Source organism: Malus domestica, chromosome 05 (genome assembly GCF_042453785.1).
Source record: "Malus domestica chromosome 05, GDT2T_hap1".
Classification (NCBI taxonomy): Eukaryota; Viridiplantae; Streptophyta; class Magnoliopsida; order Rosales; family Rosaceae; genus Malus; species Malus domestica.
Genome location: NC_091665.1, coordinates 18,042,066 through 18,102,527, shown reverse-complemented (window position 1 = coordinate 18,102,527; position 60,462 = coordinate 18,042,066). Strand labels below are relative to the sequence as shown.

At 37.6% G+C, this 60,462-nt stretch overlaps 1 protein-coding gene, 1 non-coding gene and 1 pseudogene across 5 annotated transcripts; 1 reads left to right on the top strand and 2 right to left on the bottom strand.

The window, feature by feature from the left end:
- Positions 1–1,377: 1,377 nt before the first annotated feature.
- LOC114823051 (UDP-glucose flavonoid 3-O-glucosyltransferase 7-like) lies at positions 1,378–24,178 on the bottom strand (annotated as a pseudogene).
- On the bottom strand, positions 2,929–5,476 carry LOC139195906 (splicing factor U2af large subunit A-like). 4 transcript variants are annotated; one of them, XR_011580983.1, is made up of 6 exons: positions 5,208–5,476; positions 4,281–4,322; positions 4,092–4,147; positions 3,516–3,588; positions 3,371–3,421; positions 2,929–3,141 (listed from the first exon to the last, which is right to left on the bottom strand). XR_011580983.1 is itself a non-coding variant. In XM_070821628.1 (6 exons), exons 1-6 carry the CDS (start codon positions 4,460–4,462, stop codon positions 3,135–3,137), a joined length of 249 nt encoding a protein of 82 aa, XP_070677729.1. In that variant the 5' UTR covers positions 4,463–4,488; the 3' UTR covers positions 2,929–3,134. The 4 variants fall into 4 exon arrangements, 1 of the variants encoding a protein (XP_070677729.1); XR_011580984.1 differs by having other exon boundaries at positions 4,117–4,147; XR_011580982.1 differs by lacking the exon at positions 5,208–5,476 and adding an exon at positions 4,418–4,494.
- Positions 24,179–29,797: 5,619 nt separating the features above from the next.
- On the top strand, positions 29,798–29,903 carry LOC114823052 (small nucleolar RNA R71). The gene has a single exon (XR_003771206.2). It is a non-coding gene; the product is annotated as a small nucleolar RNA R71 (small nucleolar RNA).
- Positions 29,904–60,462: the final 30,559 nt, after the last annotated feature.

Below are 60,462 nucleotides of genomic sequence, written 5' to 3'. Positions count from 1 at the left end.
TACTACTTGAAATGGACAATAAAACCAATCAACCTCACATATTTTTTCTTCCCTTAGATGGCACATGGCCATATGATAGCATCCATAGACATGGCCAAACTATTTGCTCGAAGAGCCGTCTCTTAACTTTATTCCAATTGGAGTAATGACACATCAACTAAAAATTCATAACCATTGGTCCCTTAACTCATCAAAACGTGCAACTATGATCTTTTTCATCAACTCCATTGAAATTTTGTCAAACTGAGTCATGTCGGAATGACCATTGCTACAATTTGGTTAAAGTTGAGGGACCATTGCTCCAATTGCATTAAAGTTGAGGGGTCATTTCACTAATTGGGTTAAAGTTGAGGGACTATTTCTCCAATTTTTCTCATCTGGTTTTCTATATTTGCCTCTTGATTTAGCCTCACGTGTGTGGCACGTGACTCATTTTAACGGAAGTTCTAACGGAGTTGAAGAAAATGACCATATTGCATGTTTTGATAAGTTAAGAGACCAATGGTCATTAATTTTTAGTTAAGGGACCATTAACCTAGTTGGGTTAAAGTTGAAGGACCATTTTTACAATTTCCTCGCAACTAAACAACCATAATTTCCGCTTCTCATAACTTATCCCTCTTCTCCAAAACCATTGAAAGAAGCAAACTTTCAGGTTTTGAAATCAGAGTTCTTGCTCTCAGATTCCCATCTCCTGAGGTGGGACTGCCTGGAGGGTGTGAGAGTGCTCACATGGTTCAAACTTAGGAAGGCCTCCAAAAATTCTTGAAGGCCACACAACCTTGCTTGAGCAACAAGTTGAGCAGCCCCTCGAAGAACAAATTTGAAATTCCGAGGCTGGTTTTCCATGGAACAAATTTTCATCTCTTTATGTATTTCACACCATCTTATGCAAATGGATCTTTCAATAGAGTCAGGTTCTGAACCGCTTGTGATTTCCAATCTACCACATGAGTTCAAGCTTCCCGGAAACCAGACACCAGATTTTCTGAAACTATCTGAAATGAAAACTGTGGTCCCCTTATAAAATCGGAGTGGAGGAGAAGCCAAGGGGTTGTTGTTAATAGCTTCTATGAGCTTAAATCCGATAATGCTGACCATTGAAGGAACATTTTGGGGGTAAAAGCTCGGCATATCGGACGGCCATTTCTATGCAACAAGGAGATTTAAGAAAAGGTACAAAGAGGACTTGAATCCTCCGTAGATCAACATGAATGTTTGAAGTGGCTAAATTCAAAGAAATCAGATTCAGTAATTTATGTGAGCTTTGGTCAAACGGATATCAACATGAACGATTATCAAACGGATATCAAATATATATTTTCATCTCATAGCATGCCCTTTGGTCAAACTCAATATATATAAGTGGTTCACATGTTTGAAGCAAGCATTTCTTTCTATTAAGGAACATGTTAAGAGTATAAAATCTCACACTACGAATTCTACTAATTGTGTCAGTCATTGAGAAACAACCATGAAACAAGCGTGACTGTTTCTGAAATAGCTATCACTAAAAACGTGACAAACATTCTAAAAGATGATCAAGAAATTTGTAGTGGTTTCTAAATTTACACGACTTCTTGATCTTCCCACTATCCTCAAATCTCTAAACCGTTTTTCAACACCGACACTATGTTTATAAACATCAATTGACAAATGGAAACTTTTGTGCAATTTACACTTTTTAGCACACTGAATTTTAGCTCTTTGGGTCACCTGATTATTGAATTTTCTGCACACTGGTCATGTGATCATTGGCATCCGAGAAGCAAAATTTCGGTAACATGTCTAAAGCTTCAAGCTCCAACGGGCCTCCTCAACTCTTCAACTAGAGCTGTTAAATCTGAGAAAGATGAACCACCTTCTTCAACAGCCCTCCTTGCCATCTCTTCAAGTGCCTTGGCTCTGCTTCTCAGTTCATCTGCTTCATCACCCACCATGACTTGAGTTATAGCCTTCTCTATGGCTTCCCTCTTCACACTGGCTTCCTTCTTTTTATCTGCAAATGAAGTCCACTGTTGACTACCAACAACAAGCCCAGTTCTAAGTACCTGAGTAATCAACTTCTCGTTGTAAAATTGCTCGGCGCCGACGGGCCATGTGATCATTGGTACCCCAGCAGAAACTCCTTCAAGGATAGAGTTCCACCCACAATGAGTCACAAAGCCTCCAATTGCTTCGTCCTCAAGAATCGGCAACTGTGGAGCCCAACCTCTTAATCAACCCCTTATCTTCCATTCTCTTCTCAAACCCTTCAGGCAAATGGTGTAAACTTCCAAGTGCACAAGAATGTCGGAATATAATGGCTTACAAGTCCAAGTGTTATTCCCACGAAGATTCTTACTTAATCAATATTTGACAACCTAAAGAAAATCTAATTGAACAAACGCCAATTAGACTCAATCTAAACTAAAGATTTCAATGAAATTGTAGAAAATTGTTTTGAATATTTGATTTTAAGCAAACGAAAACAACATTAAAAAGAAAAGTAAACAGAAAGTACTATGAGATAATAACGTTGAAAATTGAGATTTGACAAACAATGGTGAAAATCTAGGGATTTAGAATCAACCACAAACAATCTAGTTTAGGTTTCAATCCATTCAACAGATCTTTTGATTCTTTAGATGATAACTCCAATATCTAAGTCCTTGTCGGGCACATTCACTAGTAGAAAAAGCCCATCTACCATGATTCATGCCCATGGTAAATTGCAATCCACCACGGACATTGCCCGTTAGTATTCTAGATGTGATAAAAAGTCTCAGCTTTTACAACGGACTATGCCTGTTGTCAAATACAATATAACCACGGATTGTACCGATGGTAAATTGAAATCTAACACCACATGCTATGACCGTTGTCGATTACTAATTGACCATAGCTAATGCCCGTTATAAATTATTTTCCAAAATGAAAAAAAAAAACTATTTAACAAATATATTTATATATCTGTATTTATACATTTTAATACAGAATAACCAACAAAATTCCATATTTACTACAACATAATAACTACACAAAAATCACAAATTCAAATATTACAAGTAGTACATTGTTGGCCCTCTTCCCTTTCTCTTTTTGCTTCATTCACATCATCACTTGAGTGCATCTTGTCACCGTCTAGCAAACCATCAACATCTAGACACATAAAAATTGAAACCAAATTCGTAGAGAGATTAAAAAAGAATTGTTTTGTATCCTAGAAAAAAAATGATTTTAGAGAGAAAGATTTCGCGGAGTAACCAAATTTAACTAGAAGGCCACTCAATTTATAGAGAAGCAAATAACCCAATTTACAAACGCGTTCCAAAATATCATAACTCTTTGAGACATTTGGTCAAACACTTAGTGGTCATACTATACTTACCCCAAATTACTTGCAGCAAATTTGATAACCACTTTAGGTTCTCTCTCCTTCCTGCAAGAAGAATGATGATCATATGGGTAAGAAGGCTCACTAAAAATGAAGTGTCATTAGCGTGCAAATAAAAGCATCTTCCCTTTTGTCATACAATGTATGTAGCTCCTGCATCACTCCTTCATAAAGCCTTTTCATCACTCCTTCATCACCTGCAAGTTCAGATACTGGAAAACACATTGCTCTCAGATAAAACGCATGAGATCCAGAATCATGTAATACATTAAGTTGCATGTTGAACCTAGTTAAAGTGAGACTATGATTACACATACTTCAACCAACAGAATTTCCTCCAATGGCAGCCATGACTTGGCTAAAGAATGTGGCAATTGTTTGACAAAAAGATAACATTCCATCAAAGTTTTTTAAAGAATACAAGAAAAATACTTTGAAGAAGAAAGAGGCAAACAAGAATTTCAAAAAGTGAAAGACATTTAATCAAAATTTTGGCTTATTTGTAACCCATTGTAGTTGGCCCTGTAACAACCTACAGAAAGCTACCTAATAAGCTTCCTCATATACAAACTAAATCCCTAGATTCTAGAGTGATGACACAAATGGCATCGAACTTTCGCCTAGATTCCCTGTTCATCTCCACTCCAGTATAGAGTCAAAACACTTGCTATTACTTGGGAAAGAATCCAAAACAAAATCCAAAACTATAACCTACTCATTAGCCAAGGGAGGAAGCCCACCAACGTATACCCGACGTGCATGCCTTGTAGCCTGCAAGAGAGAAATATATATACACTGCTCATCGTCCAATGAAAAAGATGTCGTTCATGTATTTATGAGAAAAATAAATTGTGCAAATATATATATATATATATATATATGAACATAAATACAATAAATTTACCTGCTGAATCATGGCTTGAGCTGGCATCAATGGAAGAGCCATCTGTAACAAGAAAAAGCATATGAAGTTATTCACAAAGAACTCAAAAGAAAAATCGAACTCATGATCCCATAGAAGCTTATACTGGTGAAATGTACATGCAATGCCCCAAAAGGTAATGAATTTTGTACTACTCCAAGCATCGTTTGAAGAATCACTGTATTGGAATTTGAAGGTGTACTTTTTATTATGAAGAAATAAAGTACAAAGATAGCTCATATAAATGAGTGTGGGGAGAAGAGAAAAACAAGGAACACAAAACAATCATTCTTCCTTGATTTACGCCTAATCACCTAACAACTAAAGCAAGATCAGCAATCCCTTGAATTAGTGAGAATGACAGCCTACTTTAGTGAGAATGACAACCATACTCAAGGTGTTAGACAGCACCCCCATGCATACACCCATGCTACCTACCAGCTAGGGTAAGTGACAAATAACTAGACTAGATCTTCTTCCAATAACCTGACAGTTGTCCTGCATTATTATTATTGAAGCGATAACAAAAGGATAAGTAGTATAGCTTTACGGAAAAATTATGTCACAACTACACTAGTAATGAAATATATCTGAAAGCCCAGAAGTATCTTTTACATTGAAAAACCAACCAAATTCTTTTACCTTAAATCATCAAGAAAAACCTAAGAACTCAGGAAAAAACCAACCTGCAACTTCACTTGCAGGCTGCAAGTTCATATCAGACAAAACATATTTTGGAAAAAAAAAAGAACAAATAATTAAGAAAAAACTGCACATGTATAACTTAATTAGGTAAACAATTTCAACATTTTGTGAAGAAAAAAAAATAATTTCAACATTACACATAATAAAAAATTAAAAAAAAAAACTATTTTACCCAAACAGAGGCTTTGGAGGGTGGATTCGTACATTTAGAAGTGAAGGGCTACTGGAAGCTCAAGATTGGAGGCAGGTACCTGTGAATCCAACTAAAAAATCATGATTATAACAAAAGGAGAAGTATTGGACGACAAATCGAGGTAGTATAGGTGTGAATTTAGCTTGTTGGTTGAAAGGGTCTCTAGGGTTTTTAGTTGTGGAGAGTGACTGTTAGGACCACACCGATGCCGGAGAATTAACCACACCGGTAGCTAGGGTACAGGAATGGCGACAGAGAATAGAGAGGAAGCAAAAGGAATATTCTATTAATCTCAAATCAGCCTTACAATCAACTCGAAAGCATGTATATCAACAATGCCATCTGGACCACAATACTAACAATTTCTGAAACCTTCTAATAACTATTGACCCCTTACAATTGAAACCCCATACTTATAACTCTTTACAATGTTACCCTTAACTACCTTACAATTTAGTCCTTATTGTTATTAACTAAAACCTCCCTATGATTAAGGCAATCTCAACCAGTTCATAACAATACCTTTCCCTTATAGAACCTTGTCCTCAAGGTTTGTTCAAAGAGGAAATGTAAGGTATTTATGTTGGAAATATGCCCTGAAAGTCAATCTTTGGAACAAACCTTTCAGGACAATAAATGGATGTATAGATGACTCTTATACATCAAATGGCAAAGATACTATTTAGGACTATCTCTATAAACGATATATGTCCTAAATGGTGAATCCATGGACAATGGATCGATTGAAGAAGTAATCTAATGAAGTTAGACTATAGAGACCTTCTTCACATAACCATTATGTCCAAAAGGTTCCTGGTCATAGGATTGTCGGAGGGATACTGACAATGCATAGACCGGTACATACTATGTCCGCTTCAATTAGAAGGATGGAAAGTCTCATCCCATTCGTGTAGTGACACTAAGACAAGTATGTAGGTGCTCATTAAGGGAATGAGTTCACTGAACACATTCGAACGAGAGTACTTGCATGGAGGTCTACTCACATGTCAAGCAAGTAACTCTAATAGTTGGAATAATGTAAGTAGTCCTATGACTTGAGGCATCATCGTTGTCTTGTGGTTAAGTACTTGATCTTTGATTATGTCAAAGTCACTCTATCCGCGGGTGTCCACGGCATAGTCGGGGTTAAGCCACTTAGTCATGAAGGCAAGTGAATGCGCAACAAGGAATCTCTAATCCTCGTTAAGAGAGGATGAATACTCTAAGATATGATTCTAGAATCTTCGGCCGAAGTATCGAGCGTAATAAAGGAAAGCGTTCCTATACAACTCAATTGAATCATATAAGAAGGAATAATCATATTAGGGGTTTGACATAATATATCCATACCCTAGTGATGTGATTGAGAGTATTGTTTTAGAGAAGGATCGAATTGCATTGTAATTCCAACTGAATAGGTTCTCCGAACAACTTCTACATTAGCTTGGGTAGCCATGATATATGGTTAGATGTCACTCATGGCTTGTGAGTTCTTCTAGATGATTAAATGTAGTCATCAAAGAAGAAGGTGAATTAAAAGTAAGTTTTAATTCACTAAGTGATTGGATTAAATATAATCAATTGGATTGGTGCCAATCACCTCACTGCCTTACTAATTAGAACCTAAAACGATTGTTCACCAATACACTCTTGTAGTGAGTAACTAATGGATGATGAAAATAATTAATTGGATTAATTAAGTGTTGTGATTAATTAGAAAGTCTAAAGAAATCATAAAAGCGATATAAGATTGTTTTGGGCTTAAAGAAAAGTTCGGGTTTAATTGGGCCCATTGGGCTTAAACCCATTGGGCTTTTATTCAAGCATTGGATGACTTGAAATAAATAAAAGCCCAAAGCCCAAACAACACAAAAAGGGCCCGCCAAAGGAGGGAGAGAAAGGTCAAATGTTGACTTGTTTCTTTTTGGCTATAAAAGGAACTTTATAGCAAATGTTTCATTAGGGTTTTCGAAGTGTTAAAAGAACAAAAGAGAAAAAGAAAAATATCTCTCTAACACTCAAAGGGCCGGCCACCATAGGGGGTTTTTAGCTAATCATCTTTTCACCCCTTTGGTTATTCCTTCATCCTTCTCACTACACTAGTGGGTGAGGATCTTTAGAGATTTTCAATTTTGGAAACTTGAAGAGAACCTAGGAGCACTCATACTAAACAAAGTGGAGGAGGCAAGGAAAGAGGCTAGGCTCAAGGACTTCAAGGAGCAAAGGGCTTGGAGGTGGTCCATCCTTGGTCTAAGATCTAGATCAAGAGGTATAAAACTACTCCTAAACTTTGTTCTTATATAAATTTGTTTTTGATGCATCTTACATAAACCTATGCATCTTGAAGGGGATTTTCATGACTAGAGCTTTGATATTATTTGATAACATGCTTCCGTTGCTTTCGTATATAAATCTTGAATTGTATATGCATGCTAGTCACTAGAAATCCCACATGAATCTCATAGAATTCCCTTCAAGTGGTATCAGAGCCAAAGGTTTATGTATGATGTGTCCTTTTGGATTTTATGCATATGGGTTTTAATATGATGTATGACATATTATTTCTTCATTCAAAGTATGTTTATCTTTTGTTTTTCAAATGTTGAAAAATGTGAATCAAGAGTTGAAAAAGATATGCATGCAAAAAAGTGTTTTGGATGCATGAATGAAGATTGAGTTTTGAACAAAATTTGGGGTTTTGTTCCATAGGGGAGGGCACGGTTTTGGGGGTGGTTTTGGCTTGTGTTTGTGTTTTATTGTAAACCACTTACACATCCTTTTTAAAGCTAGAAAGAAGAGATCTTGTCACTTTTGGTTTTGGATTTGAAAAATCACCAAGATGTACAAATCTTGAAATAGTGTTCATGGTTTTGTTCTTGGTGTTCATGGTTTTGGTTTTGGTGAAAATGGTTTTGTTTTGTGTTCTTACTTCATTATTTGGTTTTAGATGGTATACTTACCATCCATAGCCTTCCCAAAAATTTAATAAATCCTAGACTTGACTAGGTGAATTTCCATCACTTTTTCTTAAAGTCCTTAAAGCCTAAGTCAAGTGACAAGTAAAATTTGGATTTTTTCTACATTTGGATTTTTTCTACATTATGTTGATTTAATGCTTTGTGTAAGAAACCTCCCATCCCCATTATGTGGCCGGCCTCCCTAGTGGATTTACTTGTGGGGCTATTTTGTATTTTTGAAAAGTTGATATTTACTTTCAAGTATTTACGGTTTGACCCCTAACTTTTTGTATTTGCATTTAGGCCCCTACTAACTAGAAAGTTAAAATATTTGATTTTAATTTTGTTAGTTGTTTAAACTCATATTAATATTATGCCCATATGCACTAAATCTAAATGTTTATGTTGCATTCCATATGATTATTTAATGTGATTAAGTAGTTAGAAAAATGGGTGACTATGGACTTATGCCTTAAACGATAATTGAGCTATGAGATAAGGCGCTAAACTCAAATTGTTTGAACCTTGGGAATGTGTTTCAATTACTGTTTCATTTGGACCTTGTCACGTTGGACATTAATCTATCTCTCCCTCTTAGTATATGTAATTTGTAGGAATTTGAACAAATCGGTTTGTAATTCTTATTACTTCTTAATCTCTTTTAGTTAGTTGATTCCCTCTAGTGCTAGACTAGAGTTTCTTTAACTATTGGTAAGGAGACATAACTAAAAGAGGGTTTTTGACATGAGATTAAAGATTAATTAGCAATGAATGATCGTCTTTCATTTTTAATGGCTCAATGAAAATGTTTTAATTGGATTGAAAAGCACGTAATTAAATTGACACAACCTCCCCGAGTTCTTATTCAACAATGTTGGCTCATTGTTGCAATAACCTAATAAGTCCATGGTCATCCAAGAGCCTAAGATAACTATAAAGTCCAAATTCAAAGGAATGCAAAAACCGTAGTAGTAGTAGTTACTTCCAATATTTGAAAAGTTCGTTTTTGATATTGATTTGTTTTTCTTAAAACAAATAGTGGGAGTATCATACGCTACTAAACTATAATGAATACAATTAGTGGTTATATATATCTCCAATATTTTGAAAAATGTTTTGATATTGATTTGTTTTATGAAAACGAATAGTGGGGATATCATATGCTACTAATTTCATTAACTTTGGACTAGTAGTTATAATAGGACACAATTTATTTGAATGTGATTAAATAAATAAAATTGATGAGACCTTAAAATCCCTCAACCAACATACAATATTAAGTTGAAAGCGTAAGAGTGCTTTAAACACTTTTTCGTGGCCTTCCACCGTGGTAGGCTCCAATCGTTTATGACTTGTACACCGCCTTCACCCTGTCATGGGGGAGTGCAAAGTGCATGCTTATACTTAGGAGGAGTTTATTTAAAACATTTGATGAGGTTAAGGTAGGCAACGAGTGTGGCCAACATCGTATCATCGTGAGGTCATACTTGAACCCCTATCTAAACCGGCATGGTGGGACAAAACTTAACTAAGAGAAATGGTGCCAACATCATATCATTGTGAGGCATTGTTCTCTAGAGGCCAAAAAGATAGGTAATCACAAGAGGTTGTTGTGAATGGGTAGTAATACCCTCTCATTATTATTTTTGCTAGCCGACATCGTATCATCGTGAGGTGGGCTTGGTAATAGTGAGCCTCCCATAACCCGTTAGGAGCTTTCATTGAAATCTCCCGGATTCCATCTTGAGGGATGTGGAATTTGCCAAAAATGGTGGGTGGTGTCATTCGGTTTAAAGACCCGAATCGTTTGACTTAATCAACAATCAAACTAATTATTTTATTGTTTATGTATTTAGATATGGTTGGAAGCACACTTGCGAAAATACTCGACAAACATTGCCTAGAGGGGCACAATTTCCCATCATGGTATCGTAATGTCAAGATTCTCCTAACATTGGAGAAGATTGTTTATGTGCTAGACAAGGCCCCACCTCACATACCTCTCGGCCCCGAGGCCACTGAGGATGAACGTGCTAAGTATGACAAGCACGTTGAGGATGATACACAAGCCAAGTGCTATCTATTGGCTTCCATGAATGAGGAGCTACAGAGACAGCATGAGGGTATGGACAATGCATCTTCCATCATACTCCATCTTACGAAGTTATATGGTGAAGGGACGCGCAACCGTCGCTTTAGCACTGTCAGTGAACTTATGAAGACCAAGATGGTCAAGGGGGCTCCAGTGCATCAACATGTACTGAAGATGATAGGACTCATTGAACAATTGGAGAACCTAGGTACTTCACTTGACGGGGAATTGGCCCAGGACTTCATATTGGCTTCTCTTTCTGATTCATTCTCGCAGTTCGTAATAAACTACAATATGAATAAGATGGATAATACTCTCTCTGAGTTACTAAACATGTTAGTAACTGTCGAGAAGACTATGAAGAAAGAGAACGTTGTAGGGATTGCTGCAGTAGCCTACAACAAGCCATCCTCTTCCAAGGCCAAGCCGCAAGGCAAAGGCAAAGGGAAGGAGAAGAAGTCTCCCACTCCTAAGCCGCAAGGAGGAGTGAGGAAACAGAAGGCAAAGGAGCCCAAGGGGACTTGCCACCACTGTGGAAAGGAGGGGCATTGGAAGAGGAATTGCAGGTTATACCTTGCAACTCATAAGGACAAGCCATAAGGTATGGTTTATGTTCTTATTGTCAATTCTAATTGTTAGATCTTCTAAAATTTATATTTGATATAAAGGGCTAATTACTTGTATAATTGTATATAGGTGGAGGAGCCAAGTAGAAGAGGAACAAGCAAAGAAAAGTGTGGAGAAGGGTTCGGCCACCATGTTTTTGCTTACTACTTAGGAAGTTTGTTAGGCATTTAAAGATAGTCTTTAAACTTTCTTATTTTGTTAAGAACTTATTAAGTGGCTTCATATGATGGAAGACCACTATTAGTGCCTAAATGTATGAAGGTATTTAATTAGTCTCTAAATGTAAAGAGCTAATTCTTTTTGTATTAAACATTATGAATGTTTGAATTATCATATTAATGTAATGTGATGAATGCCTTCTAATATATTATTTCCTTAAAGTAGTGTTATGAATTGAATATTGTCTTGTTGTATCCTAGTTGAGATACAAGATTTATATCACTTATTGTAATGTGATAACCAAACTTTAGACTTATCAATTATGGATAGATCTCACATGTAGGACATAGAAGGATACAATGAATCTTTAGATTTGGTTCCAATTGTCTACCTATGAGTTCTATAAGAATTGACAAAGATCTAGAGATTCCTTTCTTGAAGAAAAGGAAGATCAGATTATAATGATATAAGAAATAAGAAAAACGTTTCTTATATGGTTATCACTTAAACCACAATAATCAAGATCACTCTTGATTCAATTGGTAGTTTTGAACAACTAATTGGGCATTCTTTAAATTGCTTTAAAATGTCAATTGTGTTAGTGATTAAACCAAGAAAGAAGTGTCTAAATCTATAAAATGTTTAAAGACTTTAGTCACTTAATAACGAGACATTAACTTAGTGAAGATTGAAACAAACGAGCTTGAAAGGTTTTAAAGCTATTACACAATGTCCTCTACCCGTATACTCCACGTTTATACATTTTGAATGTATGAAGTGATTTCTCATTAAAGTCATGAGAAATAGTGGGAGGTGTGAAAATGGATATAAACTCAAATATGATTGGTTTATAGTTGTCTAAAGAATAATAGTACTTGACTATTATTAAGAGTTTGTAATTTTAATTGTTAAAGGACTCAAGCTCTTCAAAAGTTAAAATTCTATGTTGTGTAACATTCTAAAGAATAGTCTTTAAATGTTGGTTTCGTCAACCTAACATAAAATGGTTATATGTTGGGAGTTGTCCATCATTCTCTTTTATGAGAACAAGCTAATAACAAAGCCCATGGACAAATTTGATGAAACAAAAGGGAATAGTTTCAAAATGAGTCACAACATATAATTTAACAACAAGACAATCCAAATTCAACATCTTATGTAACTATAACGCTCTATGTAGTTTTGATAAAGAATTATATCAACCACTTGGAAGGAATGGTTGAGTTTCTATATCCTTAGTAGGAGCCATGCTTCCACTAAAGACTTGGATAATTCTTATATGACTACATTAAAGGTCTTAGTATGACTAAAACTTGTAGTATGGTGTATGACACCATATAATTTAAATGAATAGACTTGACAAAGCAAGTCACACATTTCAAAAGGAATTACTTGAGAAGGAATTCTTTTGTGTATGATTCGTTTAAATAACTTGTGTTAGCTAGAGTTGTTGATAGTGTCAAAATAGTTGAGACATCATCAATAAGCTAATGGATCTTAATGATTGTCAATAGATCCAAGACAAGTTAGTGGGAGCAATATGCATCAAATCAAGAAAATATAATTGTTAAGTTTTTGAATGAATGATAAGTTACAACAAGGCCAGTGGGAGTGATGTTATAATTTGAGCAACAAGATATGAATAAAGTCTATTTGATAGATTTGATAGAACATAAATGTTACTCGAAAATTGACAAAACATGACACGGTCAATTTTAAAGTATAGACTTGAAATTGGACTTATTGATATAGCAAGGCTATCTCAAGGATGTTATTTGGGGAGATTAAATCTCAAATGTTGAAGATTTAAGAAAGCATTTTCCTATATGATAGAAAAATCACTTTCGTAACCCTTATAATGAATGTGTCACAAAATCACAAAAGGGACACATGTATGGACTTGTGAGTAGATATCCAAAAGTGAAGAACCACAGGGGTTGTCACTTTAAGATATTACTATATCCCAGGATCAGAACCAAAGCAACTGATAAAGTATTATTGCCTTTAAGAAAGAAACATCAGAGTGGGACTCTGGAAGCGTGCATTCACTTAGGTTATAAACCAAAGTGAAAATAAGCCATTTTAACAAATGGAACTTCATAATGGATGAAGTACTAATCATATGAATGTATTGTAAGTATTGTACTACAATGGTCTCAAGGTTGGAGCAAAGTTTGTATAAAGTATACAAACAAAATATATGACGATATATTGTTTTAGAAACTGCTTCAAAAGGTGTTTTGAATGGAAAGGGTTCTTTTAGAACCAATGATTGAATCCAAACGATAAGGTCGTTAGTAGGACACTACGACGTAATGGGGCGATAGCTCAAGCCATGGAATCAAGGTCTCATCAAAGTATTCGAACACAAGAAAGAGACATCATCAAATGTTTTGGAAACATTTGATAAGTGAATCCCTTTTAAATAAAAAGGATTAATACATAACCAAGTTAACCTACGAGCATAAGCTCTCTCAACTAGCATGTATAAGATACACTAGTGATTGACTTTAGTGCAAGTGGGAGATTGTTGGAAATATGCCCTAAAGTCAATCTTTGGAAGAAACCTTTCAGGACAATAAATGGATGTATAGATGACTCTTATACATAAAATGGCAAAGATACTATTTAGGACTATCTCTATAAACGATATATGTCCTAAATGGTGAATCCATGGACAATGGATCGATTGAAGAAGTAATCTAATGAAGTTAGACTACAGAGACCTTCTTCACATAGCCATTATGTCCAAAAGGTTCCTGGTCTGGTCATAGACCGGTACATACTATGTCCGCTTCAATTAGAAGGATGGAAAGTCTCGTCCCATTCGTGTAGTGACACTAAGACAAATATGTAGGTGCTCATTAAGGGAATGAGTACACTAAACACAATCGAACGAGAGTACTTGCATGGAGGTCTACTCACATATCAAGTAAGTAACTCTAATAGTTGGAATAATGTAAGTAGTCCTATGACCTGAGGCATCATCGTTGTCTTGTGGTTAAGTACTTGATCTTTGATTATGTCAAAGTCACTCCATCCGCGGGTGTCCACGGCATAGTCGGGGTTAAGCCACTTAGTCATGAAGGCAAGTGAATGCGCAACAAGGAATCTCTAATCCTCGTTAAGAGAGGATGAATACTCTAAGATATGATTCTAGAATCTTCGGCCGAAGTATCGAGCGTAATAAAGGAAAACGTTCCTATACAACTCAATTGAATCATATAAGAAGGAATAATCATATTAGGGGTTTGACATAATATATCCATACCCTAGTGATGTGATTGAGAGTATTGTTTTAGAGAAGGATCGAATTGCATTGTAATTCCAACTGAATAGGTTCTCCGAACAACTTCTACATTAGCTTGGGTAGCCATGATATATGGTTAGATGTCACTCATGGCTTGTGAGTTCTTCTAGATGATTAAATGTAGTCATCAAAGAAGAAGGTGAATTAAAAGTAAGTTTTAATTCACTAAGTGATTGGATTAAATATAATCAATTGGATTGGTGCCAATCACCTCACTGCCTTACTAATTAGAACCTAAAACGATTGTTCACCAATACACTCTTGTAGTGAGTAACTAATGGATGATGGAAATAATTAATTGGATTAATTAAGTGTTGTGATTAATTAGAAAGTCTAAAGAAATCATAAAAGCGATATAAGATTGTTTTGGGCTTAAAGAAACGTTCGGGTTTAATTAGGCCCATTGGGCCTAAACCCATTGGGCTTTTATTCAAGCATTGGATGACTTGAAATAAATAAAAGCCCAAAGCCCAAACAACACAAAAAGGGCCCGCCAAAGGAGGGAGAGAAAGGTCACATGTTGACTTGTTTCTTTTTGGCTATAAAAGGAACTTTATAGCAAATGTTTCATTAGGGTTTTTGAAGTGTTAAAAGAACAAAAGAGAAAAAGAAAAATATCTCTCTAACACTCAAAGGGCCGGCCACCATAGGGGGTTTTTAGCTAATCATCTTTTCACCCCTTTGGTTATTCCTTCATCCTTCTCACTACACTAGTGGGTGAGGATCTTTAGAGGTTTTCAATTTTGGAAACTTGAAGAGAACCTAGGAGCACTCATACTAAACAAAGTGGAGGAGGCAAGGAAGGAGGCTAGGCTCAAGGACTTCAAGGAGCAAAGGGCTTGGAGGTGGTCCATCCTTGGTCTAAGATCTAGATCAAGAGGTATAAAACTACTCCTAAACTTTGTTCTTATATAAATTTGTTTTTGATGCATCTTACATAAACCTATGCATCTTGAAGGGGATTTTCATGACTAGAGCTTTGATATTATTTGATAACATGCTTCCGTTGCTTTCGTATATAAATCTTGAATTGTATATGCATGCTAGTCACTAGAAATCCCACATGAATCTCATAGAATTCCCTTCAATTTAGCGTTGAACTCATCAAAATCTTCCCAAGTAGCCTCCGATTCCTCATGATCTTGCCATTGCACTAGGAACTGGACCCCTGCAACATTGCCTTTTTGTAAACCCTCATTTCCAACACTGCAACTGGTATGTTCCTTACTAACCCATCTTTGACCACCTGAGGTAGGACATTCTGAGGTTTCACATTACTTCCAAAATGTTTCTGCAAATGGCTCACATGAAACACAGGATGAATCTTGGTGCTAGGTGGCATTTTTAGTTTATATGCTACCTTACCAATCTTTTCGCAAATCTCATAAGGACCAAAGTACCTTGGTTGAAGCTTATGGTAGCTGTGAGGGGATAAGGCCTGCAACTGGTAAGGAACCAACTTAAGGTACACATAATCTCCCACTTCAAATTGTCTTCATACAATTCTGAGCCATCTACAGGTTGTGCTTTAAGATAGATAAGACCTTGTCCCTTTCCAAAAGGCTTTGTTCCACTGTTGCCACCCTTGCGGTACCAAATTCACAGGGTATAATTTGAGGAGGTGGGAAGCTATAGACTAACTCAAAAGGTGTGAATTTGGCAGATGAATGGTAGGAAGTGTTGAAGCACCATTCAGCCCATGGAAGCCATTGAAATTATCTCCTTGGTTGACCTCCAACAAAACTCCTTGAATAGGTTTCAAGGCACCTATTCATCACTTCAGTTTACCTATCACTTTAAGGGTGATATCCTGAGCTCATACACAGTTTCGACCCTTGCAGTTTGAACAATTCCTTCTAGAAGGCATTGACAAAGATAGGATCTCTATCATTGACCACTGAACTTAGCATGCCATGTAGTTTAGGACATCATCAACAAAGGCCTGAGCTATTGTGTTTGCAGTGTAAGGGTGAGCCATAGCTATGAAATGAGCACTTTTAGATAATCTGTCAACCACCACTAATATCACATATTTGCCCTTGCATAGGGGCAAACCCACTATGAAATCCATGCTAATGTCAGTCTAAATTCTTTGGGGAATTGGTAAAGGTTGTAGCAACCCTGGTGGGGCAATGGTCTCCACTTTGTTTTGTTGGCACACTTGACAATCTGCCACATAGTTTTGGATATCCTTCTTCATTCCTTGGCAATAGAAGCTCCTCTTAATTCTATGGTATGTCTTGAAAGCCCCTTAGTGACTAGCCGAGGGTGTATAATGGTTCTCTTTTAAAATTTTACTTCTCCACTCCGAGTGAGGGCTTAACACCACCTTTTTCTTGTAGAGCAAGAAACAGTGTACTTTCCTAAGGTACATTCCCTTGTGCCATTCATTGCAGAGTCACCCACTTCTTTTTTCTTTGTAGCAATCCATTCATCTTGTTCAATACTTCTCCTCAAGTCATCTATCCAGCCATTGTAAGGGTAAGAAATAACATTACATTCCCTAATGGACAGAGGAACAGGTTCCTGTAATTGAGGCACCCCATGTAATCGAGACAAAGCATCTGCAGCTGCATTTTGTGATCCATTTTTGAACTGTATCTCATAATCATACCTAACTTGGAAACCCATTTCTGTTGCAATGCAGTGTTAGCTCGTTAATGTAGGAAGTATTAAAGACTACTATGATCAGTCTTGATTATGAAATGCCTTCCCTGCAAATAATTCTGCCATTTCCTTACTGCATAAACCACTGCAATTAATTCTCTCTCATAAGTAGAGATTGCTTGATTCCGTGGACCAAGTGACTGGCTAGAAAAAGCACTAGGCCTTCCACCTTGTTGCAACACAGATCCAATGCCACAATCAGAAACATCACATTCCAATTCAAATGGTTTAGAGAAATCTAGTAGTGCTAATACTTATGAAGAGGTCATTGTTGTCTTAAGCTTGTCAAATGCTTGCTAAGCTTCTGCATTCCAATTACCCCTCATTCTTTGTCAAATGGTATAGAGGCTGGTAAATTTTGCCAAAGCCTGGCACAAACTTTCTGTAGTAGCTTGTTAAACCCAAGAATCCTCTCAACTTCTTAACAGTTTTTGGTGCAGGCCAATTTTGTATGGCCTGGATCTTCCTAGGGTCCGGTGCTACTCCTTCTCGAGAGATAATATGTCCCAAATACTCCACCTTCATTTGCCCAAAGGAACATTTAGACTTTTTGAGAAAAAGTTGATTGGTCTGCAATATCGCAAAAACCGCCTTCAAGTGAGCTAAATGAGCTGCCCAGGTCTTACTGTAAATAAGGATGTCATCAAAGAAAACTAACACAAATTTCCGCAGGTAGGGCTTAAACAAATTGTTCATTAAACTTTGGAATGTGGCAGGGGCATTTGTAAGCCTAAATGGCATTACTAAGAACTCATAATGGCCCTCATAAGTCCTAAATGCAGTTTTTTCAATGTCTCTAGGTTGCATTAATATCTGGTGATATCCAGATCGCAAGTCCAACTTAAAGAAATAGAGTGATCCATGCAACTCATCCAACATATCATAAATAAGGGGTATGGGGTACTTATCCTTAATAGTGAGTGCATTGAGCTCTCTGTAGTCAATGCACATTCTCCAAGTGCCTTCCTTCTTCTTCACTAACAAAACAGGAAAGGAGAATGGACTATGGCTTTGCCTTATGAAACCTACCTCAAGTAATTCTTGAACTGCCTTCTCGATTTCTGTTTTCTGTAACAGACCATAGCGGTATGGTCGAATGCTTGGTGGTTTGGCCCCTTGCACAAGTGGAATGTGATGGTCGTGGTTTCGCTATGGATGTAGCTTAGTAGGCAAGGCAAAGATAGACTCGAATGCATTCAACAATTGTTGTAGTTCTTAAAATTGGACTAAATTCAATTCACAGGATTCTAACTTTTCTTTTTCCATGGAATACAAGAACAACCCCAAATTAGAGTTAGCTAACTCTTTATCCAGTTGATGCAGTGATACTTCTTGAATTCCTGAGGCATTGGAAATTTGATGAGATAGTTTATAAGTGTGGTGGTCCTTTGTGAACTCCATTATGAAAAGTTGGAAGTCCCATAGCACAGGACTCACGGTGGAAAGCCACTGCACCCCCAATACTACATACAACCACCCAACGACAATGAGTACAAATCTGTGTGATAGTGATACCCTGCAAGAGACAATTCCACAGCCTTGCAATAACCATAACTTGTCACCTTGCCTCCATCAGTTATCATGACCTCAAAGGACTTGGTATTTGTTACTTGCTACCTCCACTGTTTAAGCAGTTTGGAATCAACAAAGTTGTGTGAGCTACCCGACTCCAGGAGTATTTTCACAGGTTGACCATTAATCTGACTAAGCACCTTCATGGTTTGTGCTGGAGGGCATCCATGAGTGCTATAGAAAGCACACTCACTAAGCTCCATGTGTTGCAATGTAGGTTGATCCTCCTCAATGTCACTTTCAACAACTTCTGAATCCATCACATCCATCATCAGTAGTTGCTTAAGGCCACACTTATGGCCGCTCACCCACTTATCAGTACCGAACCAACATTCCCCTCGTTCTCTCTTCCTCTGGATCTCATCCACGGTATGGGTGGAAGGTGTGACAGTGGTGGCAGAGAGTTTAGAAGGTGCATACGTGTGAGATGGTGTGGGTTTAAGCTCGGTAAGTTTAGAATCAAGCTGCACCGCGATGGCAATAGCCTCATGGACATTAGCGGGCTTCAATAGTTTGACATCATAGCGAAGTTCCTTTTTCAAACCCCCTAGAAAGAACTTCGTAACAGAAGAGGACCAATCTCCGGCGATCGAGTAGCCAAACGACGAAATTCAGCGATGTAATCGCGAAGAGTACCTGTGGACGAAGTTTGAAGAGAGTCTCCGCACTGTCCTCAAATTCAGAAGGCCCAAATTCACGATAGAAGGCTTGGGTAAACTCTGGCCAAGTTAGTGTGGTGTTGATACAGTCCATCCAACGGAACCAGTGAAAGAGCTCCCCTTCAAAATGAAAAGAGGCTTTCAGGACACACTGAGCATCGGGGATCCATAGAAGGAGAAAAAAGTGCTCGGCCTTGTAAATCCAAGCAATTATATCCTCGCCCTCTGTGAAACGAGGAAATTCAAGCCGCTGGTGCCAAGGCGGTCAGAGATTCAAAATGTTAGGGTTGGGCGGTTGCAAAATTGGGGTAAGCTCCGGGGCACCATAGGGAGCGGCAGGAGGTGGATGAGAGGGATCGTCACCCTCTCGACAAAGGAAGAGTTCATGGGTGAGCTCACAACGAAACTGCTCAAATTACGCCGGAAGACGTGAATCTAGCTGGGAAGGAAGTTTAGCATCTAAAGCGGAGTTCACCACTTCACAGATAATTACAGAAAAGTCAGCTTCAAACGCAGCAAACTGATCTTCCATGGCGTTCGAATGGGTGTTGGGTTTAGGACGGGGCATACACGGAAGGGAAAATCCAGGATCGGTGGGCTCTGATACCAATGTTAAGACCACACCGGTGCCGGAGAATCAACCACACCGGTAGCTAAGGTACAGGAATAGCGAGAGAGAATAAAGAATAAGCAAAAGGAATATTCTATTAATCTCAAATCTTCCTTACAATTAACTCGAAAAGCATGTATATCAACAATGCCATCTAGACCACAATTCTAACAATTTCTGAAACCTTCTAATAACTATTGTCCCCTTTACAATTGAAACCCTATACTTATAACTCCTTACAATTTTACCCTTAACTACCTTACAATTTAGTCCTTATTGTTATTAACTAAAACCTCCCTGTGATTAAGGCAATCTCAACCAGTTCATAACAATGACATAGAGGGATATGATGAGAGAGGGTTTGAGCGATTGGCTCAGAAGACCCTGTACTATTGTAGTAGAGAGAGAAGAAGATTGAGAGATGAGATGGCAGTGGTTGCCATGATGTTGGGTCACGGTGATGGAAAGAGGGAGAGGGAGATGTCTGAGAGGTAGAGAAAAGGAAAGTGAATGAGATTTTGGTGCCTCATATTTGATAATAGGGTGTTTTTTTTTTAACAAAATGGAAATATAGGGAGTTGAGATTTTGGGTGCCATGCCAAAATTTTGGCAGCCCTCTAACTTTTTAATCTCCCGCCTCCTCCAAATGTTTCCAATTATGTAGGATAAAAACATCCACCACGGACCAAAGATGTAGTGAATTCACAAAAGATGATGTAGTAGTTTGAAGTAACCATTACGAGCATATCTCGTGGTAATTATGATATTCCATCACGTATTTAAATGTCTGTTGTAAATTATTCGCTTTTAACAACGGGTCAAAATCTGACCATGGTGGATTAATGTTATCTACCACGAGTTAAACTTGTCTGTGGTAATTGAATAATTCTTACCATGAGCTATATATACTCGTGATAGAATTAACGTGGTAGATGAACTATTTTGTTCTAGTAATTTGACCATAGTTTTCATTAAGTGAATGATTCTCTCCTAGTTCAAGTAGAGGTCATATATCCTAACATGCAGTTTATCCTGGTTACAGCATAAATTTAACAAGTAGGACTCTTTAAGCTCTAGAAAACAAGGGAACCAAGCAAACCATTATTCTTTGTCAAGCAATAATGTAATTTACCACACTTAACCACAAGAAGCCAATTGACTTATATTGCTTGTTCAGCCTCAAATTCATCTTCCAATCTTACTAGATGCAAAGTCCTAAGGTGATTAATCAGAGAACTCAAACAAAAAGTAACAATTCAAACAGTGATTAAGCATTCATCTGAAAGAAACTAGAAATCCAATGAATAACATGAAAAACCATAAACATCCATGCTAGGGCATCATCCTAACCCTAGGAAAAGAGTTTAGTTACTCATAACATACGAAAACATAATTAAAAATCTTAAAAACATGAAAAATTTCCGAACGATGAAGATGGATAGGAAAGATGGTTGGCAGCTACGGCCTCTCATTTTCTCCTTGAACTCCAAAATCACGTTCCCCCAAATCTGGTCCCCAAAAGTCCCTCTTTTCGTCTTCCTTATTTTTCTCTTGAATAAATGCTGAAATCCTTACTTGAATAGGATTCTTTAACTTTCTTCTTACTTGGATTGGTATATTGATGATGTGGCACACCAAACTAGTAAATATATTAACTGTGAACCTTTTAGGATAGTCTTGAACTCTTCTAATAGCTCTCCTTTTGCTCTGCACGTTTCCTTTTATTAAAATTTGTAAATCTCAAATCTCTTTGCAAATCTCACGTAAGCATTGTTGGCAGACGCCTGGTACAAGAATCACTATAACGTCTTCTAGGAAACTTGGAATCATGAACCGTAATATTCCTTTGAAAGCTAACTTCCATATCTTTCCAACGGTACAAGGGTCAACAGCTGATTCATTCTAAGGAGGTACAGTTTAATCCGCAAAGTTGTCTGATTTGCACAAACAGCTTCTGCTTCCAGCATGGTAAACTCATTTATCGCAAAAGTGCTCCTTTTTTCTCCTTTCTTCATCTTCACTCTTCAAATCTAAGAAAAACATAAAACTAAGTGAAACAAACTAAATTTACTTAAAAACATAACAAGAATCTAAACTAAAGGGCATGAAAATGTATGGAATTATGGTTATATCAACAACCACTCATCTATGTCATTCTTTTCCATCTTTACAACCCAAATGAATTCTTTCTTAGAAGCGTCAAGCCCCGCTGCAATTTCTAGGAGCTCAAAATCTTCAAAATTGGCCATACTTCCAAAACACACGTAAACAACTGAATTGGGTTTCTTAGTGTTAAGCCAACTCAATCACTCATGTTCATTATGCGAGGCTTTCATTCCCCTCCCTTCTGCTTTATCCTCTACTGCGTTGTTGTATAACAAAATTGGGCCTATATGCCATGCCTTCTTCCCAAACACCTTTCGGTAATGGTCTGTGAAATCTGGTTTAAGCTCATAGAAGCTATTAATAATGATCCCATAGCTCCTGTCTTCACTTTCTTTAGATTATATGAACAATTTAGTGAGTCACTATGTTACGCAGAAAAAAGCCGGTATTTTAGTTCATTTTCTAAATTAGATGAGACCTTCTTGTCAGGCTGATAGAAAGCCACAGTCATTAAAGAACACAAAGGAAAAATACTTGTCCCATGAAATATAAGCCTGGGAATTCCAAACTTGGCAGCAACATATGTAGCCCAATGTAATAATGCATCAGTAACAAGGTAATGAGGACGATGTTAGTCTAAAATCTGCTCGTTAGAATTTTGATGTTTAGGGAGTAAATTAGGAGCAAGATTAAGAAAGAACAAAAGAATTTCAAGGTTTTTCACAGTCTGCAAAACATGGCAGCAGCACTATGATTTCATTCAACATTGTTTTCAAAAACATTCTTCATTCTTATATACAGGTATTACAGATAGTACAAGTCCTTCAAATGGTTAGCTGGATATGTAAATCTCAACCTTACACTAGTTCTAATCCTAGTCCTACATCTATTCTTTGGAAACTAGGATCTTATGCTCCACTACTTCATAAAACTAATTGTTACATTTAAAAACTAAAACGAGTTGTTGCAACTTTAAGTCCCTTTGGTCTTGTTTTCGAACCTTCAAGTTTGCGATATTGCTTACATTTCAAAACTACCTTTTAAGCTATTTCTAGACTTGACTCCTATCAACCCTCTAAGATAAGTAAACTTTTCTTTAGGCAGTAGCTTTGTGAAGACATCAGCCACATGATCTTCAGTTTTGCAATATAGCAACTGAATCACATTTTGCTGCGAAGTATCTTTGATGAAGTGATACTTTCTTTTGATATGTCTTGTCCTATGATGAAATATAGGGTTTTTTGTCATTGCAATTGCTGATGTGTTATCACACATTAGTGGAGTAGCTTCCAATTGGACCTCACCAAAGTCTTTCAACACAAACTTAAGCCTAATGGCTTGAGAGGTTGCTTCTGCAGCAGCTACATACTCAACTTCTGCAATAGACAATGCAATAGTTTGTTGCTTAACAGAAGCCCATGAGAAAACACCAGATCCAAAGGAAAATGCATAATCAATTATGCCTTGCACATATCTCAAAACCCTATTTGCAGTTCTTTGGTGAGTTTTTGTGGGACAATGCATGAACCTAGAGAGAAGACTTGCAACATACATAATGTCAGGTCATGTTGCGGATAAGTAGAGTAAACTACCCACAATGCTTCTGTACAGACTTTGATCCACAAATTTAGTTCTATTATATTGGCTTAACTTTACATTTGCAACCAAAGGTGTGCAAACAATTTTGCAGTCCTTTAGGCCAAATTTCTCCAACAAAGTCTTTGCTTACTTCATTTGATGAATGAAAATCCCACTGTCATTTTGTAGAACACCAATGCCAAAAAAATGATGCAGTAAACCCAAATCAAACATCTCATAATGATCCATCATATCATGCTTGAACTTGTTAAGCATTTCTTCATTGTTACCTATGAATACCACATCATCAACATACATAGATACAGTGAGGATATCAGAATTTTCTTGTTTCTTGGTATACAAGGTAGCTTCGCTGGAGCTTCTGTGGAACCTATTTTTGATGAAGTAAGTGTCCATCTCACTATACCATGCTCTAGGTGCTTTCTTTAGCCCATATAGAGCCTTTTTCAACCTATACACCTTATCTTTTGCATTTTGGACTTGGAAACCCTCTGGTTGTTCAACATAGACTTCTTCTTCTAGCACACCATTGAGAAAAGCTGATTTTACATCTAATTGGAACAATTTCCACTTCTTCCCTGTTGCCAAAGCTATTAGAGTCCTAATGGTGTCTAACCTTGCCATTGCGACAAAGGTTTCATTGAAATCAATTCTAGGTTATTGTGAGTATCCTTTTTGGCAACAAGCCTTGCCTTCTTCCTTTGCACATATCCATCTAGGTTGAGCTTGGTCTTATATACCCACTTAACACCAATGATAAGTTTGTCACTTGGCCTATTAACCCACTCCCAAGTTGATTTCTTTTCAATAACTGACATTTATTCCTCCATTGCTTTTTGACATGCCAAATCACTTTTAGCTTATCAAAAAATTACTGGTTCTACAAAACAAAAATTGCAGGAAGCAGATATTTCATTCAAACTCCTCAATTTTATAGGAGTTGAACTTGGAGTAGATTATAGTGAGTCTGTGGTTCGAGAATTTCCACTTGAACTTTGAGGTGTTGATGCTGGAGAGGAAAATGGAGATTGAGTTGGTGTTTGAATTTTAGGAACCATATCAGGGAGTGATTTTCGTCAAGAAGCACAGAGAGGTGTACTTCAGTGCTACTTTCCCAACTCCGTTTAGCTTTTTCATCAAATACAACATCCCTAGATATTGTAACTTTTTGAGTGTTAACATTGAATAGCCTATATCCCTTCTCACATCTTCCATATCCAATAAACGCATATTTCTTGCTTGTTTCCTCCAGCTTGTGTCTGAGTTGTGTAGGATGTGAACATAGCACACTGATCCAAAAACCTTCAAATGTTTCATTGAAGGTTTTCTCCCATTGTAGGCTTCAAATGGTGTCAAATTCTCCACAGCTTTAGCTAGAAGCCTATTTAATAGGTACACTACAATGTTGATTGCTTCTCCCCAGAAATGAGAAATGATAGGGAATTCCTTTCTCATGTAGCATTGACCTAGCCATCTCAATTATAGATCTGTTCTTTCTTTCAGCCACTCCATTTTGTTGATGGCTGTAAGCTACTATCAGTTGCCTTTCAAGGCTTATATCTTTACAAAACTTATCAAATTCAAGTGAGGTGTACTCCTCACCTCTGTCACTTCCTAGCTTTTTGATTTTCCAACCACTTTGTCTTTCAACCATTTGTTTGAACTTTTTGAACATGGTAAAACCATCAGACTTGTGCCTTCGCAAGTATACCTAAACATTCTACTTTTGTCATCAATGAAGGTCAAGAAATACTTGTTACCTCCAAGTATTGTAGTTCTCATTGGACCACATACATCACTGTGAATCGACTTTGAAGGTTCAGTTGCTCTCCAGGTTTGACTTGTAGGGAATGATTCTCTTTGTTGATTTCCCATTGCATAACCTTTACTCATAGCATTCACACACTTCCTTCACTTCATCAATCTTAGGTAGTCAATACATTAGTTCCTGATTCTTCAAGTTCTTTAGACTTTGGTAGTTTAGGTGCCCTAGTCTTCTGTGCTATAGTCAGGCATTTTCAACCACAGTTGTTCTCATGGCAATTGACTCCATATGTTTTAAGAAAAGAGGAAGGCTCTTATTATCCTACATCAGTACCCTAGCCACCAAATTTGACAGTGACCTATCATCATACATTTCTACCATAAAGTCACTAAACAAGAGGAAATACTTATGCTCATTCATCTACCTAACACTAAGAAGATTCTCATCAAGTCCTAGTACAAGCATCACTTCCCTAATATATCTTTTTCCCTTCTTGCTTTCAATAACTATAGTGCCCCTACCAACTGCATCAACCAAGTTTCCATTTCCCATTTTAACTCTGCCTTTGGAAGATGTGTCAATGTCAATGAGTAATGACCCATGTGCAGTTATGTGATTACTGCATCCATTATCAATATACTAGATGGTACTAGCCTTTTCTATAGTTGCCATTCTACACTAAGCAAAGAACATATTGGCTTTCTCCACCTGATTTGCAAAGTTAACCTGTTGATTGCCTTTGGCATTGCAATCTTTCATCCAATGTCCAAATTTGTTACACTTTGTGCACTTGAGAAAAGGTTTTCCCTTGAACCAGCAAGCTCTAAAATGTAATTTGTCACAGATTTTACAGGCAATTTTTTATGTACCATTACCTGCATTTTGCTTCTGCACTACATTGAGTCTACTATCCCACTTCGTGTTTCTTCCTTTTCATTCCTTTTTGCCTTTATAGTTTTGATTTCCAGAGAATTGCCCACTGGAGTAATTGCTCTTACCTCCAATGTTCAACCCTTGGAAGGCATTTTCAATCAAATTTTCAGCATGCTTATCTAACCTTTGATCACATACTTTAATTGAGGCTACAAGTTTTTGTATTCCTAGTGTATCAGGATCTTTAGTCTCCTCAATAACATTGACAATATTATCATATTTCCTAGTAAGGCTGATAAGTATTTTCTGCACTATTCTAGCATCAGTAAGTTCTTCTCCATAGGTTTTCAGCTGCTAGTTCAAACAACCTATTGAAATAATCATCTAAAGGTTCTCTTCTTTCATTCTAGCATACTTAAAATCCCTTCTTAGAGTCTGAAGTTTAACTTTCCTTACCTTTATATATCCTCTATATTCTCCTTAGAGTTTGTCCCATGCTCCCTCTAAGATTTCTTCATAAGCTATTATGGGAAATACTTAGTCCGTGACAGAGTTCTGAATAATCCCCAAGGCTTTTGCATCTTTAGTCATGTTCTCTTTCAATATGATTTCCTTGCCAAGATGAAGCTTCTCAGCATCTGCACTCTCTTCAGCAGAGGTTTCATACCCTTCCTAGACTAGATCCCAAAGACCATGATATTTGAAAATGGTTTTCATCTTCATACTCCAAAACTCATAGTTTTCTTCAACAAAGACTGGAGCTTTAACATCTCCATTGGTATTGATTGACATTTTGTAAAGAAAGAATGAGACTTTGAGAGATTTTGAGGGGTTTTGATAGTTGTCACAATCGGGAAAAAACTGGGTTTCGTAGACTTTTGGGGTTTCAAGTTGAAATCTCCCCTTGAATCACAACAATGCCTGGCTAAAGATCAAAACTAGGCTCTGATACCAAGTTAGAATTTGGATGTTTAGGGAATAATTAGGAGCAAGATGAAGAAATAACAAAAAGAATTTCAAGGTTTTTCACAATTTGCAAAACATGGTAGCATCACTATGATTTGATTCAACATTGTTTTCAAAAACTTCTTCATTCTTATCTGCATGTATTGCAGATAGTACAAGTCCTTCAAATAGACAGCTAGATATGTAAATCTTAGCCCTACACTAGTTTTAATCCTAGTCCTACATCTGTTCTTTTGAAACTAGATGCTTCATTGCTTCATAAAACTAGCCGTTACATTTAAAAACTAAAACTAGCCGTTGCAGCTTTGAGTCCCTTTGGTCCTATCTATGAACCTTCAAGTCTGCGATATAACTTACATTTCAACACATTTGTGGTTCAAACAGGTAAGTAGCTTTGAAGAACTGTTCTTTCATGTCACTGGTTATAGCCAAACTAGAACTCTCACATCCTTGAGGCAACCCTGCTTCCCTGGTGGGAAACTCGATGATTAGAATTTCAATTTTGAACCCACATTTTTTGCTGGTTTCTATTGCTTTAGAGAAGAGTGGTGCATTGAGAGGAATGGTTATTAGTGGCACCATGAGATGCAAATAGTTTGGCCATGGCTATGAGGGGTATGCTATGGCGTTGAGCAATGAACAAAAAGAATAAAACGTGAAGCGGTTGATGGGATTTTGTTACCATGGTGAACTGATAAAATCTAGCTGCTATGCACAAAGAACACTCAATGATTATGTTGGTTAAGTAGAACTGGAACTAAGAGATTCAGCATAAATAAAATAGAGACTTGGACGGCAAAGTTTTGTTCATTCTTTTCCTTTCTTTTTGTTTGGCAAGGCTCTGTTGTTGGCTATGAACTAACAACAAGGTAGGACAAGGACGGCATGCAGTCACCAATTTAAGCCAAACTCTAATTTTTGGAGCAGGACCTCTAGAAGTAGAAGGGAAAATAAAAGTAGTATGACAAGACAAATAATTTTTGGGCCAATATGTTTGGGTGTTTAAAGCTATCAATACGAACACATGCCAACAAAAGTTGCAAAATTGGTAAACTAGTGTACAAGTACATATACTAATACTACTAATTTGTGTGTATATATATATATATATATATATATATATATATATATATATATATATATATATATATATAAAGTTGAATATCAAAGTGCGCGATTAACAAACAAACTAACTAACTATTAAGTGAACGAAATATTGCCATGATGGCTACATAACTCAAGAGGCTATATTGTGAATGACTTGTATCTCAAACTAAATCAGCTAGTAGCCAATTGAATAATGCTTGAAGTTGGCTTCAGTTCACCTTCACCTAAACGTTTAAAAATAGAATAAGGCATTAAGTTTACACTAGCACCTAAATCAATTAAAGCACTAGTAAAATCACAATTTCCAATGGTGCAAGAGATAGTAAAACTCCCTAGATCTTTCTTCTTTGGAGGCAATTTATGCAATAAGACAACATTGCACTGTTCTATTAGCACAATTTTTTTCTGATTCAACAGGCTTTCTTTAGTGCAAACATCCTTAAAAAATTTGGCATAGGAAAGAATCTTTTTAATAGCTTCTAACAATGGAAAATTAATATGAACTTTAGCCAAAGTTTGCATAAAATCTTTTAACTGCTAGTCCTTAGCCTTCGGAATCAATCTTTCTGGGTATGGTGTTGGAGGCTTATAAACACATTCAGGAACTTGCACTAGGGCAATGTTAGATTTTGCAAGGTTATGTTATGTTGTTATTTTTGTAATTGTTTTTGATGTTTTTGCTGTTGGTTGCACAACCCTAAATTCTTCATTTGTTCGGTTGTCATAACTCTTCCTGGATCTCAATGTCCTTATCGCACATCAATCATCTATACCTCTTGGATTTAGAACTGGTTGGCTGGGAAATTTCTCTTTTTTTCTCTTTCTGTGATGCGAGTTGCTAATTGCCCAAATTGTTTTTCTAGATTTTGAATGGAAGCTTGTACATTTTGCATGTTTTGTTCATTATTGTCTGCTGTACTCCTTCTGCATAAACATTTGGAGTGTGTCCTCTAATGACTGTTTGGGCTGCACAACTGGCTGCTGTACAAGATTCTGTTGAAAAGGCTGCTGCTACTGATTTCCTCCCCACTTCATGTTTGGGTGATCTCTTCAACCTAGGTTATAAAAATTTGAATATGGGTCATTTCTAGGTCTTTGAAATTTGTTAAATGCATTTACTTGTTCTGCCACGTGTTCGGATAGGCGTCCTTGTGTGGACAACCCATAAAATCATGATTTGGCATGGTGCAGTGTTGCAAACTGCTCCAGTAGGCTGCTGTACAGCAACCTGTTGCACTGGTACTGTTATTTTCTGCAAAAGCATGTCAAATTTTGAGTTAAAATTTTCAAGTTTTTTCTCCATTTTTCAATTTGAGCTTATACATGTGTAGTTCCAAGTGACATAAAAAACACCTCTGGTTTGTGTCTGTTTCACTGCCCATTGTTGTGTCTCTGTAACCATCTTCTCAAATAACTGAAATGCTTGTTGGGCATTCTTATCTGAAAACGAACCTTCGGATGATGCATTAACATAACTCTTGGCAGTTGGATTGAGACCCCTATAGAATATTTGTATTCTTATGTCCCCATTAATATAAACATGAGGGCACTTTCTGAATAAATCTGAAAATCGCTCACAAGCTTCATGGAACTCTTCATTAGGCTTCTGAACAAAAGATAGAATTTTAGTTCTTATGTCAAGGGTCTTAGATGCTGGATAAAACTTACTTAAAAACTTTCAGCTTAACTGTGCGCAAGAAGTGACGCTCCCAAATGGGAGTGTAAAAAGCCATGTTTTCGCCTTGTCCTTCAAAGTATAGGGAAAAAGATAAAGCTTAATTAACTCTATAGAAAGCCCTTTTACCAAAATATTCTTGCAACCCATTAGAAATTCGGTAATATGTAGGTTAGTATCGTTATGAAAATTAGGCAAAATTTTCAACATGTGATGTCTAATCTTGAATGTATCACCATCTTCTTCTGGATACACAAAGTAGCTTGGTAGTTCGTTAGCACGAGCTGTTAGTGATACTCTCAAAGGTTGTCTAGCATCGGGCATGGCTAAAGCCATTGATTCGGTGCTGTCCAAAACACCTACAAATAGATGCTGCAGATAAGTCCCCTTTAGGGAAGGTTCACACGCCAAAAACTGTTCTCTACGCTACTTCTGTAATGTCCTTTCAGGCTCTGTGTCAAATTGAGCAAGCTATGCAGTTTGCGATCTGGTGTTGACCATGCATAGATTTCAGTAATTTGCCAAAACAAAATAGAAAAAACGAATATTTTTTTTAATTTAATTTTAATAGAAAAATTAATTAAGAATATGATAAAAACAAATTGATTAAAACAATTTTCGGCGTAGGTGCCAATTTCTTGATAGAATTTTTAGTACCTGCGCAAATAGGGTTAAAATCACTAAAAATATTTGCAAGAATACAAGGTAATTGTAGTATAATCATGTCGTTGTCCCCAAGGATTGTTTGACTAACTTGTAATTAAACTAACTCTTAATTAATTATTAGAACAGATTTTTAATCAAATATTTGAGATTTTTGAATTGTAAAATATTAAAATAACAACAAAACAAATCCGAAAAGTTTGGAAATAATGGCAGCAAAGAAGAATAACGTTTTTTAAATTAAACAATTTTGGGAAAGACTAGGGTTTATGTCACATCCCAGCCTGGGCCCCCACCACATCTTGGGCTCGACTCCACCGTAGCACGATATTGTTCGCTTTGGGCCCCGACCATGCCCTCACTGTTTTGTTTCTGGGAACTCACACGAAAACTTCTCAATGGGTCACCCATCATGGGATTGCTCTCGTGCGAACTCGCTTAACTTTGGAGTTCTGGTGGAACTCGAAGCCAGTGAGCTCCCAAAAGGCATCGTGCTAGGTAGAGATGGGAATATACATATAAGGCTTATAGGATCCACTCCCCTGGGCGATGTGAGATGTTAAAATCCACCCCCAGCCTGGGCCCCCACCTGGGCCCCCACCACATCTTGGGCTCGACTCCACCGTAGCACGATATTGTTCGCTTTGGGCCCCGACCATGCCCTCACTGTTTTGTTTCTGGGAACTCACACGAAAACTTCTCAATGGGTCACCCATCATGGGATTACTCTCGTGCGAACTCGCTTAACTTTGGAGTTCTGGTGGAACTCGAAGCCAGTGAGCTCCCAAAAGGCATCGTGCTAGGTAGAGATGGGAATATACATAGAAGGCTTATAGGATCCACTCCCCTGGGCGATGTGAGATGTTAAAATCCACCCCCCTTAAGGGCCCAACATCCTCGTCGGCACACATCCGACCAAAGATTGGCTCTGATACCAAATTGTCACATCTTGGCCCAGGCCCCCACCACATCCCGGGCTCGACTCCACCGCAGCACGATATTGTCCGCTTTAGGCTTTGATCACGCCCTCATGGTTTTGTTTCTGGGAACTCACATGAGAACTTCCCAATGGGTCACCCATCATGGGATTGCTCTTGCGCGAACTCGCTTAACTTCGGAGTTCCGATGGAACTCGAAGCCAGTGAACTCCCAAAAGGCCTCGTGCTAGGTAGAGATGGGAATATACATATAACGCTTACAGGATCCACTCCCTTGGGAATTATGCCATGTTACAGTTTAGCTGTCACTGTTACAATCCTATGCAATTCTACCAATTACTTATGAATTTCCACATACATGTGCTTTGAAGGTTAGGTTTTCCTAATGCATATTTTCCTCGTGATGTTCAAGTGAAAATATATATCTAACATGCAACCCGTCTGTGATGTTCAAATCAAATATAAAACATGCAAGACTCATTAAGCTTTGTGAAAACCTTTTGAAAAACCATGCAACCCTTAAGAACATGATGTTCGCCTCAAGTGAACTTACAATTACTAATCACAAGAAGCCCTCCTCAATTTCAAGGTAATGTTCCAACATAAATTGCATCAAATTATTTGTCTAAATATCCTAATGGTGATCAATCATTAAAATATATAGATAGTTTTAATCACGGTGATTAATAATTCAAAGCAATTATGCATCCATTCATAAGCAAATTAATAAAATTACATATTCATGTTAAGGCTCATGGTCTCGCCTAGCAATAGAAATTAGTTACGCATACTCATAATAAAAACCAAAGAAAATATCATTAACTAGAAAAAGGAGTGAAAACATCTTGTAGGTAAAAAGTCTGAAATTCTCCAAAGCTTTGCTAAATTCTCTTAATGTCACGTCGAGAACCCTAATGGCTAAAAATGCTTATTTATACTACTACAAATTAAAACCCTCATAGAAAAGGTTTTCTAAAAACTAGGAAATAAAATAATAAAAGGATAACTTAAAAACACACTCCAAATCTAACTAGGAAATCTGCCCAGCAGAGAAATAGCCACGTTTCTGAACCTTCTGGGCTCCAAAACATGCCCAAAATGACTGTAACTAGAGACTAGGACCTCCTCTTCAAGTTTGAAGAAGAGCTCAAGTCTAAAATCCGTCATCTTCCAGCCCAAAAGTCGCAAATAAGCTCTGCAGCCCAATCTGCTAGCATTGCGCGCTGGGCATGAATTAATTTGCCATGATCAGATGCTTCGGAATAAAATTATGAAATTTTGGTACAACCTTCTTGACAGACTCACGAACTCGTTTCAATTGGAATCACACAAAAATTTCACCCTTTGTTTACTTTATGCTCAGAACAAATTCACATGTCCTACATTGAAAATACATAACAAAGCATCAATGAATTAATTCTCCACGATCAGATGCTTCGGAATAAAATTATGAAATTTTGGTACATCCTTGTTGATAGAATCACGAACCCACTCCAATTGCAATCACACAAAAATCCCACCGTTTGATTACTTTATGCTCATAACAAGTTCAAGTGTCCTACATTGAAAATACATAACAAAGCATCAAAATCTCACCAACATAATAACCAAAAATATACTAAGAATAGGGAATAATGTATAGTATAAAATGGACTCATTAGTAGTCTCGGAGTGACAAGTTTGGAACGTAGATGATCAAAATGAGGCGTGGAGAGTCCTTTAGTGAGAAGATCTGCAGGTTGATTAATAGAAAGAGTAAATTGGACTTTGTGGGTACCCAACTTGGCCCGTTCATGAACAAAATGATAGTCAAGCTTTATATGCTTCATCTGAGCATGAAAAACAGGATTGTCAGCCATGTAATCGAAGCTCATGGAGAACATAAGAGAGCAAAATAGATACAGCACAAGGATGAGCCAAGGCATGATATTCAGATTCCATACTAGACCGAGAGACTATTGATTGCTTGGTAGAGCTCCAATAAGATTCAGACTATGAAAAATGAGAAAGCCTGAAGTGGAACGACGAGTGTTCGGACATCCAGCCCAATCATCATTAAAATAACCTCGGAGAATAGGAGAACCGTTTGGAAGACGGAAGGAGATGCCATGGTCCAGGGAACCTTTTACATAACTGAGGATTCGTTTTGCAGTGATAAGATGAGGTTGTGTGGGATGTGACATGAAAAAAGAGATATGATTAACTGCAAAGGCAATGTACGGATAAGCCAAAGTAATATACTGAAGAGAACCCAAGAGATGACGGAATTCCGTAGGATCCGAAAGAACTGTACCATCCTGATTAGATAACTAAGCACGAGAGGAAATAGGAGTACTACATTGTTTGCAATCAATCATATTTGTGCACTTAAGTAAATCGAGAGCATACTTGGTTTGAGATAAATGGAGACCAACGGAAGTAGGACAAACCTCAAGACCAAGAACATAATGAAGGGGCCCAAGATCTTTAATCTCAAATTCATGGCCCAAAAGATCCATAAATTGTCGAAGAGCTACTAAATCATTGCCAGTTAACACAATATCATCGACATAAAGTAGTAAAATGAGATGTGTCGTACCATGGTGAAAATGAAGAGATATGGGTCGGCAAGACTTTAAATGAAGCTCTAACGAAGGATAAATGTACTAAAGCATTGAAACCATGCCCATGGAGCCTGTTTGAAACCATAAAGAACCTTGTGCAATTTATAGACATGATGGGGTTGTTGATGGTCCACAAAAGTAGGTTGTTGAACCATAGAAACATTTTCGTATAAACAATCATGCAAGGAAGCATTTTTTATACAAAGTTGTCAAATAAACCACTCATAAGTGATTGCTAAACTGAGCACAAGACAAATAGTGGTAAGCTTAACAATCAGACTAAATGTCTTGTCATAATCAAACCTATATTATTGATGAAAGGCTTTGGCAACTAGACGAGCCTTATACAGCTCAATGGAACCATGTACATTATGCTTAATTCGAAAAACCCATTTGTAACCAACTAAATGCAGAGAGGGATGAAAGGGAACAAGAGACCATATACCATTTTTAAGTAAAACATTAAATTCCTTAGTCATGGTGGTATGCATCAAGGGAGACATGAGGCCTAAGTGAAACAGGTGGGTTCAACAGAATCAAAGATGGAAGCCGTGAGTGAATGAGGGAATAGGTAATGAACAATGTTGTCAGAATATTGTTTGGGTCAAGAATGGCCAGTGCACGATCTAGTCTCCATGGGATAAAGTGAGGAAGGCGCAAAAGGGGCAGGCGGGAAAGGCGTTGGTATAATGGCCTGCATAGGACTCCGCAAAAATAGGCTGGAAGGCTGCGGAGATGTTAGGCCTGATAGGGCATAGAACCTAAAGACATCTTAGACAAAACTTCAGAAGACAAATGACCAAGATGAGAGTGCCATAAGGAGGAGGAAACGACATGAAAGGCAGACAGACATAATAGGGAGAAAGGATAAAGATAACCTTCATAGCGACCCTGAAACAATAGAGAACCGGTGTATAAATAGAAGATTACTTGACCAAATGGATGAATAGTAACGGTAACAGAATTATCTTTAGTAAGTTGAGGGGTAGAGAGAAGATTTTTCTTAATGGAAGGAATATATAAGACATTATTTAATTTGAACTGACGAGAATCTAAGGTGAGAGGAGAAGACCCAATGTCAGGACAGTTTGGTTATAAACGAGGATAGTTTGGTTACCATTATAAGGAAACATGTCATGAATAGTGACCCCATTGTTGGTTATGTTGTGAGTGGCTCTCATATCAAAGTATCAAGTAAGATCATTAGGCGTACCAGGTGGAAAAACATGATAGCCAACAAAGAAGGGAGCAGGGCGATGTGGACAAGTATAGACATGGTGGCCATGTGAGTTACAATAATTACACCAAAAACCAGGAGGAGCACTGAGAATACCTTGCTGATTAGGAGGATTAAACCCCCAATTATTGGGTTACCATCCACCACGACAATCGCAGCCACCGCACGATGGCCACCACAACCACCACCATAGGCCCAACCATGTGGGCGTGATGAAACCCACCATGACCTTGATTTTTGGCACATGGCAGGCCTTGCTGCTGCATGACATAATGGGGTTGCACTTAAAAAAACAAGGTATAAAAGGATTTGGTTCCTGGTAATGGGCCTATTGCAGTATAAGAGGGTGAATGAGATGCTGCAAGTTTTGATTAATGAGCTGCTGCAGAAAAGGCTAGCCCACGGGCTGCTACAGAAAATTGGCAACGGGAACAAAATGGCCTAAAAGGGTAGCGAGGAAAGCCTGCGTAATGGAAACAGGCCGAGTCTGGTTCTTACAAGTCAAGAAACAAGAACGTAGGTTAGGGAACTCTGGAAGGGGTGGGAAATTAATTGCAGCAGTGACAAACATAGAATAATCAAGGCCAAGACCTTTAAGGATAGAGCTCACCAAATCAATATTAGAGAGAGGTTGATTAATAGCGGCAAAGAGTCAACATAAAACTTAGCCAGTTGAAGGTAGTCTAAGATGGTACGAGAACCTTTTGTAAGTGCCAGAAGTTGAAACCAAAGATTGGTTACATTGACGAGAGATTCCGGAGAAAAGTGTGCATAAAGACACCCCCAATTAGTTTTAGACGAGGTTTTCCCAATAGTAAGGGACAAAATAGGCTCGGAAAGTGTGGAAGTCAGATAACTAACAACCAGTTGATCAGTCTGAAACCATATAGCAAAAGCAGGATTTGATGCAGTGGGCTCCTTATCAGCAACAGGAATAGTGGTGGCAGGGGCCAAAATAGTGCCATCCACATAGCCAAATAATTTATGACCCAGAAGAAACAGCTTCATCTAACGAGGCCAAAATAGGTTGTTGAAATCAATGAGTTTGAGAAAGTGGGCAACGTTGGGACCAGAAAGATAGGGTCCAACATGGGTGGAGGATGACGAAGCCTGAGTAGCCATGGGAGAAGCTAAAGCACAACAAGAAAAAGGAGGGGCGGACAAGTAGGAGTTAATTTGGAGGAAAAAAGGGCTAGAATTTAGGAAATGGAAACCTAAAGAGTGATACCATGTAGAATTATGTAGTATTAATTTATTTGATCTCAGAAAGATACAAATATATAGAAGTCAATTGATTTGGAGTACAAGTAATCTAAAGTCCACAGGGATTTACAAAACCTAGCCATGAGAATCCTAATTTGATTCTCCTAGACAAACAATCCCTTCTCTGCTATCAAAATGCTCTTCAAAATTAAACCAACATGGTCAGCTTTCCAGTGATTGTAGCAGTTCGGCATGCAAGAACAAAAAAGGTTCTTCCCACAAGAAAAACACATCGATTCTTGCCTCTTTTTTTTTCAACAGAATGTAGCCAGTTCACATAGATGGATGGTTGAAGTCTTCTCATCAATAACTTTCTTAGCACAATATGGCTGCACGTAGACATGAAGATGCCGTAAAGTGAACTCCAAGATGTTCATCCTTAAGGCTCGGATTTACTCGTAAATCATTTTCTTGGCACATCATGTCTCCACATAGACACGGAGGTGTCGGAAAGTGATATTTACAGGGAAGGTCAAAATTTGCTAGTGAAGAAATTTCTGGTACAAGAAGTCTATATGTAGACGTGGAGGTGCTAGGAAATGAACATCTCTACACCACGACATTTGTATGCCTACACTATGAAAAAATTATATAGACCATGAAGGTTTTGAAGATTGCATCTCATGTAGCAGCAAAATGATGATGTCATCACTAGTCCCTACAGTAGCAACTAAAAGCGGCAGTCCCTATTGTATCTTTTTCAATTCCAAACATCGATGGCAGCATGTTCTTCTCTATATCACCAAATATGCAAAAGAAATAACGTTCAAATCATTCCCACCATATTAAGATAAAGTCGAAGTGGGCTCTCACTGGAACAGATGTTTTTGCTACATCTCCAAATAAATAGCTCTTTTTTATTCAATCCAAATAGGTAGCTAAAAGATGTTTATTTTCTCTGCCAAGTGAAGTCCTATTTGGACTTGGACATGTTCACAGAGAAGAAAAAAAAGCTTGCTAACAGCTTCCCAAATTAATTGGGAAAGACACTGACATGGCAACCTTTAAAAGAAAGTCATAGCTCTCCAATTTGAAATCTAGTGGTTTCTTCTGTCAACAGCTTCTTATACTTAGTAGCTGCAATCACTAACTCTTAGAGATCATTGAATTGTACATCATAAAACTTCTTTCTCAACAGCAAACTCAAAGCCTTCTGTGCAATAGCTATAAGCTAAGCATGATTGATAGGAAATTGGCATCTCATCTTGGTCCTTATGAATCTCATCACGAAATATTCTGTGGACTCATGCTCATATTGCTTCACCTCCACCAAGTCATTAATGGTCATCTCTGGTTTCACTCTATAGAACTGTTCGTGAAAAGCCATCTCCACCTACCCCTAATTAGCAATGGAATTAGGGGGCAACAAAGAATGCCACTGGGAAGCCAACCCCACCAAAGAGTTCCCAAAGAACCTTAACTGGTAGTTGGGGTTGTTTTCAAAAGCCACACAATAATTTGAAAACTTAAAAATATGATCTCTAGAAGACACATTACAATCCTCCCCACTAAAGGTTGGAATGGCGGGTATGTTAAACTTAAGAGGGAAGGGATTCTGCTCATTCACATATGTTGGGTAAGGCTTTGGTATGTGATTCTGAACATCGAGCAGGCTTGAGGTTGAGCATTTTGCACTACCATCCTCCTTAACTCTGCTAGTTTCTTCCTGAGTTGCTGGTTGGCCATATTGTTTCATAGGGAGGAAGAATTCCCCTATTTCAGGCCATGATATATACCCGAGAAAGCATCCCTTACTGGATCGGGCTGCCTCCATCTAGCTTCTCCCCATCTCTTATCAACCAATGGTAGTGGTCGATAAGGTGGAGGTTTTCCTCCATTAACAGGCAAGCTTTTGGTTCTAGTGCCTTCACCTGTGTTGGATGCGCCAAGTTTCATCACGTCTAGCCCACCTGGCTTCCTGACCTCTAATGGTGGCGGCAAGAGGTCTAGCAAGCCAAACTCTTGTGCCTTTTCTCCAATGTCCTCTTGGTGGTTGGTTTTCGCATATTCTTTCTTCTTTCCCTTATCATTTTTCTTCCCAAAGAAGGGAAATTGTCGGATAGTTGGTTCTTTCTCTAGATCTAAAACTGGACCTCCTTCATTCACAGTTCATTCCCTTGGTGGGGAGTATTCTGACTCCAACTTTCTCTACATTGTCCTTGTCCAAGAGCACAACCTGCTCCCCCTGGTTTTTAGGGAATTTTTTTCCATACTTCTCAGAACTTGCATCATAGTGGCTTGCAAGTCTTTATTGGTTACCTTTCATCCAGATTTTTTAGAAGAAGTCGAGCTCTCTATGATTCTAGGGTTGAGTGGAGAGCAAAAATAACCTGGTTGATCTGTCATGTCGCTTCTATCGGGCGTAAAGGTTGCCCGAATTCCACCTTCCACCAAAATGTTCGATCCTTCATTCGTCTTCGAATACAATATTACAAGCTATGGTCCCACTGGGCATGCCAAATTTATGTTTGAGCTAGATTTGTCCCTCGCATAACTCCCCTTGTCTAGCCAGTTAAGCAAAGCTTAGTTCTCGGTCTTCTGCAATATATGTTTGTTATTAGTTTGAATGGTGCTTTTGTAGGGCCTTTGTTAGGCCTTGAGGCTCACAATCAAAACTAACATGAATCTAAGTGTGCCATTGTTCTTTTTCTTTAACAGATTGTTTTCTTGGTTATTTAGTTAATTGTTTACTTGTGCCACAAGTTACTTTAACTCCTTGGTTTATTAGGATGTTTAGGTCGACAGTAAGGAAACAAGAGTAATTAGTTTGAGAAGATTAATAATAGATAAAGCCTTAATGAAAGTAATTGAAAATGACATAGGATCTAATGAAAAGATGCATAAACCACATATCTAATTTATATAAATACAAATAAAGGAAATTCAGGCAAGATTACAACCTTGCAGACAAGGTTCGTCTTCTTGCAGACATTTCTCCTTGTATTTTACAGAGATTGAGGTATTTGGAAATGAGACATAAACAAGGTTTACTAAAGGGATTTGATACTATAACAAGGAAATGGTAGCTGAGCTTCTAAAATCAAAAGAGGACTTTCTATGGTGGACCTATGACTAGAAAAAGACAAGAGATAGACAAACTAGAACTTTCTGGTTTTATTGTTGAGTGTGTTGAGAGTCGCTTGGTTGATTGGTTGAGAGAGAGTTTATACTTGTGTCCCTTGTGGATTTTATAGACTTTTCTAGCCCGATTGTCCAAGCCTTCCTTTTTGGTGATGGTTTCCAGAGCACGGTGAGTCATCATCTGCTTTTTAACTACCTACCCATGCCATGGAAAAGTGCTTTTTACTGAAGGTGAGCTGCCTTCTATTGCTTGTCATTTGGCATGCTCCCTATTAGTTGCTAGAAATGGTTTTAAATTCATCCTAGGCAGCCACCTATCCTAACCCAATTCCTTTCTGACTTTTGCATGCCTGGACCTTCAAATGCCTTGAGCCCAATATTAAATATCCACCCAAACACATAGAAATTGTTCACAACAATTCCATAGCTCGTCTTCTCAGCTTCCATGGCCCGTTTGAGCATTCGGGTCAAATCGTTTTCAATATTTTCCTTGACATAATTAGGCACTTGGGCTCTTGTCACCGTAATCTCACCATGAAAATTTGGAATCACGAAAGGGTCCAATGTAAGATAGACCCTTAAGCAATATAAAGACGAACTCAATATCAACTTAACCACTAACCTGTGGAAGACATCATCTTAGGAAATACGGCAAGGAACTGAAGTTCTTTTGCAACTCTACACTAACTAGAAAACAAGGCTCACTCAATGGGGCTTGAGTATTTCTGTAAACTTTCTTGTAAAGTGAGAGTGCAGGGACCTAAGTTATATACTGTATGCAATGGTCCTTGATTAGGAGTCCTCCCATTAAGAAAACCTTATCAAAGATTAACCTTATCATCGAGAATCATTTATGCATTATACTAGCTAGTAGAGTTGTAGTTTATCTAAGAATGTTTCTGACTTGAATTCCAAAGTAATACAACTCCTGAAAAGTCTACCACGTGTCAACCTTAATCTCCTTGTCATCCCAAAAGTCTTTGTACAAATCATAAAGTGTTTGCTCTCAAATAGAACTTACATTCTCCCACTAGAGCAAATACTTTGTAAAGTTTTATAATTATACATGAGTTGGAAATAATTTGTATTGGTCGTAAGATTAGTATTCTACACTTCTTAGTTTACCAGTCTTTGTCATTGTCAAGCATTTACGTGAACCATAGGGCAACACACTCATTTCATTGAAGAGTACCGTCCCCATAATTACATACAATAAAACTTACCAACACATAAGACTCCAACAATATATATGACGTGTAAGACACAACTGAACATGTATTAAATATGTGAAGCATTTGGTCCCTTTTCAGAATTGAAAACAATCCATGTGCTTCTATATGAAGCCCTCAGGTTGTCTAACAGTTTATAATGAATGAAAAAAAATCATAAAGTATCATGCAATGAACTCATTCATGCATTATCATAACTAATAGCTGAACTCTTTAAGGGAACTTGAAAAACCCTTCAACATTATTCTTTATTAGCTAAGAAAACTTCATCATCAATACTCAAAACTTACTCCATAATAACGAAACTATTTAAGTATGTGTAAAAGGTCTTCCCTTTTATTTTAATGAATCCGTTTTTATGTTATTCTGACTTTTATCTGGAGAATATCCAACAATAGCTTCCATCGCATGAATAATTGATCCATATCCTAAGAACAACAATGCCTTCGAATAAGCATGAGTAATCAAATGAAATAAAGCAGCTCAAAAAGGCCCCATACCTAGAGCTAACATCATATAACCCAATTGAGACATTGTAGAATAAGCTAAGCTTTTTTTAATATCTTTTTTAGCAAGAGCTAAGGTGGCTTCTTAAAATAATATTATTATACCTATCAAAGCTATTAGATTTAGAATGTAAGGTATAACTATAAAAAGAGGAAAAAGTCGAGCTACAAGAAAAAATCCGGCTACTACCATAGTAGCGGCATGTATAAGAGCCGAAATGGGGGTAGGCCCTTCCATGGCATCAGGTGGTTACATGAAGGGGAAATTGGGCAGATCTAGCAACAACGCCAAATCAGAACCTTTATGCATTGGTAGTCTTTCAACTCAATCTAATAGCTTACTTGTGCCAATAAAAGATAAAGTTTTCACATGGGCTCATCATCTGATGCGGAACTAATTTCATAACCACCATCCATCACCAATCACATTCCACATCCCACTTAAAACTTTTAGATTCCTCAAGTAGCCTCCTCTATAAAGGCATTCCAGCTTCAGAGGTGAGTGAGAATACTTGGGTTCTCCTAATAACTAAAAAGTGTACCATGCCTAAATCTAATTGGGGTTTGCGGTGGTGGAGGAATTGGATTAGAAAAAAGAGGGCTTCTAGTTGTAAGATATCTAATGGAACCGTCGCTGGAATTCAGATCTCATTCAAAGAGAAAGATATCAAATATCTAGAGTTTCTTTTTATATATTATATGGATGATTCGATCTACAAGGACCATGATTGGGAATTGTTTGATCATCTTTGTCTGAGGAAGAGGTGAAACATAATCAACTTGAATTCGGAACAGCTATTCGAAATCTTAGTGAAAGATTGGATCTGTTATCTCATGTTTGCTTTTCGTGAAAAAAATACCAATTGAAGCAGAGGAAGAACCTATCACTAAAATACCCCTAGAGAGGGATAGGGCTAAGCGGAGCAAAAAGGGTTTTCCATGAGATTGGAAATGAAAACTATACTAGGAATATCAATGAACCCGATTATTGAAATTGCTCAGGATACCCTTTTTTAGCTTCTAGAATCTATTTCTTAGTTCAAGATCCCTATTTCTAACTGAAGTTTCGCCCAAAATGGGAATGGGCTAGGGTTTTATGAACTTATAATCTATAATCTGATGATCGTGTCGATTCCATGATTATAAGTTCATTCCATACCAGACCAGACCGAAATAGGGTTATATACATTCTAATTATGAGAATGGGTCATTCGAGCGTATCTAAATAGGTACTATGTTTACACATGGATCCCTACGTCGTTACATTCCATTTAGGATTAGGAATAGGCATAATCAGACCTGCTTTTTATATATCTCTCGTTATTTGGGATGGGACCCTATTCACCTCACCTCTCTGGGCTTCTATTGAATCGAGAAATCAGTTTGATTGTCCATATTTTTTTATATAATAATATATATTTTTGATATAATATATATAAGGCATCTTCTTGGATAATTCAAATCGAAGCAATTGGGCAAAATCTAAATATACTGTCCGACAAGTAGGTGTAACTGTCGAGTTCTGTGACAACCTGTCCCAAATTATATATTTATTTATCCCCGAGTATGTAAAGTGACGATAATACCCTCAAGGCTTACTGACGTGGATGTACGTATATAGTTTTAAATTATTTTTCTCATTGATGTAATTAAATTGTACGCGTCGTCACGAACGTGTTGACGCGAGTTTGGGCCGAATTGGGTTCGTAACAGAAATGTTACGAATGAATAAGTGGAATTGGGATTGGTTTTCTTTCCATTTGGACTTAATTTCTTAAGCCCTAAATTCTATAGCCCAATTAGGGCCTAAGATTTGTTCTTCTTTTGGCCAACCTGTGACCACACACATAGAGGTGCAACCCTCATCTCTCCTTCCTTCTCGAACTCTCTTTCTCGTATGTACAACCTGAGCACTCCAATCTTCAAGCACCATCAAAACCTCACAGATCGACCTTCTAAGGACCACCTTCGAGTTCCTTGCAAGCCTGTGAGCCTAACCATACCCTTTGTTCAAAGAAAGGACGTCGGAATCGTGAAGAATCATAAGCTCCGGTGAGGTACTCTATTACTCTGACGTGATCGTGGACATTTCACGAGATTTTAAGGCTCAAATAGGGTCCTAATTGACTCTATAATGATCTTAGGTTAGTTTTGGAGTGGTTCAAACGTCAGTATACTCAGGTTTGTCGAGTTCCAATTTTGGCTGGTTGTGTTGAACTATTTCCCAACTAGTTCCTGAAGGTTTTAGGTCCCCAAATAGGTAAGATTATGTTCTCCTTGTTGAGAGCTTCAAATCTATATAAGATTTGTGAATTTTGGTTGAAAAACTAAGTAGAAACTAAGGTTTCAAGATTTTCCAGAATCCAGTGTTACAGACAGCGACCGGCAGCGGCTCCCGCGAAACCATTGAAGAAGAGAAAGAATATTCCGTCAACTTTGATGGAATATATTGACGACGTCAGGTAACTCCGTTAGTTTTTAAACAGAATATTCTAATATTTAACGGAATATTCCCTAACACCGTTAGGGATTCCGTCAGTGTGCCAGGCACGTGCCTGCGAGTGGCCGTGCCTTGGTCGACAAGTGAGGGCGCGTGAGACATCAAATTTTTTTTCTAAAAATATGGGGATGCTCGTTCTGTTGAGTAGGCCACGATGGTATATTCAAACATCTTAATTGAGCAGCGTATGGGAAGTTATTACACGGTTTTGGTTATGTGCTTCAAATTAATGTTAAATTAGTTATTTCGCATATAGGTGAGACGTTTCCGAAGGACGAGAGTAGCCAAGCGAGACTCAAGGGTTACAACCCTGCTACATACCAATGAGTGGGCTTTTGGTTTTCTATATATAAGTATATATGTTTTCCATTTTCCCAGAAATTATTTTAAATGGATTTATGTTTTTAAATGCCATGTCAATTGCATTACATTTTAGTATATGCATTAGTATAGATATGCATATTATTGCATGACGATGTGGATGCCCAGGTAAGCTTCAAGTGAGTGCATATTGATGATAGCGATTGTAGTGTGTATGGTTATGTTTAGATGAGTTTAGTGCTCATTATCTTGCACCCTGGTGTTAGTACTCTGTCCGAGGCCAGGGCCTAGCCTTCACATGATTATTCACCTCCCGCACCACACGCCCACCTTGGATCTAAGATAGGTGCCTGTCATACATACCATATTAGGTGGTTCCGACTCGTATGTGACTTGCCATACTTCGCACAGCCTTCACGTGATCGTAGCACTTGAGCGTATTTATTTACACCCAGCCTGTTGTACAAACCATATTAGGTTATTCTGACTCGTGTACAGGAATTTGTAGATGAGTTATAGGCTCAGTCGTACAGGTCACGTTAGGTGACTCCGGCTGATGTATCAGTTTACATTGATTTATTTCACCTGGCTTACTCATTTCATTGCTGAGATACTTGACATGGCATATACTTGGTTTTCATTACTCTCAAGCATGATTTCGACATATGTATGTATTACTATTTTTTGGGAAATTATACGGGTTTTATGGTGAGGGGTTATTATTTTTGGAAAGAGAAATGGTTTTAAAAAACTTTGTTTTTGCCCACTCACGTTTTTTTTTTGTTTTGCGCCCATCCAGGTTCTAGGACGTTCGTGTTGGTGGCTTACGAGGACTCTACGGCGGTTCTAACTGACTTCAATTAATGTAGGAATTTGTTTCGTGTCTTGTATAATTAATACTTAGTCTGTTGGACTGCATCTAGGTTACCTATGCTCTAAATATTGGTATCTACACCTTAAGTACCTCCACTCTCACTTATATATATTTATTTAGTGTAAGTTAGCTAGTTGGTTTTTTATTTACTCACATTTTCATATCACTATCACTTCCGCTATGCACTCATGGTTACGTCACCCTCACGTGACGGCCAACATGCCTCGATTCCGGTCAGGGTGTGTCAAGTTCTATGGCAGTGAACTCAATGGACTTAGTTATAGCGATCCCGCTACTGTGAAAAAAATATATGCTAAACATGCTCAATTAGGTGAGATTTTTGAATTAGATCATACTACTTTGAAATTTGATAGTGTTTTTCGTAGCAGTCCACGGGGTTGGTTTACTTTTGGACATGCTTCGTTTGCTTTGCTCTTCTTCTTCAAACACATTTGGCATGGTGCTAGAACCTTGTTTAGAGATGTTTTTGCTGGTATTGATCTAGATTTAGAAGCTCAATTGGAATTTGGAGCATTCCAAAAACCTGGAGATCCAACTACAAGAAGACAAGTAGTTTGATACAATATGCTTTGTTACTTGTTACTTTTCATTTTTATTTTCTTTTTGTGTTTTTGAGATGGGGTACCAGATAAATCTTGATTTGAATCATTGCCTTTTCTTTGACTCTTGTTCTTTATTTATCTGGGAGGCAATCCCAAATAAACAGGTATGGAAGCTATAATTGTAAACCACGATCGAATCTATGGAGGCATTGGTTTATACATTCCTTTTTGTCTCAACTCGAGGAATAATTTTTTTTCGCTATCGTTTTTCCAAAACCGCCTGAAGTTCCAACTAAAAAGGTGAAATGATTTGTCATTATCTCAATTGAAGTAAGGATCCTCCCAATATTGGGAGGATCCGTACTTCAACTAGTCCTCGTGTTCCTCGAATGGATCTCTTAGTTGTTGAGAGGGTTGCCCAAAAGCAATATATAAGGCATACCCAATAAAACTTACAAGTAAGCCAGATAAAAAGATGGCAACTAGTGTTACTGTTTCCATTATTATATAGTTTTAAGACATAAAGTTTTAAAAGCACAATGGATCTATGATAAGGTCATTTATTTACAACAGAATGGTATACAAAGTCAACAGATCTTACTAAATATAAAATATTATGGCTACACAAACCATTGAAGGTAGTTCTAGATATGGCCGCCCAAAACGAACTAATGCATGGAGTTTATTGAAATCATTGAATTCAGAATATGGTAAAGTAGCTCCTGGGTGGTGAACTACTCCTTTGATGAGACTCGCAAATGGCTCTATTCATGATATTCCTATCTATTATTTTAGAGACTTATAATTCTTCCATTTTACTGGATGGAATTTCAATGAATTAGATTCACAAGAACCATTAACTGGCTTTTTCAATACAAAATGAAGCATTTAGGTTTCTGATTTTTATCCTATTCTATTTTGGTAGTTTAACAGTGGAATTTCTTTGTTTTTGTATTTTCGGAATATGAGTGTGTGACTTGGTATAAATGATCCTATGGATAGTACATAGAATGGGTCTGTCATCTTGATAAAGATGGTTTAACGTTGTCGAATATTCATTCTAGTATCTGGAGCACGGAATATATGAAATAGATTACTATTAGAACTATGATTCATACTTAGTAGTCAGAGCTCGTGTCCGGACTTCAAAAAAAATTTCAAAGAGTTTGAAGTTATAATAGAAATATTTTTATTCTTCCAAACTTTCGTTTATGCTTATTTTGATCAAAGGACAAAACAAACATTTCTTTGGTTTGGATTTTTAGTCATTATATCTATTCATTGAATAAGTGATGATCTAATGGTTCTTACTCAGGGAATTTTGGGACTTAGACTTAGTTTGAAAGGGTTTATTTACTGATGAATGTACAGGAAAACCCTTTTTGGATTTGCTTAAGATCTTTGGAATTCATTTATTTCTATCAGGGGTGGCTTGCTTTTGTTTTGGTGCATTTCATGTAACAGGATTGTTTGGTCTTGGAATATGGGTGTCTAATCCTTATGGACTAACTGGAAGGGTACAATTTGTAAATCCAGCGTGGGGTGTGGAGGGTATTTTGATCCTTTTGTTCTGGGAGGAATAGCCTCTCATCATACTGAAGGATTATTTTGTGAAAACATGTTCTTTTAAGCAACATCAATAAGCATGCAATTAACAATTAAAGGCGGAATCATGCTTGCATGCACTTAAAAACAAAACTTTAACCAAGAAATTCAAAGCCTAGTAGATTGGTGAACCAAGAATCAACTCAAAACATAGTGAGTTGAAATTTATACCTTTGTAGATTCCTCTTTGCATAAGCAAAGGCTAATCACCCAAAGAGAGGGCCTTCATTCCTTGCATCTTAAATCTATGGATTTGGATGGAAGAATAGGTTTCTCCAAGTTCCCAAAATAGGGAACCTCTAAGTCTCTTCACCAAGGAGAGATTGGAGAAGAAATGAGTGACCTTGGAGTAGTGGGATTGCAAGATGCACCCCCAAGGTGGCCGGCCTCTTTAGAGAGAAATGGAGAGACAAGTTCTCACCAATTTTCTCCAAAACAAACCCTTAATGAATTTTGGCTATAAAGTCATATTTATACCTTTATTCTTTTGAGTGGCAAACTTGTAAATAAGTCCAAGTTCACTACCCTAAACAATATGGCCGGCCATTAGGATATTTTGGACTAATTGGGCCTTTGTGAATCATTATTCATTAAGTTGTCATACAACTTAAGTTAATGGGCTTGACGTTCGAAGCCCATTGGGCCTTAAGGTCCAAAACTATCCCGAGGTCTTTAACGAACTTATTCGTTTGATTAATTAACATATTAATTAATCCTTGCCATAAATAAATGATTAAACCATTTAATCATTCTTACTCATCTCCATTGTTTCTTCAATCTCCACCTTACACGGTGTGCGATCCATTAGGTTCCTTTTAGCGAGGCAGTGGGCGATTAAAACCATTTTATATCGATTGTGAATTGAAACTTACTTTCAATTCTCCCTTTAGTGATTACACACGTTTAGGGCTTCCACAAACCATGAGTGACACCTTGCAGCATATCATGGTTACCCAAGCTAATCAGAAGAGGTAGAGAAAACCTATTCAGTTTGGGATTACAAATGTAATACGGTCTTTCTCTAATCTAATACTCCTGACCACATTGTTTGGTTTGATAGTTTATTTATTCATGTCCACTATCCAATGTGATTCATGTGCTTATATGATTACTTTGAATGTGATTTGGAACGCATTCCTAAATCTCATTCATACTCTGGCCAGAGATTCTAAATCATATCATAGAGTATTCTCCCTCAAACGGTTTGAAGGTTAGAGATCCCTTGTTGCGCATTCACTTGCCTCCATGACTAAGTGGCTTAACCCCAACGATGCCGTGGACACCCCGATAGGGTGACTTTGACATAATCAAAGATCAAGCACTTAACCACAAGACAACTGTGATGCCTCAGGTCAAAGGACTAATTTGCATTATCCCAAACATGAGTTCTCATGTGACATAAGTATGAGAACTCTTCGTTGATCACGTTCAGTGAACTCATTCTCTACTGAGCACCTACGTACTTGTCTTGATGTCACACACACCAATGACTCGAGACTAGTCACTCTCCCTGAGAGAAGACATAGCACGTACCGATCTTGACGGACTGTCAATGCCCAATTGGCAATCCTATGATCAGGAACATTTAGGATGTGTCTACGAAAGAATGGTCTCATGAATCTAACTTCATTAGATTACATTCTTCCAATCACATATTCCTTGGACTTTATCGTTTAAGCATATAACATTTATATGAGACGGCTCAAACAATAATCTTTGCCCTTTATAGTTAAACTAGATTAGTTTAACATGCGAAATGTCCGTAAAGTATCATCATATGATTGGTTTTAGGGCACATTTCCAACACATACTGCAGCAGGGACCATGGGCATATTGGCGGGTCTATTCCATCTTAGCTACGTCCACCTCAACACTTATACAAAGGATTACGTATGGGAAATATTGAAACCGTTTTTTCTAGTAGAATTATTTGGTCCCACTCGTTATTAATGGGATCAAGGATACTTCCAACAAGAAATATATGGAAGAATTGGTGCTGGGTTGGTTGAAAATCAAAGTTTATCCAAAGCTAGGTCTGAAATTCCCAAAAAACTAGCGTTTTATGATTATATTGGCAATAATTCGGCAAAAGGAGGGGGGTTATTCAGAGCGGGCTCAATGGACAACGGGGATGGAATAATTGTTCGATTGTTAGGACATCTTATCTTTAGAGATAAAGAGGGGCGCAAAACTTTTTGTACGTCATATGCCTACTTTTTTTTAAACATTTCTAGTTGTTTTGGTAAACCGAGACATAATTGTTAGAGTCGATGGCTCTTCTAGCTAACATAAAGGTTAAACTTGTTGCATAACTCCCACTAATTCACTACATCGAAATCAGTCAAGACTTCCATGCTAGTGACATGCTTCTGGAAAATAATCGTGGGAACTGCTTTATTTTATAGATCAGTAATCATTGATCTAGTCTCCAAATAGTCAACTTTAACTAATCTAGCAATCACCTTCTCTCGAGCAATGAGATACTTTATATCCAAGTTCCTTGTTGCATTAGACCTCTTATTCTTCTTAATGAAGAATATGGCTACGTTCTTATCGCAGAAAATCTGTATAGGTCTCGATATAGAATCCATTACTTGAAGCCCAAGTATGAAGTTCTTCAACCAAATAGCTTAATTCACTATTTCACAAACTGATAAATATTCTACAACCATAGTTGATGCTGCCACAGTTCCTTGTTTCACACTTTTCCAAGAGACCACAGCACCTGCCATTAAGAAAACATAACCTGTCGTCGATTTCATATCATCTGGGCAACCTACAAAGTCTGAATCACTGTATCCTTCCAAACCAAACTCTTAATTCTTCTATACACTAACATATGATCTTTAGGCCATCTTCAACCGAAAGGGGGCCAAAGGGCCATGTTTAGCTCTATAGCTCTGCAAGAAATTATATTTAATGAATAGTGCCAAGCCATATTTTACACCATCTCCAACCGAGAGGGCCAAAGGGCCATAGGCCAAAACATAGCCCGTTTGACAAAAAAAACCCATCTTCAACTAAAGGGGGCTATTTTTAGCCCCTTCAATAATTTAATATGGTTAATTGAATTAAACTACCATATTAAAATAAGGTTTTCGGACATATTTTGAGTGCCACTTGTCGCTAAATGAATAAGCCTTTGGATTTCTTATCTTTATATAATGAAAAGGATGTGAAAAATTGGTGAAGAATTGAAATAAAATGAGGTAAGATAGTATGGAATGGTGAAAAGGAGGTGAGAAATGGTGTAGAAATGGCTTAGGTATTTATAGGAAAAAAAATTTCGTTTAAAAAAAAATTCAAATCCAATAGTATTGGTTGTTGAAGAAAGGGTCCAAAAAGTTTGAATATGACCCTAAGTTGTACGAAATCCCCTTAGTGTTTCAAGTTAGTTGCTGCATTCAAAAGTGAATTCTAGGTGTCAATTTCATTACTTTGCTTACTATTGCTTTAAGAACCTTTGTTTATCCTTAACCTTTCTTTGTTAGCCAATATCCTTAGCCCCATTACAACCCTTTGACTTTATCTTGGTTGTTGTGTGTTTCCATATGTGGAGTTTGGGATTGATATGAGCATATGGTATCCCTGGTTCTCGCGTCTAAGTAGTGGCATTTCATTCATGAGATCATATATATACATGCATTGATAATTCCAAAAAGTGCCTTCTTTGATTATAACATATGTGAGTGCTAGTCGACATGTTTACATCAATCTTTTCACATATACCTAGTATAGGGAGTGTAGTCAAAAAATCTGTGTGAAAATAGAGAGTATAACCGGTGAGGAATTGAGGGAATTCTCTAAGGCATGTTACTACATTCAAACCATTGTTTTAATTGATTAAATGCGAGTTAGTGAGTGGTTACTGCGATTAAGTGTGCTTTTTAATGTGTCATGTTTCATTGGAAATCCCTGTGGCGAACGTTGGAAGGTCTAGGTTATGTTTTGTTTGTTTCGTTTTGTTCGAGGACTAGCAAAAGCTAAATGTGGGGGAATTTGATAAGAGCATAATTATGCGACTTAGTTAGCTTGTTTTCTTGCATTTATGTTGTTAGTTCTTACTTATTATAGTGTTTTAAGCTATTTTCGTGTGTTTGTAGGTTCATATGACAAAGTTGGCAAGAAAGTGCAATTTGGAGCATTTTGGAGCAATTTTAGGCCAAGAATGGATAGCACATGCATGGAGCAAGGTGTGTCAGTTTTGGGCCAATCCTGTCATAGATTGCTATAGTCAACTAGGACTCGTATATGATGCGCATAGCGCCCTTGACATGATTGTTGTACTGGGCAATTGGGATTACTAGAAGTTACATGCTTATTTACGAATTTTGTGACGTATCGATTTCTTGAGATATTGTAGGCTACGGTAAGTATTTTCATATTATATATAGTATGTATATTTTGGAAGCTATACTTGTTTTACGGCGAGGGGTTATTACGTTTTGAAAAGATTTTTACAAAACTTTATTTTTAGGCCCACTCACCTATGTTTTTCGCCCCTCTAGCTTTTAGTAGCGAAGCTTTCGTATCAATGAGGATTCTTGGCAAATCTTGGTATAGGAGGTTACCTTCGACAGTATAATTCTCAATCTACTATACTGTACTTTACTTATGCTCTGACAACACTTGTGAAATGGGTTTATTCCCGCTCATAAGCACACTCTTTAATTTAGGCACTTTTAGGTTTAAATTTATTCACATTTTTCACATCACTACACTTTATGGCTTCGTCACCTTCAGGGTGACGGCCAGCACAACTTGATTAGAAGTCCAAGTGGACATTCCGGGTCAAGGTGTGTCCGTTTGGTATTAGAGCCAGGTTTGGGCAATATTGCGTTCATCACACTCATGATGTAAGCATTATCAGTTTTTGAACCTAATCTCGAATCTTGCCACCTCATCGAGCACGAAAAATGTGTTAGCTTTTCCTAAGTTTTGGGCATTGTAGACAACTTATCGACCTTCTAGAATAACATTTTGGCAACCGCCTCTAGACTTAAACAAAAAACCTCCCTACCAAGGAAAAATCCTGATTTGGAATGAGTTGATGGCTCTGACGCAGGGCTAATGTAGTTGCGTATCACCAGAGAATTACAAATCAAGCCTATCATTATTCTCCAACCATCATTACCAACCCTTTTGAGATAGGAAACCACAATTAGTTTTAATTCTTTGGCAATACTTGTTAGTATACCACCAATTAGAATTCATACGAAGTTTTACTTTTCGTTGAAAGTTTCAGAAATACGAGTTATTTTTTTTCACTGTAAGAGCGAAATGAGTAAGGAGGAAGTTGTGAAGGCTTATTTGCACATGTCGTAGAGAAAGGAAGTAGTATGGTGTGTTTCAAGGACGAATACCTTTGGCGCCATTTCCCAAAATTTTACTAGGGTTATCACCAATGTGTGAAGTGAAATACACCATTGATCCACTTCCTGGTACTACACCTATTCTCCTTGTATCTTATTCAGCGACTCCTTGGACTTTGAGAAACCTTGTTGTAAAAGCTTATCGATTAGGAATTTACCAACCAAACACTTTATCTAGGGAACCTCAAACCTATCCGTGAAGGCGAAAGGCTGAACCTTAAGATCGTACCTAGATTTTAGCAAATCAATCGGGTGATGATTAAAACCATTAACCCATACTTCGAATTGATGGCCTACCCGACCAACTTTTGGAACTCGAGTTTTCTTCCGTAGCTTGTCAAATTTGTAGTGGTCTTATCGATGACTTTCTAACCTACCCTAGCAACAAGAGCAAATTTTCTAAACACCGATAATCAGCTTTACACCAAATTCCTCAAATGTTAACTTTGATTAAATTGGTATTTTTTATGGGAGACATGATCTCAGTAGACAATATTCTTTTGTTTTTCCCAAAAGGTTGTAGCGGAAGAAAGTTGAAATCCTCACAAAGTGTTGTGAATTATGAGATATCCTTGGTTATGTTGATTTTTATTGGCAATTTTTCAGTTATAATGTTTTTTCCTCACTTGTTGACCAATGAAAGTTAGTTTAGTTTGTGATGTTGATTATGAATAAAATTTATGACAACCGAAGTGTTGTCTCTTCCTGAACATTATTCTTACATTTTTTTCGACAACGTCAATAACTTTGAAATCCACGATGACATTTTCTCTAGACGATTTGGCTGGGTAGATGCAGCATGACGGGGTATTACTTATGTTTCCCAATGGTTGGAACCGTATGAAATGAACCACCTCACTCATGACCTAAAGTCAACAGTTACCATCTTTACTTGAAAACTGGATGACAGTTCTTTATGGAGAAATGTGTCCAAAATTTTTATCAACCTTTCATTTGAAATGAAACTAGATTTCTAACAATGGTGATGGAAGAACCAAATTAACACATATGATTATATTATTGTGTATCACCCCGGTTGTGCAAATGTAGTTACGGTTTATCACAGTAAAACACATATTTACCCTTGAACACTTTCAGCCTGTCCTACATCATTTCAATTAGAATTCATGAGTATTGATACGACGTTACCTACAAACCATCAAGAAATCATTCGAGTGGTTATAGTCACTTCCTATATCCAAATGGAGATAGGGAAATATCACCATAAGCTCCCGGTACAAGTTATCTTGTACATGGGGAGATATGATGATATTTCGGTGATTACTGACCGACTCGACAAGTCATCTCACTTTCTGTTGTTCCCAAGGGACTACATTTTTTACCACTTATTAAAATTCCTCATTCTTGAAATTATTAGGTTTTTTGGCATTTCGATTAACATCTACTGTGATTGTGATTCCATTATCACCTCTTTGTGCCGGAAGGCATTCCAATCAACCCTGAGTACGTGTCTACCCTATTACACTTCGTATTATTTCTGAGATAAACATACTATCTAGGAGAATCGCTCGGACATTGAAATTTTAGTTGTGACCATTAATTCCTCAATCACCCAATAAATACCTTACTAAATGAATCTTTATCGTTGGTGATTGAATCTTCCAGAAGCTACCGTTGTAGCGAGATGTCATACATTCATTCCAACTACCTCATATTCTAGATTTGAGGGACTTGTTCTGACCCTCAAATTCTTGAGTGTTCTTTTAGCCTTTTTAACATAGTTTTTCACTAAATTCAAGAGAATTTCACTTCCAAGTTATGAACTACATTGTTCGGCTACATGGTGTGCTTGTCACTACTATACCTCACTGTGATGTGCGCTCCACTTCCAAGTTTTGGGAAGCCTTCTTGAAGGCCGCGTGTACTAAGTTTTGTTCGTTACCACATTTCACTCTCAAACTAACGACTTGTCTAAACGAATTATCCAGCTCTTAATGGATGTGTTACGTTTTGTCCGTTCTGCAGTTTTAGCATGGTTGCAACATACACTTATCTTTGTTAGAGTTGCTTATAATGACGATTATTTTTTCGGTTTGGCTTTGGTATCTGATAGGAGCATATTTATGCGACTTAGTGAGCTTGTTTTCTTGCATTTACATAGCTAATTTCTACTTATTAGAGTGTTTTAAGCTATTTTCATGTGTTTTCAAGTTCAAATGACAAAGTTGGCAAGAAAGTGCAATTTGGAGCATTTTGGAGCAGTTTTCGGCCAAGAATGGATAGCACATGCATGGAGCAAGGTGGATGGACTTTTTTGAAGTTTTAAGATGCTAGGAATGTGCTACAAATCTAGAGAAATTAAATCAAGACTTGGAAGATAAGGAATCAGCTAAAAAGAAGGAACATTATCCAAACCAACCTTATCTTATCCAACATTATCCAAACTAACCTTATCTTATCTTATCCTATCCTAATCTTATCCTACCTTATTTCCAGCTGCATGGGTGATAGGAGCATATTTATGCGCCTTAGTTAGCTAGTTCTTATGCATTTCCATGGTGTTTTCTTAGTTAAAGTAGTCTTTTAAGCCATTTTTGTGTGTTTTCAGGTTTTAAGGGCATATTATACAAAAAGATGCAATTTGGAGCTTTTTGGAGCAAAAGTGAGCTTGGATTGACTAGTACATGCTTGGAACAAAAGGTTTGGACGAATTTGAAGATTTGAAGAATTTCAAGACTTGAAGATTTGAGGATTCCTAGTCCAAGAAGGAGTCCTAATTGTAGAAGGATTCCTAATAAACAAAGGATTCCTAGTTGAACATGGATTCCTAGAAGAATGAAGATTCATACTCAAACAAGGTTTCCTACTTGAAGTAGGAAAGTTAAGCCTAAAGTTTCCTATTTTGGGTTGATCTTTCCTAAACATAGATGGCCTTAAGTTTCAGCAACATTGGTGGTTTCCTAAGTGTTTTTGGATACAAAGAAAGGTTCTAGAACACTTCCTTATCCTTGTCGTGGGTTATGTCCTATTTCCCCTTGGTTTCGGGCTTCTAGAAGTCCTATCCTTTTTCCCCCATACATGTCGCACCTATTGGACTTTTCCCCTTAGAATTCTGATTGTTTAAGCCTTTTTCCTAATGGATTTGGGTTCTCCAAGTCCACATCTGATTACCCTAGGGTTTTAGGTGCCTATATATACTCATATTTCAACCTTGGCCGAATTACCACCTCTCATATACATCAATTCACACCAGAAACATCTCCCCATTCTCTGCCGCAGCCACCATCACCATTCTTCCATAATTCCTAACCCTAAACACCCTTTGCCACACCACCCATCCATCCTAAACACCACCATACTATCCCCCATCCATTCTACATCATTCATAACCCCAAAACATGTCCCCAAGCTTTGTGCCGCATCAAGGAAAAAGGAGAAGTTCGTGAATGCACCTGCTGTCCAAGTTGGCGCGTCTAGGTGTTTTCTTTCTTTGGATTTCAATGTCTAAATTTATTTATCTTTGCTTTGTACATATGAGGAACTAAACCCCCTTTGGCTAGGGGGGGATTCAAAACCATGTTTTATGCTTGCTATATGATTTGATTACTTCTAATTGTGTTTCATAAGTTGTGAATTCAATTTGCTTCTCTATATGAATTAAACTGATTTGTGTGTGTTGGTTGAGAGTGCACGCTTAATTTTCATGCATAAATCTGATGCTAGGATATAAGGGAATCTCACCTAATCGTTATGAACTTATATTCACAAGTAGTAAAGGTTGTTAATCACAATCGCGTTAAGTAAATTCTTGGCATAAGTTTCATGCGCTTTCATAGTTACGAGTGCCTCGTCAATACTTATGATTTTCAATGAATGTAATGATCTTTGATTGTATCTCTATTATGCGCTTTCATGTAGGGAGCTTTTGAGGAATAATTTGATTGCGATGCGCTTTTTCCATCCAATTCATTGACAAAAGGGAAATCTAAAAGTTAATTTAAGCGTATCTAATTGACTTGGGGTGTTGAGAATTCATGGTTTATTGAAAAGCAATTGGAAATCGTTTTGTATGCAAGTGTGACATGTGTGGAGAAGAACCCCTTAGCTAGCTTTCCATCCATTCACTTTAATCAAATTCGTTTTAAAATCTGTTTTAGTTTACAAAGTTTTTGTTTTGTTTTCAATTTCGTCAAAACCAAATCCCCCTTTATTTTGAAGTGTTAGATTAGTTAGAAATCAATTTAGTTTGTGTTTTTAAATGTCTTGAGTCAAGTTATAACCTATTTTCGTCCAAATTTGTGTTTGGTGTTCAAAACTGCCCAGATTGTGTTTTTAAGGCAGTTTGAGCGTTTATGTGCTGTTTTGAGTCTTTTGGTTTGTTTTAGTGTTTTATGTTTAGTTTTGCATTCTTTGAGTCTAGTTTAGTGTTTTAAACTTTGTTTTTACGTTTTTGAGTCAGTTTTCAAGTGATTTAGCAATCCCTCCTAATCCCCGGCCTAGAACGATCCCTACTTACATTCGTTACTACAATTGATAAAAAGAGGGTTTAATTTGTGTGCTTATATATTTCGCATCAATGGGGGGATTATTTTCACATTAGAACACCTAATATTAGAATTCTTGAAGCCTAAATCTATGCCGCACCTTACCTTATCCTTTCCCCTAAGAATCTGCCGCAACTACCCTCTCCTTATTCTCCCTGGTTTCTGCGATAGAATTAGCCTTTTCCTTGTGGGATTGGAGTGTGTAATCCTTCTCCAACATAACTTTGTCGTGCCTTCCCTTCTCCCTATAAATACATTATGCCACAGCAATCATACATGATCCATCTCTCACCATAATTCGCACCACATATCCATCATACACAGAAATCCCTCTAGTGCCGCAGCCTTGCAAGGAGAAAGGAAAGGAGACCCTTGGAGCTGTGCCCTGCCATTCAAACTTGGATTGCTGGAACGTTTCTAGGTGTATTCTATCCTTTGTTTTCAATGTTTAATTTTAATTGTCTTTGTTTAATTGCAAGCATGTGGAACTAATTTCGATTTAGCTAGAGGCAGATTCAAAGCCATGAACATATATTGCATATGAATTGATTACGTTCAGTTATTATTTCATAAATCATGAATGCAATTTGCTTAACTGTTTGATTAAGAACTTATTCTTGTATGTTGATTAATAAGGCCTATTTAGTTTGCATGCATGAATTTGATGCTAAAATGTAAGGGAGTTTCACCTAATAGTTATGAACTTATATTTACAAGCAGTGGAGGTCACTGGTCATGAATGGCCTTCCAAGTGGAATCGGCAATGAGGAAGAATGGGCCGAGTCTTCCATCTCAAGCACATAGAAATTAGCAGGAAATATCGAGTGATTAACCTGCACTAAAACATCCTTCAAAACTCCTTTTGGATAGGCATTAGATATATCAGTTAATTGAATAATTACCCTATCATTTTTCAGCTCACCTAAGTTCATAAATACATAAATTGAATAGGGCATGACATTTATGGATGCACCTAAGTCTAACATGGCATGTTCAACGCGAGTATTACCAATAACACAAGGAATAGTAAAACTACCCAAATCTTTGCATTTGGGGGGCAGTTTACGTTGCAAAACGGCTGAAACATTCTCACCTACCCTTACCACCTCCTTGTTCGAAATCCTCTTTCTTGTGGTGCATAGCTCCTTCAAGAACTTGGCATACTTTGGGACTTGTTTGATTGCATCCAAGAATGGAATATTGACTTGTACTTTTCTGAATGTTTCAAGAATGTCTTTTTCACTTTCGTCCTTCTTTGTTTGCATGAATCTGTGAGGGAAGGGTACATTGGGTGGAATAGGGTTAGAATTAACCGAAATTGGACCTAACTTACCTGTGGTGGACGATTTATGGGTGCTAGGAGTGCATGGCAAGGTTGTTTCCTTCCTTGTCGTGGGTGTGTGTTGGACATCCTTCTCTTGTTGTAGCTTCTCGTCCTCCATTTGGGTAGATTTTGATGGTTGGGGGTCCGTTCCAACTTCTTTTCCACTTCGCAACGTAATGGCCTTGGCAGATTCAAATCCTCCCCTTGGATTCACAATGGTTGTGCTACGCAGTTTGCCTTACTCTTTGAATTGCCCCATGAACTCTGCCATTTGGCCCATTTGTTTCTTCAACTCATCCACCTCCTTAGCTTGATTGAGCATTGTTTTGTTTTGATTTTGCTGCCCCTGCACCAAAGAGGTTAGTAATTGAACAATTTGATCACTATCCATGGATGTACCTGAATTGGTTTGGGCAGGTTGTGGTTGAGGTTGCGTTGGTGCGTAGAGTCTTGGGTATATCCCAGGGGGTGGTGGCCGAATTCCTTAAAGTTGTTGAGATTCCTCACGTCATCTTGGATTGTAAGTGTTGGCATATGGATCATATCGGGGCTGATTCGGGCCTTGGTAGCCACTGGCGTTTGCACTTTCCCATCCACCATTCTCAATCAATTGAGGACACTTCTCAGATTAGTGGCCCTGAATGGAGCATACACCACACACACTTGGGGAAATTCCTTGCGTTTTGCATCCTTCCATAAACTGTAAAAACATAGAAGTAAGGTTAGTTATTTGAGATTGCAAATTAGAAATGGAACTTACCTCATTTACTTAGTGCCATGGGAGGTCTCTCTGCCCAACTCCTTCATATTGTTGAGCATTTAACGCTCGATTAGCGATCAAAGTCTTGGCTGCCACGGGTGTCTTATCAACCAATGCACCTCCCGCTGAGGCATCTAACATTTGGCATTCAATGGGAAGAAGTCCTTCGTAAAAGTATTGAATGAGCAATTCTTCCTTCATTTGGTGTTGAGGACATGAAGCAACAAGACCTTTAAAACGTTCATAGTACGCAGGGAAGGATTCTCCTTGATTTTGCTGAATACCACTAATCCTTTTGCGTAGAAAAATGACTCGAGAAGTTGGGAAAAACTTCTCCAAGAACGCCCGTTTCATGCTCTCCCAAGATGTGACAGTTCCGAGAGCTAATTCATATAACCAATCCTTGGCCTTATCCATGAGAGAAAAGGGAAATGCCTTCATTTTCAGAATGCTCCCATCAACATTCACAGGGGTCATGCTTGAACAAACAACCTCAAACTCCTTCAAATGTTTATTAGGATCTTCCATGGACAACCCATGGAACTTAGGAATATGGTGCAAAAGGCTAGACTTTAATTCAAACTCGTCGGTCTTGTCTTGGGCCGCCCTTGGATATTGAATGCATAAGGGCACAGCAGTATCCAATCTTAAGGCCGAGAGTTCCTTGATTGTTTGATTATCGGCCGCCATGACTGGTTGTTCCACAACAACCTTTTATGTTGTGGGTTCCTCTTGCTCTTCTACTTCTTCTTCTTCAAGCACGGGGTCAGGGCTAGGTGGATTGGATTCTTGCTAATTCTTCTTCATTCTCAAAGTCCGCTCGAAATCGTCGTCAAAGTCTAAGATATGCTCATGAACCGGTTGAGAACTCCGAGTCATAAACTAGTACCTAAAAACAAGAAAACAAAACAAGGTCAGAAACTAAAGCACAAACACATGAAAATAAACAAAAAGAAATAAAAAGGGATTAGCAAAGTTGCTAATCCCCGGCAACGGCGCCAAAATTTGATTCGAAAATTAACTTAACACACAAATTAAACCCTCTTGATGACAATTGTAGTAAAGATGTAAGTAGGGATCGTTCTGGAACAGGGATTAGAAGGGATTGCTAATCAGATGCGCTAAAAGTTAAGCACTCAAATTAAACCCTCTTGTTGTCAAATTGTAGTATAAATGCA

Bases quoted from the DNA above. Each gene is read 5' to 3' on its own strand.
- LOC139195906 (XM_070821628.1), bottom strand. From the start codon at position 4,462: ATGCTTGGAGTAGTACAAAATTCATTACCTTTTGGGGCATTGCAT. The intron at 4,323-4,417 runs GTACATTTCACC...TTCTTGTTACAG, and splicing joins TACCTTTTGGGGCATTGCAT to ATGGCTCTTCCATTGATGCC. The intron at 4,148-4,280 runs GTAAATTTATTG...TCTCTCTTGCAG, and splicing joins CTCAAGCCATGATTCAGCAG to GCTACAAGGCATGCACGTCG.